The 72,089-nt window shown below is 38.2% G+C and overlaps 1 protein-coding gene and 1 pseudogene across 1 annotated transcript; both read left to right on the plus strand.

Moving 5' to 3' along the window:
- Positions 1 to 2,308: 2,308 nt before the first annotated feature.
- On the plus strand, positions 2,309 to 37,631 carry Col1a2 (collagen type I alpha 2 chain). The gene is made up of 52 exons (XM_090332229.1): positions 2,309 to 2,360; positions 4,264 to 4,274; positions 4,856 to 4,870; positions 5,636 to 5,671; positions 6,747 to 6,839; positions 8,049 to 8,102; positions 10,948 to 10,992; positions 11,214 to 11,267; positions 11,371 to 11,424; positions 11,796 to 11,849; positions 12,436 to 12,489; positions 12,987 to 13,040; positions 14,509 to 14,553; positions 14,843 to 14,896; positions 15,006 to 15,050; positions 15,454 to 15,507; positions 15,963 to 16,061; positions 16,159 to 16,203; positions 16,299 to 16,397; positions 16,815 to 16,868; positions 16,981 to 17,088; positions 17,511 to 17,564; positions 17,674 to 17,772; positions 18,653 to 18,706; positions 19,170 to 19,268; positions 19,654 to 19,707; positions 20,148 to 20,201; positions 20,342 to 20,395; positions 20,952 to 21,005; positions 21,957 to 22,001; positions 23,080 to 23,178; positions 24,448 to 24,555; positions 25,206 to 25,259; positions 26,175 to 26,228; positions 26,906 to 26,959; positions 27,063 to 27,116; positions 27,214 to 27,321; positions 27,718 to 27,771; positions 28,574 to 28,627; positions 29,746 to 29,907; positions 30,865 to 30,972; positions 31,621 to 31,728; positions 31,956 to 32,009; positions 32,419 to 32,526; positions 32,670 to 32,723; positions 33,222 to 33,329; positions 33,803 to 33,856; positions 33,979 to 34,086; positions 34,423 to 34,681; positions 35,095 to 35,279; positions 36,033 to 36,275; positions 37,178 to 37,631. Exons 1-52 carry the CDS (start codon positions 2,309 to 2,311, stop codon positions 37,322 to 37,324), a joined length of 4,083 nt encoding a protein of 1,360 aa, XP_090188355.1. The 3' UTR covers positions 37,325 to 37,631.
- Positions 37,632 to 52,434: 14,803 nt separating this feature from the next.
- LOC150063382 (small ribosomal subunit protein eS6 pseudogene) lies at positions 52,435 to 54,655 on the plus strand (annotated as a pseudogene).
- The last annotated feature ends 17,434 nt before the right edge of the window (positions 54,656 to 72,089 follow it).

Genomic DNA, 72,089 nt, shown 5'->3' on the forward strand with positions numbered 1-72,089 from the left:
ACACAGAACTGACCTACAGATGCTCCTTTTGGGATCACTTCTGGGACAGAATGTCGCTGGCAAGTCCATGGCGGCTCCATTAGGGGTCTGACAGGCAGAGAAGAAACCTGGGACTAGGCCTTCCATAACTCGGGTCTGGAATTACATCCCCCAGAGGCTCTGGATGTCAGCCTTCTGTGTTGCACAATTCTCTGGCGTCTTGGCCTCCCACTTGAATGCTTTAGGCTCAAGTTTCCATTCAGACCTCTTTCGGGTGAAGAGTAGACAGGGAGGCAAGGTATGGAAGAGAAAGTGAATTTCCATGTGGAGGGTGGGGGTCAACAACCAGCTGTGCAAGTTGTGCATACCCTTAAAAGCAAATTAAAGCATCTTCTAGGTTTAGCACTAGTGATCCCTCCCCAGTTAGGCTAAGGACAAATGCATGGACATCAGCTACCCCACAAGGGTCAAGAGAGCTGGGGTCTCATGGGACAGTTATCTGAGTCCAGTCTCTGGGGAAAGCTGGCAAATCTCGTTAAGAAAATGCTTGGAGAAACCTGGGGAAGGAGGGGAAGAAGAGAGGATTCAGCACAGCAACTTCAGAAAGCACAGCTTGAGGAAAGGATGTCCTCTGTCTCAAGGTCAGCTACAGGGCCAAACACATGGTCCCTGAGCTACTCCCCCAAAGCAGTTTGGAATTCGTTTTAGCAGAGGCAAACCAGGAGGTCCAATGATTTGTGTTGGGGGGGTGAGGCCTCTCCTCCTCCTTCCTGCGGGGTGCCACGCTGCATTCGCCTGCCCACCCCCACGCCGCCCTCCTTTCACAGAGCTGGAGGCACACAGAGTAAAGGCAGAGAGAGATAACGCAGGGGAGGTTATATGAGAGAGAGGCAAAGAGGGGGGGGAGGGAGGGAAAGAGGGAGAGGGAGCGAGAAAAAACTGACTGAAAAGGTGGGTGTGCACAGGACCCTTAAAATTAGAGAAAAGCTGGAAGGATGGGGACAGGCAGGGAGAAGGCCGCCCTCGTCTGTCAGCTCTCTCCTGCCTCTGTCCTGTCTCCTCCACCAGGGTCCAGCAGGGACCCAGGTGAAGCAGGACTGGACAGCTCCTGCTTTAATCTCCCGGTCTCCAGGTCCTGCTACAAGTGCCCCCCCACCCGCCCCCGGCCCTGCCCCGGCTGTCCCGGCCAGCCTCAAACTTTTGCCCACGTCGGTGTCTGCAAAGTGCTCCTCCGACGTGTCCAAAAGTGCTTCCAAACTTGGAAAGGCGGGGAGGGTAGGGGTGGGAGACGGGAGGGTGGGGAGAGGGGGGGAGGGTAGAGAGGGAGGAGGCATGCAGACTGCGAGTCAGAGTTTCCCCCTGGAAAGCCTCAAAAAAAAAAAAAAAAAAAGTGTCCACGTCCTCAAAAAGAATGGAACCAATTTAAGAAGCCAGGCCCCTCGGCCACGTCCCTCCCTCTGCGTCTCCCTCCTCTGCGCCCCCGCAGTCTCCTCCCCACGCGGCCGCCCCGGCCCCCCAGCCCCAGGCCTCCCATTGGTGGAGAAGCTTTTGGAGGCACCCCAGGGCCGGAGAAACTTTTGCCATATAAATAGGGCCGATCCGGGCTTTATTATTTTAGCACCACGGCGGCAGGAGGTTCTCAGCTAAGTTGGAGGTGCTGGCCAGGACTGCATGCCAGCTCCCGCCAGGTGAAGCCTCCTCCAGGGACCCAGGCCTCCGCGACACAGGGAGTCTGCATGTCTAGCTGGTAGACATGCTCAGCTTTGTGGGGACGCGGACTCTGTTGCTGCTCGCAGTAACTTCGTGCCTAGCAACATGCCAGTGTAAGTGCCTTGTGCTTGTTGGGGTTGGGGAGGAGCGGGTCGGGAGTGGGAAGGAGAGAATTAGAAGGGAGGGCATCCAGGTTGGAAAAGAGGGAAAGGTGTGTGTGTGGGGGGGGGGGGGAAACCTCAGTTCCCAAGTTCTCCTTGGAGGAGTCTTCTCTCTGGCCATAGTGGAGACATGGTGGCTTGATAGGAGACATGGAACACAGTTGGAAAAGGGACGCACCAAGTCTTGAGATGCCACGGAAGTTAGGGACATTCCTCCCTCAATGCAGAAGCCAGGCAATACATTCTCCTCAGAAAGGAAGGTTCCCGCCTCCTCCCTCCCCACCACTGGCTTGGTGGCAGGAGTCAAGGGTCTCCCTCAGGAGGTCTAGAACCAAACGCACACCCACCTTGCACAGTTGAGGCCTTGCTTACCAAGCCCCTGAGTTCAGCTGTCCAAAACTCATCCCCGGCCCAGGCCCACCGAACTTTGATCTTCTGGGAGGTGGGACTGGGTCTGGATGACTGGTGCTGGTGGTGGTGGTGGTGATGGCCGAAAGGCGCCCTCTGGAGGTAGGGACCTGAAAGCACAGGAGACCAGCCCTTCATGGAATCCCAGTGGAAGATGCTAAAAGGTTGGTACTCTGGTGGCTTCCATTCACTTCGGCAAGTCACTGTGTCCTGGGAAAGGTGCGACTTTGAAGGCTTTAACCCTGCTGAAAACTAAAATCCACTTCTCAATTATCTGGTAACCCAAATGGTGACATGGAACTAAACATCTGTTGTACGTGTTGTTGAATCTTATAAGTTAGTTACCCCTTTCAACATGATCTCAGTGAGAACCAATCCTTATCAACACAGAAAGCTGGGAAATATCCTCTTAACCTGAGGCAAGAGACCAGACATCTAGCTTTGAGCTTGCTACTAATTTACCACGTGAGCTTGACGGAGTTAAAAATGGGCCTTTTCCAGGTTGGGGGATGGAAATTAAATAGACCCCCAATAACCACATTCCAGTTCCAGGTTTTATGGCCAGGCTTCCATATACAGAGGAAATGAAGAAACTCAGTCCCTTTCCAGTTTGAAAATGGCTGCCTAGAGCTAGCCGGCAAGCTGCTGGGAGAGAAAGGGTGTCCGGCCACACCCTACAGTTCAAAATCTCGCTCCACCCACAGGCCTCGAGGCCTTCCCCTGCATCTTTTACCCTGGCCAGGGTAACTCTAGTTCCTCACTTTCAGTAATACACACTGAAGATCCTAAGGAAGAATCGCATTGAACAAATTCGTATTACCAAGGTAGCTCTTTAAAAAGAAAAAAAAAATGAGATCTGAGAGCAGAAGGGAAGAATTAACAAATAAAATGGTGAACAAACATTGGGAAGCTTGCTAGCACCCATGTCAACTCACTTTCAAATCAACAACCAACCACCACGGTGAGGAAGAAACGTTACCCAACACATGTTCTGCAGAAGCTCAAGTATGAGTAATTAAAAGGCAAATTTCCAAAATCTTAAGGCCTTCCTTTATTCAAAGCAGGCATCATTCTTCTTCCTGCTAGTAATAAACTTTTTTTAAAATTTTAACAGTAATATTCATAAATTTGCCCTGAAATGTCAGTGATGGATGTGATCCACCCTCCTGAATCGTGTGACTTCTTCAACAGATGGTCTCATTCCAAAAGACACAGTTTTTGGCAATGGATGGCAGGAGGCGGTTTGTTTTATTGCAAGTTTGGCCTCTGTTGTGTCTCACATTCACCTTTAATTTTTAGGTGATAGGAAAGGAATTTGGGTCTTTAAGGACTTGTATTAATTATGGTAAAGAAGATGATATTACTTTATTTTCCCATTTTTTAATATATAAAATCCACAGTTTTCCATTTACACAAAGCAATATTTCCTTAGGGACAAAAAGTGTGACATCTTAGTAAAAATGGCCTTACCTAATGTAAGTGAGCTAATTTAAGGCAAATATGCAGCTCTCTGGATTAATTAATTTTTGAAGTTACTAATGTGCAAATTAGACCTTTTAAAAAAGGACATTAAAAATGCTTTAAGTCTGCTACATGTAGCATACTTTCCTAACATGTCAACCATAAACTATTTCTTTATCAATCTACTAGCTTTATCTGTGGTCAGTAATTCATCCAGGCAATTTCCAGCCTAATTGCCAAGAATTAGAAATATCCTTCAGACATGTTAATATTTCAGGACATTAATAAAATAGTAAATAATTAACCATTTCATTCAAAGTATATTTACATATTAATAGTGCAAACAAATCACCCTACTGCTCCTTGGCATATTTGTAACCTGCATAATTTCTAAGTCATTAGAATATTTTCCATTTTAAAACAATAATTGGTCCTTTAATTAGGTAACTAAATTTTATAGACTTGTATATCTATTTGTTAATTACAGTTATTAATCACTGAAATGATACTAATAATTATTTCTTGCATTTCCTTTCCTCTACAGCTTTACAAGAGGTGAGTACAATTATTTTTAGACTATTTTAATGATTTTGTTTCCTTGATCACAGTGGTATCTTTGCTGAGGAAGGGAGGTGATCAGTCTGGCCTCTCAAGAAAATTATGAAGGGCTGTGGCAGTCCAAATCTTTCTGGCTGCCATAAAGAGAGCCCAACCTATTTTCCAAAATGGGTGGTGCTACCAAATAAGGCCAGCCTCCTAAAATACCCATAAGAAACTGAGAGTAAATAAATCACTGCTAGCTAGATTTCAGCATCAGCTACTATGAAACCCAAGATTTACCTAAGCTAGAGAAATTTTCAAAAATATTTTGAACACATTCTTAATTCACCAGTTGAACTGGAAGCATAAGAGATAAGTATATATATAATGTTTGCTTTCGTATATAACAAAATTTACCTTTTTTTATAAGTTTGTATATTGTGTTTTGAAATAGTCTATGAAGATAGTAGTAAATGAGCAATATGATATAATCCAAAATATATTTGTTTATGGCAGAAAAATGAGAGCATAGGTATGCATATGTATATGTCTATGTATAAAGTTCTCATAATAATCTTTTATTTATTTTCTTCTAGGGAACTCCAAGAAAGGTAAGAATCTAATATTTCTCTACAAATCTCTGCAATTATCAGACATAAAATCTAATGAAATTTAAAGTAAGCAAAAGAAGGAAAATGCATTGTCAAGATTTTGCCCACGTGAATATGTATTAGCTAATGCTTGAAAAAGTAGCTCTGATATTCATGGTAATAAAAAAAGTTTTATTATCTTCCAAAATCATCTCTAATTACACTTATGTTATACAAATGGAAATTTACATGCTAGAAATAAAAAGAAGGAAAACAAAATGATTGGGAGGGGGTGGGGAGAGGGAAATGGGGACAAAAATGTGAGGAGTATCAATGTGTGAGAAGTAATGCACCCACCACCTGATGAATGTAACTATAACCCCTCCATACATTACTCCAACAATAAAACTTTAAAAAATGACTTATCATTTTTGAGGTGGAATACATATTATATTAATGATAGGTAGTACATGAAAACTTTAAATGGCTTTAAAGATCTAACAACTTGATCACTTTTATCTATAGTAATCACCTTACTAAAATTACTGTGCATAATGTTGGTCTAATGACTAGAAATTATAATAGCCTCCAGTCCTTCACTTAAAACTACAAATAATTCTAATAAAAAAACATTATACTTTTACTTATTGTATTATGCCTGTTTCTTAGTTACTATCTAGTATGACTGGCTGGAATATTCTTACTAACTCTTTCTTACTGGGAATGGTTTGTTTCCTAGAAATTACCTAGATGTTTATGATTTTGCTGTTTATATCTTCCTTGTAGGGCCCTACTGGAGATAGAGGACCCCGTGGAGAGAGGGTATGTAATTTCTGAACTATGAAAGGGCTTTAGCCCATATTTGAATAACCACATATTAGAAGATAACAGAGACCAGTAATTTATAAGAATATTATGTACCCAGATAATTGTACCAACTTTTAAATAGCTAATGTCCTTACAGAAGACATGAATAAACATTATTATATATCATCAAAATTCGTTTTAGGTAGAAAATACTTTTTTAAAAAAGAAAACACTACGGCAGACATAACTATTTCCTTTGCATGGTCTGTCTTTTTGTTTTCAGTTGATCTATTCCATGCACACATAATTATATGTGTTTACCCACCACCATACAGTTTTCTTTTTAGCATGCTTTGTTCCTTTTAATATAAGATCTCTCATATAGCTTGAGAACAATAGCATAATCCCTGTCTAATTTCATATATGTAAGATTCAGGTTTACATTGTGTCATCCTTTCATGTTTATTTGGCATGAGTTACTACTCAGTTTTATATTATTTGCATTAGATAACACTGATACATAAATACTTATATTTCATGACAGTCATAAACTGCAGACTTATATGTGTTCTGCTCAATTTATATCAATTAATTATCTTAACATAAATTATGCAAATGATAGCAAATCAGCAGGGTTTTTTGTCTTGTAGTAAAATGACCTTATCAATTAATCTGCTATTCACACATCAATACCAAAACAATTGAACGCATTCATCAAAGCCAGAAACCAACAATCAAGATATATAGTATGCTCTTGTGCCCTGTAATAAGATTCATGAAAATTAGGTATCACTTCTATCTTTATTTGAATACCTTTATTTGAATTCCTATACGAATTAATAATCAATGGATGGGTCAGTTCTCTAAGAAAACTATTCTGTGTTATTTCTTTTGCTTCAATTACTATAGCATTTTCTAAGTAGCCTCCAGTCTATTCAGAATGTCAAATGTGGTAGGTTAAATTCCCAGCCTTCATGCACACAGAAAAGTCTGAACACATGATGGTCCAACATGCCTTCTCAGAGCTACCTTTCATAATGCTGTGTAGGTTTCTGTCTAATCCTATCCCCATTTGCTTTGTCCATAACAGGGTCCACCAGGCCCTCCAGGCAGAGATGGTGAAAACGGTCTCAGTGGTCCTCCAGGCCCCCCTGGACCTCCAGGCCCCCCTGGTCTTGGTGGGGTAAGATGGATGAAGAATTTTCAACTTTTATCCAACTTTACTCTCTTATATGTCTATTAGAAGAAAGTTCATTGTGACATTTATTTTTAGCAATGAAGAGGGAAGAAAATCTGCTCTTTGGGTTACTTCATTCAAGCTTCTGCTTTTCTCATTCTCTTTGTGAGCTCTTGTCAGTTACAGGACTTCTCACTGCATTCACAGAAGGTAGCTCTCTGGCCATCAGCACCATTATTTAATTTGGGGACTTGATATCTTTTATCAGTAAGGCACAAAAAGGAGGTGTTGCATTATTCAATATTTGATTAGATTGAATTACGTAAGTGAAATTCCTGATTGTAAGCCATTTCACAAATATCCTATCTTTTTGTTTCCCTTCTCTCTCTCTTCTTGCCTTCAAGTTTGCCGAACCAACATTCAAAGCAGTTTTAGGTTTAATTTGGTTCAAACTAATTTGAGAAAAGGACATTTTGCTTTTTCATTAATATCTTCTTTTAGCTTTATGTCTTTAACAATGGTACGAGTGCCAAATGGCCTCACTGCAGGAAGGAAAACATATTTGCTTAATTGGTTAGCAGTATGAATCAGAAGCCTGATTCTAATACCCAACTATGCCAATAAAATAAGACCTTTCTCCCTCAAAGATCTTATTATGATTGCTTATCTACTGAGTGCATTAAAAAGCACCTTCTTTAATAGAGCTAGTACTCTAAGAGAGATCTTTAACAGTAAAGTTATTTCTGTGAACTATTTTTTAAAAGTTTAATCTTCCAAGGGGCATTTTAATTTAATTTTCCTGTAAATGTGAAAACTCTTTATCTCTTTTCTGAAACTCCAGCAAGAAAAGAGTTTCCAGCTCTTTCTGTGTAATTCTTATGGCTGAGGGCAACAGGTAGAAATAATGACACTTTCCTCCTATTTTCTCTTAATTTACCAGGGTCTCTCAGGGATTCCAAGTTTCAGAACATTCTCTTCCTCACAGTAGCAGTGCTAGTTGGAACAGAAGGACAGATTTCATAGGGTTAACGTCTGAAAAGGAGATTTTATGCTACATGTATTTCTCCAAACCTGTTAGAAATTTAGCACAGTATTCAATTCTTCATCATTTGCTATTCTGTAAATAGCAATGGAAAAATTTCTCCAAGTATGATAGAAAAGTGACCAGTAAACATGTTATATATACTTGTTTTTATTTTATTTGAAACCTTCTAGAACTTTGCTGCTCAGTATGATGGAAAAGGAGTTTCGCTTGGCCCTGGACCAATGGTATGCTGATTTCTTTTTATCTTTGAAAACATTACTATAGAGAGAATTTATGTTAGGTATTACAGTGTTACGTATTTAGCTACTTAAGTTCATACCCAGCACTTAGGTCAGATGAATGGAAACTTTTTCTCTATTGGGATCTGTGTTAGGAACTTCAATTATCTTGATAAATATACCTCATTGATAATAGGTCTTATACTTATGTCTGAAAATGACCTTTGAACCTAGTCACTATAATGTAGACAAATCAATTTAATTCAAAAATATTATCAATGACTACTGTTTTATATTCTTTAACAGTGCTTAGAATGAATATTTATTAAGCTTCCTGACTTGGGCAAGATGAATCAATAAGTTCTAGTCCATCCACTTCATTTTGGGAACTGGAGGGTTTAAGAACCTTTCCAAGGTCATGCAGGCAGCTAATGAAAGAACTAGAATTAACCACTAGGCAAGAATTGTACACGTGTGTAGTCTTAAATAGAACATTCAGATTTCTCCAATGGGCTCCAAACTATGTTAGACATTTAAGGAGAAAGCAGAGACTAAAAGGATAGATTCTAACTTTCACGGAATTAACAGTAAATGAAATGTTTCCTTTTTCAGTTTTGATGAAAATGACCTTTTCAGAATGTTGATTATAAGTCAATACAGAAGTCAAATAAAATCTAGCATTTATATCACTCAACACAAATATTAGTACACATAAAAAGAGAAAATTTTTACTTCAATTAAAAACATTAGTTTGATTAAACACTACAAAATTTAATGCATATTTGATGATGCTAATTACTTGTTTTTCAAAAGCAATTATCTGCCCAGTGTTAACATGATCTTTGAAATACAAATTTTACCTGGGTATGCACTCACTATTCTCTCTTCAAAAGATTCTCTAGTGGAGCTAATGGTCCACAATAAACTAATACACTACAAGGCCAAGATAATATTTTCTGTTTAATTAACACTCTTGCTTGTGAAGTAATGTCCCTTTAATTGATGGTTTCCAATTTCCTGACTTTTTTCTGATAATTTAAAGTGTTCATATCTGAAATGAAAAATTGGAGGGCTGCTTTTGGCTTTGTTTATATTGGATATCTGAAATTAGTAGTTTCTGCTAATGTTAAACATTAGTCAGTTCTGAAGCAGAACCTATTTCTCAAAAAGCAAAAAAAAAATTAAGCAAGGCACTATAAATGTCATTTTTAAAAGTACATATAAGAAAGGAAAATTAATGTGGATTTTAGATTCCCCTACCTTGGGGAGTCTCTCTTTTGAGGAAGGGGTCATATTGTATTCTACTTTTAAATGTCAGTGAAATATAATTTCAGCTTGTTCATCAACACATATCCATGGACATAAGGCAAGCAATAGATATAATTTCACATATAGAGAAGATAGCAGTAATAAAGTATTAAAATAATTTTCCATGTTGGAAAGTCAATAACAACAAATTCCCACTGGGTCTCTTTCTGAATTAATGATTCATTATAGTTCATCTCAGTCTCCATCAAATAATCCACCCTCTATGTAAATGAAATTGTTGCAAATACATGTACAACTGAGCAAACATAATTAAGAATTTATGCTGTCAAAATCTTCTTCTTAATGTGCACCTAAACATTATTTCTGTTGAAAAGCAACAGCTTCCTTAAATGTCTAGGCAATTTCTAGAACCAAATAAATCCCATAATTAAATGCTATGCATTTTAAATAAAATCTGTAGTGTTTCACTCAAGGCATTAATACAGTGGGGGAAGCTTTCATTGCAATCTTCACGGTTACAGTCTTCACGAATCATGTACCTAAAATATTTTCAGCATTATGAGCAATGGGCTCTGCCGAGGAACTTGGGCAGGCATTGATTGCTACAGAAAGAAGTCAAGAATAGGTAGTTAGCTCAAAATCTAAAGATACTTATTTTACCTTAGTTTTGTGTTTTAGAATAAAGCAGATATGGGATAACAATCTACTGTCCTTCAGGCTATATTTTCCATATGGTTGACTCCTCCAGTAAAGTGTTTCAATAATAGTTATCTTTCCATCCATTGTTTGATATTTCCACCAATTAGCAACAGCTCTGAAAAGATTTCTAAAGTATTTTTTTAATCTCCCTCAAACCACTAAGAAGAACTTTTTGATCCTTCTTAATGTATGTTTGTTGTCCCCTCTGACAATAAAAAAAGAATAACCCATTTTCTTAAAGAGAATGACATATGATCAAAAGGATCCATTCAAAATGCTTCACCAGCTACAGGAGAAATCACATGTTTTGTGCTTGTAAAAGACAATTCACAATATTTCACCTTGTTATCTGATATATTTTATATATGCTTAATTGGTTATTTGAAATAGGATAGGGAAGGGGGAAATCAAGATGGGGGAGGGGGGAAGGGGGGAGGGAAAGGACCATGACATGAAAAAGGGTATCAATATTTGTGAAGTAACGTACCTTCTATCTGGTAAATATAATGTACCCCTTCTATTAATTACAATTTAAAAATATATGAAAAAAAGACAATTCACTTCCCTGCACTAGAACCACCTCAATACACCCAACTGTACACATTCTGACGGGCACCTAGCACCATCCTATCTGCTGATTTGGCTGGGAGATGAGGAAAAGCAGAAGGAGAGGCTGGGGATATCCCAGGGTTCTTAAATCCTCCCTTGGAAGGGACAGACATGGAATTAAAACCAGTATGGTTCTGTTCATTTGTTCATCACAAAACATGTACGGCACAACAGTGTCTGCTCTTTACTCCATTTTGCCCAACCTAACTTACCTGACCTCAATGAAAAGCCAGGACAAACTTGTCAGTGTTAACCATATCTGTCTTCTTTACAGGGCTTAATGGGACCCAGAGGCCCCCCTGGTGCTACTGGAGCTCCTGTGAGTATCAAAGACTCAGAACTTCTCTTACAAAGGAGACAGTATGGGGAAAAAAGAAATGAAGGCTTGGGCTTGGGAAAAGGAAGGCTTGGGCTTGGGATGCAGCTCAGTGATGGAGTGGCTTACTTAGCACATGTAAGGACCTAGACTGGATTCCCAGCACCATCAAAAAAATGAAAATAAAATTATAGGCTGGGACTGAAACACGTTTTCTTTTCCAGGGTCCTCAAGGATTCCAAGGACCTGCTGGTGAGCCTGGTGAACCTGGCCAAACGGTGAATACTTTGGTTTCCCCCGCCCCCCCACCACCAGTAATAAATACCCTTGGATGTTTATGAATGTAGTTCTAACCAAATTGTGGGTCTCCCATTTTCTTAGGGTCCTGCAGGTGCTCGTGGTCCACCTGGTGCCCCTGGCAAGGCTGGAGAGGATGTAAGTATTTCTCTGAAGCTACTCCCCCAAACATCATTTAAATCAGCCCCTCAGCAAGAATTTCTGGATCACTCTCAAATAAGTATTGTTGATCTAGGAATGTAGCTTAGTGATAGAGTATTGGCTAAATAAGTATTGTGTCCAAAGGTGAATATACCTGACATAACTTCTTTCCATATAGGAAATATTTTTTAATGAAAGATTAACTTACTTGTACTTAATGAAATGCAATTCTCAGTTAAACGTGTACGTGTGTCCATATTTTTATGTGGAATTTTGTCTTCTGGTATGAACACAAGGATGTCCCCCACTTTTGTCTGCTAGTTTATCAAGTGTTGCCATATTGACCTTCCAATACCATCATGTTTCAGGGTCACCCTGGAAAACCTGGACGTCCTGGTGAGAGAGGAGTTGTTGGGCCACAGGTAAGACTGTTTCCCATAGTCTATAGTCCTAACTTAAGCACTGAGCATCTTCTTAGACATAAGGTAGTTGCTAAAATAAGCATGTGATCATTGGTAAATAACCGTCACTGTTACCTGTAGTAGTGACTGAAGGTATGTGACAAGTAAAAGGACACAGAAAAAAATACATAGATTTTTATTTATCACGTAATCCAGTATTTGTAACACCAAGCATACTACAAGTAACTAAACTGTGCTTACTACAAATATCACAGTCTCAGATATTCACAATACAGTTGTGACTCTGTACTTAAAAATATATTAACTTTTGTTAGTATATATCCACTCTATTTTGTTAGCATATATCCAGTACCTGACAAACATAACTGTAACCCCTCTATACATCACCCCAACAATAAAATACAATTTAAAAAACATTTTTCAAAAAAATAGACTAACTTTTGATTAAATCTGCGTTTTGATGAGAGGAATGACTGAAAATTTTGATTAAATCTGCATTTTGATGAGAGGATTTACTTTGAAAGGATAAGGCGATATCTTTTTACTTAGTGTGATATGTTATTCACTTTCTGCATTTCTTTTTAAGGGTGCTCGTGGTTTCCCTGGGACTCCTGGACTTCCTGGCTTCAAGGGTATCCGGGTAAGCACATTCTTTACCCCATGAGACAAAATGTGAATTACTTCATTGGAGAGGAACTCAGCTGAACTCCTGGGGGACACAGCCTGGCTTCCACTGTCATGGAGTTTTCCCAACAGGAGAAACAGTTAAAGTATCACACTTGAAAGGAGAGAGGGATGCTGTTTTGCCAGTCTATCCATAGCTACCAGGAAACAGGATAGAGAAACTGTATGGGATATGCAGTTACTTTATGGGTATTTAGAATTATTTGAAACATGTAACATTATAAAGAAAGCAAGGACATGAGTCTTTTTCCAGCATCCCTCCCTTCTCAAATGCAAGGAGGTAATCTGACTTACCTGGGCTATGAGCCAGCTCACCTGGAGCTGGAACACTGGACTCTGCTCTACTGCAGTAGTCACAGGATCCACCCAGGAGATAATAACTGCCAAGAGAGAGGATTTCTATTGCAGTCACTGCAATAGAAGAGCACTTTAATAATATCCATTGCCTTTCAGGGACACAATGGTCTGGATGGATTGAAGGGACAGCCTGGTGCTCCGGGTATCAAGGTAACATTGACTTAGAAGCACTGTTTTGAAACAATCATACGCAACTCCCTATCACCATCAAAAGGTATATTTTGATCAAAAAACACATCCTAAAAAGTATATTATTTCCATTTCTATACTTGAAATACCCTAATGATGTAGACAATGAGGTTCCATGAGAAAAAGCCAATAATTAGCATCTATTAATTTAATATCTAGCATATTAAACAATTGACACAAAAAAGAATGCTAATGGCTTCTTCCTCCATTTTGTCTCCTCCTCTCATAGTTTTAATCAGCCTATGTGGCCAAAATAAAAGTAAATAAACATAATCTGATATCAGAACACTATGGGCTATTTTAAGCTGTATTTTAAGCCTTGACTGTAGGGCTAATTAGATAGGTACATTTATGTCACAATACACTTTTCAACCTCTTTCCTGTGATTTATCTGTATGCACTCAAAAAAATTTTAATTAGGTAATTAAAGTCTCAGAAATATGTTATCTCTTGCCTAGGCTCTTCTCTGACAGCGATTTCAACTATGAAATGTGCTCTTTCCTATTAAGGAGATAATATGATATTAAAGTGAATACCAACATAATTACAGATTAATGAGTAATGAATACTAGCAAGAACAGAAAGAAGTATGAAAATGGAGAATCTGTTCTAACTTTCCAGCTGCCACAAAAATGGATAAGGTCAAACTCATTCTCTCAAGAACCCAATATCACAGCTCAGACTACTAATCACAGAGCTGGAAGGAGCTCTGTAGGTTCTCACAGAGAATGAGGGAATCGGGGCTCAGGAAGAGTTAATGACTTGCCCAAAATCATGCACCTATTGATTAGAAAAGTATAGGCTTGACTTCCTGATGTCCACAGCAGTGCTTATTCCTGAACAAAATGCTTCACATAGAATGAAAATCTCATATTCTTGTAGACCTAAATCAAATTTATCTGGAAGGAAAGACGTTTTGCATGGTATTAAGTCACAAACCACTACTGGTGGCATGGTTATTTTTACTAGGCATGAGAATATAGATTGGAAATCCTATGACAGCTGTGAAAATATTATTAGGATGCTTCAACATCTCATGAGGTTTTTATGAAAATGACAACATTAAGTGGTCAAAATAACTTCTAGTACAAACACATTCCTATTGAAAACAGAGTGTGTCTCTTTTTGTGATTCTATTCCTAATATATAAGCTTAGTCTAGTGCATCCAAATAGCAGCATCTCTCTAGCACCTTGATATTTGGTATATTGAAATAAAATCTCACACTTTAACAATTTATATGTGTCTGGGATAATTGAGAAGCAATCTAAATGTGTAAGAAATATTCAAAATATGTGATTGATTCAAGTTGAAATAATATGATAAGAAATATGCAATTATATGTATGCATACATATGCCTGTTTAATGAATGAAAATACATATACATCCATATAATGAACAAAACATTCATTTTTTTTCCTCCATGTAGGGTGAACCTGGAGCCCCTGGTGAAAATGGAACTCCAGGTCAATCAGTGAGTATTGATTATTTTATTACAGTTCTAACTCTGTACAGTCTTTACAAGTTGGAAACTTCTTTAATGTTTTTGCTATTTACCATTTCACTGGGTGTTGTATTTTTTGATACTTCTCTAATAGCCTTTTGCATGCTTAATTGAAATCCACTACCTTTTACCTGGTATTAGAGCAAGATTTATTTATTCTTAGTGGATTCTCGTGTGTGTGAAATTAGACAAAGCAAATGCTGCTTGTAATTTGAAAAACAATAGCATTCTGGATTTTATTGAAAAATATTTCTTCTAGGGAGCTCGTGGGCTTCCTGGCGAGAGAGGACGTGTTGGTTCCCCTGGCCCAGCTGTAAGTGTCTTGTTTCTGTTCATTCCCCACCCACACCTTCTTTTCATGCATCTCCTGAAGTCTACACTTTAACTTTCCACCTGACCCTCTCTCTTGGTGTCCTTGCCAGGGGGCCCGTGGCAGCGATGGCAGCGTTGGTCCCGTGGGTCCTGCTGTAAGTGTTATCCTGGGGACTTTCAAAAGGTTGCACGTATGGGGCAGGAGCTGTCCAGTGTCTCAATTTCCTCTGGCATACCATCATGTTAGACACTTTCCCAAAAGGTCCTATGAGATTATTTTGACCTTTCCACTTATAAACATTGTAGGGTGTCGGTAAATACTGGATTTGGTAAATAAAATAAAGTTTGCCTCATACTGGTTCCCTTGACAGTCCTTCCTTGAGAATCTCATGTCAACAGACCAGAAATCAGTTTCTTCTTTATCTGGATCCAATAAGATCAAGACCCTCAAGACCACATCCATCTTCTCATGTTGGTGTTGTCATCGTCATTGTCATCATTGTTGCTTTCTTAATTTACTTAACTGGAAATTTCTCCCACCTTCTTCTCTGATTCTAGGGTCCCATTGGGTCTGCTGGCCCTCCAGGCTTCCCAGGCGCACCTGGTCCCAAGGTAAAAACATCAGCAACCATTGTCACTATCTTGATAAACTTTGTACTAGAATGCAGGGGGATCATTACAGAGATTTCCTTAAACAGTCCTTCCCTTCAGTGGATCTAGAATGTCCAGTTTTTTTTTTTTCAATCCAAGTTTGAAACAGACCATCTAACTGCACACTAGACACATAGCATGAAAACTGATTCTCTGTGACCTCTGCCAAATAAACTCCAAACTTATCATTAGGACTATCTAGGAACCACACTCAGTCACCAAGAGACAGAAACAGGGTTAGCACAGCCAAATGGCAGTTAGGCTAGGAATGCCAGTCCCCCCCACCCCAAATCATGTGATAACAAACCAGAGGAGGTAAATGATTGTAATTCTGAAGTCATCTATTACAATGTTGTGTCCTGATGAAAGAGATGAGCTTATTTGGTGGCTAATCCCTAGGTCACTTTCCACTTCAGGGTGAACTTGGACCTGTTGGTGCTCCTGGTGCTTCTGGTCCCGCTGGTCCCCGTGGTGAAGTGGGTCTCCCAGGTCTTTCTGGCCCTGTTGGACCTCCTGTGAGTAGCCTCACTGAGTACAGGGATCAAGGTGAAGTCAAAGGAGAACAGAAATGTTCCTATTAAGCTTTATCTCTCTCTTTCCTCTTCCTTACAGGGAAACCCTGGAGCAAATGGCCTCACTGGTGCTAAGGGCACTGCTGTGAGTAAAACGTGCAGCATGAGTTTAATGGCATTTAATGTGTGCTGACTCTCCACTTTACAGCCTCACCACGACCGCACTTGGTTTTCCAATAGGGCCTCCCTGGTTCTGGCGGAGCGCCTGGGCTTCCTGGTCCCCGTGGTCTTCCTGGTCCTGCTGGTGCTGCTGGTGCCACTGGTGCTAGAGGACTTGTTGTAAGAGGGCATGGGTGTGGCTTTCCGCATGCAAAATACGGCACATTTTCCCATTGTCTTAACAGCTTTCTTTCTTCCTCATTCCTTTCCTTGGCACTTTTAGTTTGTATTTTTAAAATAACTTTATTTACAGACATATACACCCCCGCATCCCCCCCTCTCTCTCTCTCTCTCACACACACACAAACACACACACACACACACACACACACACACACACACACAGAGTCCTAAACTTTTGCCAAGTTCTATGAAGTAGTCACCATTCCATTGACACCAATTCATTCCCAGTAGGCCATTTAAGTATGAACTAGCTTTTCCTTATCTTAACACACAAATATTCCAAGTTATTTGCATGCAAAAACCAGTTCTAAGCAACTTTTGTCATTTGACCACTGTTTCTGTGCTGGCTTTTAGGGTGAGCCTGGTCCAGCTGGCTCCAAAGGAGAGACTGGTAACAAGGGTGAGCCTGTAAGTAGTTCTCTGATCACAATTTTGTGGCCTATCCTTTTGGTGCACTTTTATGAATATACATATGTTTCTTTTTTTCTTTTCTTCTCTTCCTGTTCTTTTCATTAAATAGGGATCAGCTGGTCCCCAAGGTCCGCCTGGTCCCAGTGGTGAAGAAGGAAAGAGAGGTTCCAATGGAGAACCTGGGTCTGCTGGCCCGGCCGGGCCTCCTGGCTTGAGGGTAGGTTCCAGGTGCCTCAGCACACCTGATACACGGGAGGCAGACGGTAGCACCCTTTTATTGGGAATTGATCACGATTGCTGAGAGCATTTTCTAGATGAAAGAGTTATCTGCTTTCCATCTGTGTTTACTAAACCAGTGACTCTCAAGTTTGGTATGTTATAAAATTAGTCAGGGGAAAACCATGTTGACCTACTTCTGCAAGATGCCCATCTGCATAGTTTGGGTGCCGAATTTTGGCATGGTTTGTGTCTGCAGGGATCACCAGGTTTTAATGTGCTCTGCCTTGTGGGATTCAAGAGCTTCTCTCTCTCTCTCTCTCTCTCTCTCTCTCTCTCTCTCTCTCTCTCTCTCTCTCTCTCTCTCTCTCTCTCTCTCTCTCTCTCTCTCTCTCTCTCTTTGTTTCATGTGCTTTCCTGCAGGGTAATCCTGGTTCTCGTGGTCTTCCTGGAGCTGATGGCAGAGCTGGTGTCATGGTAAGCTGTCTATCACTCATTTGGGATCACGAAGCTTGGTAAATCTGGTGATGGGAGAGGGAGTCATTGGCGTTAGCATACTCTTGTTCATCCCTTTCTCTTTTAATAGGGCCCCCCTGGTAATCGTGGTTCTACTGGTCCTGCTGGGGTCCGAGGCCCCAATGGAGATCCCGGCCGTCCTGGGGAGCCTGGGCTCATAGGACCTCGAGTAAGTTTCAGGTCAATTCTGAGCAAGTCATTTCTGTCACTCTCTCCTTTTTTTCTCCAAAGGGTTGGTTAATTTTGAAGAACATAAAAAAAATATCTAAAGAAAAAAATTTGGTTTCAACTCTGAGCCTGGATGCTGTCCCTGAGCTCTTCAGCTCAAGGCTACCTACCGCCCTACCCCTTGAGCCACAGCACCACTTCCCAGATCTGTTTTTAATATGCCAATTAGGTTGGTCCGCCTACCAGCATAAATCATTTTATCATAATTTATGAACTTTGTATAAGGTGTTCATACAATGTATTAGGGCTATACGTTATTGGTAGTATATTAGATTTGTAAGTAAAATCATTTTTTTCACCAACCACAAAGTGTTATAATATATTCAACATCATACTAGCAATGAAAAAATGACCTCTACAGCTACAGACACTCCAACCCGTAGAAATACAGTAAATTATTTTTGCTCCATTATTTCTTATGGGTAAATATGAACTGTAATTGCACCATAAGCAAATAATAGGAACACCAAATATAGTAATAAAAATCCACTTTGGAAATTGCTTACTAAAAGTATTACTTTTTCTTTTATAAGATAAATAGCATGATATATTTTGCCCCCCCCCCAGCCAGCTGCTTAACTGTTTCTTGTGACATCTGTAAATGAATCAGTTTCACTAAAACTTAATAAAAGAAAAGACACATGCATACACACAAAATAGGGGGGGAAATTAGAGCTCTTTTTGTACCTTCCACCTAATAGCTAATATCCCTAATAATTTACACTTGGCAATGAGCAAAATATGAAGAAGTACTTTTCTTGAGACTTCAATTAGTTTGGATCTCAAGTGTCAACCTGAAAGCATTCTGATTTCTTTGACAGGGTCTTCCTGGCTCCCCCGGAAACGTTGGCCCAACTGGTAAAGAAGGTCCTCCCGTAAGTATTGCTCATTTCCTATTATATTTTCAAGGACACTTATTACACCCTTATCAAGTCAATTTTGTGGCTTATTTATACATGAATGCATTGAAAATAAGTATCAGCCACCTACATCATCTGGGAAGGCAGAATAATAGATTGTAATTATGGAGTCCAAATGAACGCAGGATTGAAAGCAGAGAGGGGAAAAGAAAACCATGGCAGGGAAAATTGAAACAGGTGACAAGGGTAGGGAGAGAGAAGAGAGAAGGAAATTGCTTACATATGAGATTGAATTGGCTGTGTGTGTACTGACATACTATTTAGAAAAAGAAAATTGATTTATAATTTATTGACACTTTATATGAGAAGTTCTGTGCATTCAGAAAAACAATTCTGTTTCATCCTGTGGCAGCAGCTATCATGCACTGGATGGTGGGAGACTTGTGAATGCTGAGTTAACTTTTAACTCTTCTTTCAGGGCCTCCCTGGTATCGATGGCCGGCCTGGCCCAATTGGCCCAGCTGGAGCAAGAGGCGAGGCTGGCAACATTGGATTCCCTGGACCCAAAGGCCCTACTGTAAGAATCATCACAAATTCCCTTCTTTCAGTATTTGCTTAGGATATTTCTGCTTCTCAGTCTACCTGAAGGGAAGGGAAGGCAAGGGAAGGGGGTCTTTTCGACACAGGACAACGAGAGGCCTTGTGCTACATGCAAGGTTTACATTTACCACATTATATAACCAGCTGAAATTCCCACTTCCTAAATCCTGTGCTTCCAAAGATACAGGGCCGTCTTATTTTGTATGGAGCACTGTGATGATGGATCATGACTCAAGTAATCAATTTTTTTAATTAGGAAGCTCAGAAAAACAAACAAGCAAGAAATCAGCATTTCAAAACTGTTGCAGCTAAATGGATGTTAAATATGTAAGACTGCTTTTTGTTTTTAATCATTATTACAGGGTGATCCTGGCAAAAATGGTGATAAAGGTCACCCTGGTCTCGCTGGTGCTCGGGTAGGTACAGATGTCATGGAGAATGCTATTTGTGTAGAAAATGCTTCCTTTAAATTATGGGCTATCACCCAAGCTGTTATCCTCTCAAGGGTCCTATGACTATTGTAAAATAGCTTTTCTTTAAAATATCATACAGAGAAGACAGTGAGCTAAACAAATGGAAATGTAAGACAAAGAAACCACAAAAGCCTTTGGCCTTAAATATTCACCGTGTCATTATGTGGTAGTATTATCAAGCCTTTATAAATCTTTTCCAACCATGAACTTCCCTTGAGATGTATCAAAACTTTGTAGTCAGCATCCAGGCCTTGGCGGAACCCACCAAGACTTCAATTCATGCTAAAATGACAGCCTTGTTTTGAGGAATTAACTCTAAAGATTCTTTGAAGCATCTTAAACTGTTTGGTCCTCATGTAATATTATCTATTAAACCTGTTTAGGGAGCTCCTGGTCCTGATGGGAACAATGGTGCTCAGGGGCCTCCCGGACCCCAAGTGAGTATTTCTCCCACTCCTAATCCTTTCTGCACTGGAAGGTATCTATCTAATCACTTAAACCAACCATTACCAGATTCTAGTGCAAGTATGGGACCTGGGAAAGCATTGATATTTATGCTCTGTCTTGTTCCTTTCAGGGTGTCCAAGGTGGCAAAGGAGAACAGGGTCCTGCTGGCCCTCCAGGCTTCCAGGTGAGTCACTCATAGGAGACACTGCCTGTATCTCCACTACAATTCACTGTCTCCTTCTCCCCTGCCACATCGAGCATGGCTTCAAAACTGATGCAAAAGTCTTATGTTTAAGTTTAGCAAGGATTTTAGTTAAGAAGATAGAGAGGTATAGGAGAATGAAAGATACTTATTTCCTGCTTCATGTGCAGGAAATGGGTGGTCCCTGTCTCCTGCTATGTATGTAGAGACTTGAATTCTTACCTAGACCCCTAGTCAAGTGACATAGCAACCTCTAATAGTTTTGGTAAGTTTCCCAGCATAGAGACAATAGTTAATATGAGTCATGTTGCTATTTAACCATATAGACAAATGGTCTAGACCTACCCAAACACACGGGGATGAAAGGTAAGTTCAGAACATCCAATTGCCACATTTAAAGAATGCATTTTGTCAAAGAAAACTTGTGGAATTCATGACTGTGCTCAGACTGATGTTATCATTTCCCCCTTAAGTCTCATTATGAATAAATACCCTGCACCTGATAGTAAGATTGAGATTTGTATGTTTTCTCATTTAGGGTCTGCCTGGTCCCTCAGGTACAGCCGGAGAAGTTGGCAAACCAGGAGAAAGGGTGAGTAAACCAAGTGACAATGAATCCACCTAAATTTGAGAATTTCTTTCTGTTTATTGACTACTGCACTGCCATTCCAATATGCAAAAAGAAATTTCATATTTCATATGTTAATGAGAGTTGATGCTGAGGGAGAGTATAAAACAAGTTATTTATTTTACTTCAAATTACTTTGTTTTATGGATGGACTGAAACATCACATTATGAAAGTAAACACTATCGATGCCCATTTCATATAATAGCTTTACTTTTTGTTTTGTTCTCAGTAATATTAAAATACAAATTATTTCCTTCTCCATAGCGAAAACATAAATGCACTGATTTTCCATCAAACCAGACTGAAAAATTGCTTTTAATGTTTATCTTGGCGTTCAGACGTAACACTGTTCTCCACAATCAGAGCATGAGTTCTGAATCATTTTCTCTGTAATTGTGATGAATGTGCCTCCATTTAGTTCCATTCTGTGGCCTGGTCTCCTTTGTCAACACTGGGGCACATTAAGGAGCCAGCTGGTCAGTAATAAAAGAGATACACTTGGGTATACAATTAACTCGTAATGTACAGAATAATATGATAATTTCTGTTAAAAAGGCAATCTGTTATATAACTGAAAACAGGCAATGTCTGATTGTGTTCATTACTATTAATCATATTATCAAAGGCAATAGTCTGCTTTGTCACTTTTTTAAAGACAATGCTAAGAACTGAAAATGTAAATTTGCTGATACCAAATTCTAGCACTGATTCATCTTTGAGATCAATGCAATTCTCTTTCTGTACCTTCCTTGGACAACTGAAAGTTCTGTTATTCTTCTAGTAAGCATTTGTGTAGGTACAGTCCCTTTAGGTTTATTTTATTCTTTCAGAACCTTTTACGTCTCATAACTGCAAATAAATTTAGAAATCCCATGATATGTTTCATGCATTATTTACTTTTGTGTTTTGTCTAGGGTCTTCCTGGTGAATTTGGTCTCCCTGGTCCTGCTGGTCCAAGAGTAAGTGCTACTTCATGTTCATAATGTCCTGACAATCTATTTTTAAAGGAATAATGAAGTTACTGATGACTATCCTTGCAGTGAGATCCTAAGCATCTCCTGCAATCAAATTTGATCTGTAGGCAATATTACATACCTATGTAAATAGTAAACTTTTTGTGTAATTGCTCATTTCATTTTTAATTTTTTCATATTTCTTATTTAATCACCACATAGTACAGGAAGTCTGAGTGAACTAATATATATATATACATATATATATTATAGCAATGACTTACACAAACAAGTGACTCAAGCTGAGTCACTGCTCATCTTGAACCAAGGGAAAATAATACCTTCCTAGGATTTAAAGTCAAATTTTTACAATGCATATTGATGCACAAAATCTAAAGCTGAACTCACAAGTTGACTTTGATAGATAAAATAGTGTTTTGTTTTGTTTTTAACTGTGTATGATAGCAGGGATGATTTCAGGATTGCAGTTAATGTGTCACAGTGTGTTACTCAGTACTAAATAGCTAGGAAGCCCAAAGTTTGTTCCATAGTACCATGGAACGACAAAGTATTGAGGGGTCCTTTGATACAGTTGCAATGTGAATCTGTCTGTCAGATATTCTGAACCAGAGAGTATTATATTCTGCTGATACTTAGATGTAAATCTTGAGGTAAATTGATTAATTTGTAAGCCCCCTGTTGCACTATTTAAAAGGTGGCATGGATACAAGAATATAATCTTCCCTATAGTTGACATGCAAACTAAATAAAATGCCACAGTCTTTTCCTTTAACTAGAATGCATAGCTGACATTTATTTTTGATAGTAAATAGGAATCTTAAAAGTAACTTTTTTCTCAATAATTATGCTCTAGAAGCAACAAATTTTGGTGTTGCAGCCCCAGAACTTTGAACTGAGACCTTAGGGATTATCTAGCTCTTCCCCATCTCTTCATTTCATCACAAACAAGGGAAATTTTAATTTGCTGAAAATGCGGAAAAGCAGGGCAAATGACATAAGCAAACGTGGAGCACAGGGTGTAAAACAACGTCTCTGAAAGTGAGTTGTCATTTCTCCTCTACAGGGGGAGCGTGGTCCCCCCGGAGAAAGCGGTGCTGCTGGTCCTTCTGGTCCTATTGGAAGCAGAGGTCCTTCTGGACCCCCAGGGCCTGATGGAAACAAGGTAAAACTTTGTTTTGTAGATTGGCTGAATAACCCATATATCCAGAAACAAACAGACCCTTTAAAATAGAAAAAAAAATTCTTCAGATTTCATTTATTTCCAGTTCTGTAATGATCCTCACATCGATAAATAAGCAATTTACTGCTGACTCCAGGGCACATAAACTGTTTCAGAAGAAGAAAAAACATTGTGGAGAGGATGAGAGTGTTCTACAAGCAAGAACAAATGCATAATTAGTGTCGGTTTCATCTCCTTTCTCATTACAAGTTTATACCTTGGTTTAACTCTAGAACTGCTCTATATATTTGGTCATTATTTTAGAGAATCGACTTTTACCCTCTTAGCATCCCACTATATAGAGTAATGAAAATTAACTGGGCACTAAATTTACCTTCATAACGCATCTTAAAACTCCTATGTTGTTCCACCATAGAATCTGTGGTTTTAATTTAAAAATAGACTTATCCATGTCTGAAAAATGAATTGCTTGAACCACAAGAAAAGAAGGCAAAGCATATTACTTCCAATTCATACCTTCCCAGAAAATAATGTGAAGAGTAGTCAAAGGAAGCTATTTTATCACGTGGAAGGGTATGAAAGATAAAAATTAAAGTAAGGTAAGAGGAAGAGAAGAAATGAGAAAGGAAACATGGTGGTGTTCAATAGTGTCTCTTTTCATCTCAGGAGCCAGTAGACAAAGTTTTAAGTACATAGAATTGTAGGGTTTATATAAAATGGAAGCTATATTCTTCTTTCTTAAGTAGACCAAAGCGCAAACTTTTCCCCATTTGATGGGTTTTGTTCCTTGTTTCTTGTTTGGACTATGATACTTATCTGATAAAGGGGATTGTGGGCAAACACTCTTCAAGCTCAGCTTCCCATGCCCAAGGCTCTCCTTTTTCCATCCTCTTCTTCCTTAAGAGGATTGGGGAGTCAGTGTTCCAGAAGTAACCGACCCACTCTCTGATGAATGTAACAGTAACCCCTTTATACATCACCCCAACAATAACATACCATTGAAAGGAATAAAAAAAGAGGATTGGTAACAGGTTTACAAAGAATCACAGCCACCCACTCCCACTGCCCTCTTCTCTTTAGTCATTCTGTCATTAAGAGCATCTCCTTGTTATATTCTTTCTCCACTCAATGGCCTTCTTTTGTGTGGATAAGCAATCAAGAATGCTATGAAATGTTTAACTTGGAAATCCAAGAGATTGAATCTTCACTTTTGCTACTGAAATAATGGACTTCACACGTATTTGATTCAAGGGTGAACCCGGTGTCGTCGGTGCTCCTGGTAGTGCTGGTGCATCTGGTCCCGGTGGACTCCCAGGAGAGAGGGGTGCTGCTGGCATACCTGGAGGCAAAGGCGAAAAGGTACCCTTCCAGTATTGGGGACCACACACATAGTGGATAATCTCAAGCAAGAAAGGCTGAATCATTTTTGTTTCTTTTTGTCTTGGTTTGTTTTGTGTTTTTACACTTCTTGGCAGGGGGTCTGGTAGTATTTTGACATCTATCACTTTTCCCCTGGCCACCAAACACCTACACCCTTCTTAACTCACTAATCTGGCAAAATTTCTTGCTACCATGGAATTTCATGCAAACAGATGGTGTTGAGTAATACATGAGGCTCATTTTAATGCCACTAACAATAATGCCTCATCCTGCCCTAATTAATGGGAAGGAGCTATATCGAACAGCTGTCAAGCGTGCTGCTGCATTAGTTATGCCATAAAAGCGATCCGGCACTGCAGCCCTTTGTGATGTGCCTCACATTTCTGTCCACATGAATTTGTACCTTGCTTGGTTATGCATCAGAAGGGTGTATGGGGAGCAGAAAAAAATATTCAATGGTAATCTCAAGAGGACCTCGCCCCCCCCATCATTTTACATCCTATAGGATTGAAAAGTACTCCATCTTAAATGACTAACAGCATCATAACCTCTGGGGGAAAAAACACCTCCAACAAATTCTAAATTTAAAAATTGGTCCCCAAAAAGTTGCTTTTGCTTTATACTTTCAGGGCGAAACTGGTCTCAGAGGTGAAATTGGTAGCCCTGGCAGAGATGGTGCTCGTGTGAGTAAACTTTTACTCATATATTGGTTTGTACATGTATCTTTGTTTCTTAACATTTTCCTTCATTTGAATTGAGAAATTTCCAGAATAGAACCATTAAAAAAAGGAAGGGGTGGGGAGAATAATAGTATTCCATTCTTTTCTGGATCATTAATAATAATATTTACCCATTCCAAAGAAAAATTCAATTAGGCATATTCCTTTGGAAGTCACATCCTGAATTTTTCTACCTTCCATAGTTTTAAATATACCAATTACAAACTGCAGACTCAAAGCTTAAGGTTTTACACAACATTTAATGGTTGTTTTTAAGTAGTAAGGGAGGGAAAGGAAACAATATTTCTCTTTAAAAAAAAAAAAGGCCAAACCCTTAATAAGATCCAACAGCTATTTACATGTATACCTTAGGATTTTTGTCTAAGAGCAGCCTTGAAGATGAACTGTAATGCCAACGCAATAACAAAGATATACCATCTAGGTATAATTACCTTACCCAAGAGTCTAGAATCCTGGTATTTCTAGACCACAGTCTTGTTGGGTTTTTCTTTTCACTTCTCTCTGAAGCTGATTCGTAATGGTCTTTTTCTTGAACCACCCAATTCAAATGGTCTCAATTAGCACTTTTCATTTATTTGCTGTTTTACAGAGACTTTAACAAGAGTTTAACTCTCCCCAATCTCTAGCCTGCCCATGCCAGGCACATTTTTATTGTTTTTTTCTTCTACCTTATTTTAAAATAGGTCTTATTGTTACTTTGACAAATGGAACCAAAATGTATCAGAAACCTTCTTGCTGTTCAACTCCTATGTAATACAAGTATTCAGGCACTTTAGACACCTAACAGCAGAGAATGACGAGTTCTCTTTGGATAGAGTGGAGAATTATTAATAAAACACTTTTTCTTGTTGACATTAGGGTGCTCCTGGTGCTGTTGGTGCCCCTGGTCCTGCTGGAGCTACAGGTGACCGAGTAAGTCTGCATGTTCATGGTTCTTGAGCTGATAGCACTGTCTAAGCTTTCCTGCCTGTACTCGTCCCAAAGAGCCTCAGCAATTCATTTTTACAGCTTGGTAGAACAGCCACATATTTAAAAACCTAGCTGTTGTGGTAGGGCGGCAGGAAACAAATGCTATGTGTTTAAAGTTCTCCTTCCCATTTTATAAATGTGCTAGTGACCTAATCTATACTTTAATCCCTGTCATTTGTTTTGAAGACTTTTCCTGTTGCCCGCTAACAATACCCTAATGCACTAAAGCTTTCTCAGAGCCTTCAATTATTTAAGGAAATCAATAAAATACATAGCATGCCCATTTCACATCCAACAGTGCATTTAAATTATGCCATATTGCAAAGATTGCAGCAAATAGATCCACCCTATGTCCATCTAAAAATTAACATGTCCTTCTTCTGGTACTGTGGGTATTGATTTAGAGTGATCTGCAACTGTGCAACCAATACCACTTGAACCCTTAAAATGAATACAGCAATACGAAGTATAGGAATCCACTTCATTTTACTCTGAGATCTCTTCCAAGGCAACTGCAGACTGTCACAGTAGCCCACTTGGTTCAGATGTCCTCTGTTCCTTCCACTCCTGAAGCACCTGTGGCAGGCACATGAATTAACACATCTGTGGTGCCATTACAGGGTGAAGCTGGTGCTGCTGGCCCTGCTGGCCCTGCTGGCCCCCGAGGTAGCCCTGTAAGTAGAAATCGATGTTGTGTTGACACTCGAATCTCAAGACTCGTAGCCATTTGGGAACTTGAGCTTTGCTAAGGTGTCGTACACCCCTTTTCCTCTGTAGGGTGAACGTGGTGAAGTGGGTCCTGCCGGTCCCAATGGATTCGCTGGTCCTGCTGTGAGTATCACCGAAGGATGTTTCCTCCATTGATATCCCGAGCTGGGGAGCAGAGTGAGTCAGCCTGTCAGAGCTACTAACTGTTCCTTTCCAACAGGGTGCTGCTGGTCAACCTGGTGCTAAAGGAGAGAGAGGAACCAAAGGGCCCAAGGGTGAAAACGGTGTTGTTGGTCCCTCGGGTCCTGTCGGAGCTGCTGGTCCATCTGTAAGTGAATTCTGTGTTGTTTAACACAGCATTTGTAGTTTCCCCTAGATTGTATCATTTCATGCATATCAATTAGTGCCTGGGAATTATAGAATTCTAAGACTTACAAACAGATGGTTTTTAAGTAACATTTGTACTGTAGATGTTATCTTATTTTTTTTCTTGAATACCCATAGGGTGGTTATATTGGGGGTAGAACATTTATTTTTTATGACACCGTCAAATTTTCATTTCTAAATGTTCTTCTCATGGAAAAATTATTTTAACTAAAAGGAAAAACACAAATGCTTGTGTGTGTGCATTTGTGTGTGTGTGTGCATGCATATTAGTATGTGTGTATGTGAGTGGAAGGGAAGAGAAAGAGAGATTTGACTCTATCTTTGTCTTTGCATTTAGGGTCCGAATGGCCCCCCTGGTCCTGCAGGCGGTCGGGGTGATGGAGGTCCCCCTGTAAGTATTTATGGTGGTCTCTTGCCACTTTGCTTTAGAATGTGTTAGGGATAATTTGGAAGTTTTGAGCTTCTTGATAAATTTGAACAACAGGGAAGAGAGTCCTGAGATTCGAGTTCATTTTAATCAGAGCAATTCTAATTTTGTATCCAAGGTCAGCTACTTGGATGGTAACTTAATCTCAACTGCAAATTAGCACAGTAGATGCTATTACCACCTTGATTAAGATAATATATCCAAGGTCAGCTCCAGGCAGTTTAATTCAAAATAATTTCACAATTTCCTTATATGCCCTATCTACTTTTGTAGATGTTCTACTTCTCCAGCCTGGCCAAGTCCTTCCCTTGCATCCAGTACTATTAAACTAATTTTCTAAACACCCAGAGATCCCCGTGAGTGAACTCCACTGATGTTTTCTGCTCAATAGCAAGAGCCTTCATGCTCTAGGTCATTATTGGAGCTTCCTCTGTGGATATTGTCCATTTCCCTAGCACCAGGCAGATAGTGATGATGGTTTCTTATACTTAAGTATACACCTCCATGGGCATACTTCTATAAGCATAAATGACATCGTGTCTTATATAGCTTTTATAACCATCCTTCAGCAGTTGCTGAGATGGAAGACAGGTGCAGAAGTGATTGCCGTGTCTTGGTTAAATAATTCCAAGTAGGAGTCTGCATGCTACCAATGTATTAGTCTGGATAAATCATAGGAAGATTTCTCAAAGAAGTTTCTATGGCTGTGATGTCATTTCCTGATCTTTAGAGTCTGTTTTGTAATTGCCATGTGTTTGTTTCTCAGGGTATGGCTGGTTTCCCTGGTGCTGCTGGACGGACTGGACCTCCTGGACCCAGTGTAAGTGACACATCCCATAGGTCTTCATTTACTCCAGCTAAAAGATCTAGCCTCTGGTAGGAAACTCTCTGTGATACACTGGGTACTATTTGCTATTGCTTTCCTTGTCTGAAATCAATTATGTTTTCTAAATTATGAAGGCAAAAATCATCACAAATTGCATCTTCGAAGATCAAATTAAAAGGCTTTCATTCATGCAAACACCAGTCCCCGTTCAGAGGCATGATGTCTGTGTATTTAAAAGAAAAAGAAGAGCGGTTTTAGTCACATATCAGATATTTCTATATCTAATTACCCTTTATGGCTAACATTCTGCCTCTGTTGTTAAGGTATAATTGTTCCTGAATTTAAAGGTGGTTTGGCCTCTAATTTAATTCTGATTCAGACTCTCCTGTCAGGACTCAAGAGAATTTAATTAATTACCAAGGATTAAGTCTTCCAGTTAAGGTTTCAGGGGAAAAAAGTAGCCAAGATGTTGATTTCTTGAAATCCTTTTAGAGGTTCATAACAGAAAAATCTTCATTCCCTGTAGACATTTAATTAAACCTAGTTGAGAGCATATGTGATTCTTCAATTGTAAACAAATGTCAATGTTGGCTTTGTTCAAAAAGAAACCCAAAGTCACATTCTTCTGCCTCCTCATAATTCTGAGTCCAATATGCCAGGTGCCAGTGACATGACATTGCGTTTTTTTTTTCACTGAAAATGGCCACTGAATATGACTCAGCTATTCATAGTCACTCAGAAGTAAGGCAGAAATTATTTTTTTTTCCATGAGAATGGCTTTTTAAAAAATCTCAACCTAGGGCCAGGAGTTTGGCCTAGTGGTAGAGTGCTTGCCTAGCATGCACGAAGACCCGGGTTTGATTCCTCGGTACCACATACATAGAAAAAAAAAAGCTGGAAGTGGTGCTGAGGCTCAAGTGGTAGAGCTCTAGCCATGAGAAAGTCCAAGGACAGTGCTCAGGCCCTGAGCTCAAGCCCAGGACTGGCAAAAAAAAAATCTCAACCTTCCCCCAAATTACTAGGGTATTGTTTTGTTGTATCACAAGCTCTGCTTCTCATTTCCGGGTCCATGCTAATGAACAGGAAAGAAATGACTGTATATTTGCCCACAGGGCATTACTGGCCCTCCTGGCCCCCCTGGTGCTGCTGGTAAAGAAGGGCTTCGTGGTCCTCGTGGTGACCAAGGTCCAGTTGGCCGAACTGGAGAAACAGGTGCATCTGGTCCCCCTGGCTTTACTGGTGAGAAAGGTCCTTCTGGAGAGCCTGGTACTGCTGTAAGTGATTTCAAACTCCTTTTTCATAATATCTTACATTAAGTTAAAAAAATAATACCTCTTTTGTCAGGCACTGGTAGCTCACATCTGTAATCCTAGCTACTCAGGAGGCTGCAATCTGAGGATCACCGTTTAAAGCCAGCCTGGGCAGGAAAGTCCATGAGAAGAGTTTTGTCTCCCATTAACCACAACAAAAGTCAGAACTGGAGCTGTGGTTCAAGTGGCATAACATTAGCCTTGAGCACAAAAGCTCAGTGATATCACCCAGGTCCCAATTATAATACCCCTCTGCAAATCCTCAAGTAGCATGTATTTGTTCATACATATTGCAAGCTCTCAACCAGAGCTCAGTGGAACCACAAATCTGTCCAGTGCACATTGGGGTGCTATACCAGTAGCAGAAGCTCATAAAGTATGGTAGTAAACAAGGGAACTCAATTTTTACCACATCAGCCCTTTAAACTGTTGAGGTCACTTAAGGTACCAAGATTCAAATAGAATCCTAATCTTGTGATCTTGTGGCCACTGTGCAGGCTATTAAGCACTTAAACATACCTTGTCAGGTGTTACTGCTGCTCAGAAAACTGGCTGCATTAGACCTTAGAGGTCGAGCTCAAAATTTGCTTTACTGCTTAGAGTCTATAAAAAAAAACTTTATTCCACTCCCCCTAAAGATTTTACTAATCTCAGACATGCACACGTGTGTGTGTATACATACATACACACATACGTATACATTCATAGTATTGTACCATTGACCTCAAGGAAGAAGCAGGTACAAAAAAGTACACCTGCCAAGATACAACCAAGGAAAGATGTACAAAAATATGCCCTGCTGGTAGAAGGTCACTAACCTTTCTTTAAACTGCGAACAGCTCATTAATATAATCCTCAAGAAAAGCTGTGTTATCACCTAGGGTCTTTTTAGTAATACTCAGTATTTTTGCTCTTATTTAGGGACCTCCTGGCACCCCAGGTCCTCAGGGTCTTCTTGGTGCTCCTGGTATTTTGGGTCTCCCTGGCTCTCGAGGTGAACGTGGTCTGCCCGGTATTGCTGGTGCTCTGGTGAGTGTTTGACATCATTCTGATTCTCATTAGCATAATAAAAGATTTTAAGAGCTGCCACTTCAAATGTGACAGATTGATCACTGAATAACTCCACTTAAGATTTTTTATTCATGGCTTTTCTTTATACAGATCGCATGTCACTTATCTAAGAAGCTTTAATACTACCCTACTTAGATTAGACACACACTATAAAGATAAAGCAGCTTAACATTATGCAGGATGATTTTTGTTCTTTCTACATGCTTAAGAATGATATAAACTTTAATTGCACTGACTTCTCTGCAATAAGAAGTACTGGCATCATCCTGAAGAATGAAACTGGAAGTTTTGAATCATTCCATTTAACCTTATATGTGACAACAACTAGAAACCACCTCACCTCTATAAACTCTAGGAACCTTATACATTCCATTCAGTTGGGATGTTGAATGCAACAGGCTTTCCTGTACACAGCAATGTTCTAGAATTCCACAAGGGACTCTCTAAGTAAATAGAAAGGGGGGACAGCATAACATTCACTGTGTGTACTGCCACATTGTTCCTTCTCTCTTTCAACTAGAATTTCCTGGGGGAGTATTTTAGAAGGGTAAGATTAAAATCCTATCCAATGAGAGCAATGTTATCTCATCTCCTCTGCCTTCGTAGGGTGAGCCTGGTCCTCTGGGCATTTCTGGCCCTCCTGGAGCCCGTGGTCCCCCCGGTGCTGTGGGGAATCCTGGAGTGAACGGTGCTCCCGGTGAAGCTGGCCGTGATGTGAGTCTAACACTTGAAACATTAAACAGAACTAAGATTCTTGTGTTGCAAGTCTCCAAAATGGATGGTTTATTTCTCCTCTATATCATCTGCATGCAATGACTTCTTTTAGCGTTAAAAATATGAAAAGTTATTTGGGCTGGAGAAGGGGCCTTTGACCAGCACATTTTATATTTGGGGTGCAAGTATTTAAAATATCTGACTTAATTCATGTGGTGTCTCCATAGGGCAACCCTGGAAGTGATGGTCCCCCAGGTCGTGATGGGCAACCTGGACACAAGGTCAGCACCCTCCTTCATCTTTCCTTAGCTTAATAGTGGCTAACATACAGGCAGATGGGTTGGGATATAGCTCGGTGGAAAAGTGCTTGCCTAGCAAATACTATGCCCTGGGTTCAATCCCCAGTCCTAAGTAAAGAAAAGAAAAAAAAGACTAGGGGCCGGGAGTTTGGCCTAGTGGTAGAGTGCTTGCCTAGCATGCACAAAGACCTGGGTTCAATTCCTTGGTACCATATACTTAGAAAAAGCCAGAAGTGGTGCTGAGGCTCAAGTGGTAGAGTTCTAGCCTTAAGAAAAATCCAAGGACGGTCTCAGGCCCTGACCTAAGCTCAAGACTGGCAAAAAAAAGAAGGCCAAAGAAAGGACAAAATCTACAAGCCCAGCAATCTATACTTCATTTCCTCTTTGGTAGGGAGAGCGCGGTTACCCTGGCAACATCGGTCCCACCGGCTCTGCAGGTGCACCTGGTCCACAAGGCTCTGTAGGCCCTGCTGGCAAGCATGGAAACCGTGGTGAACCTGTAAGTAATCTGTAAATGCCAGTCCCTTTAGGTTATCATCTCACAGGCTACTCTGCTGATGTTATTCTCATAAATGTCTGGGGCATAGGAAGAAAGCTCTGGGTCTAGCTAATGAATTTCTGTTTTTCTTTCCCAATTCACAGGGCCCTGCTGGTTCCGTTGGTCCTGTTGGTGCTGTAGGTCCACGAGGCCCCAGTGTACGTAACTGGTGAAGATTTCCTACAAATTAATAATTAAGGAAAATCAATCCCAACATCCATTAGAGAGAAGGAGAGGGAGGGAGGGAGGGAGGGAGGGAGGGAGGAGAGAGAGAGAGAGAGAGAGAGAGAGAGAGAGAGAGAGAGAGAGAGAGAGAGAGAGAGAGAGAGAGAGAGAGAGAGAGAGAGAATATATATCGTGTATGGCTAGATTCCATTTTTTTTTTAGATTCTATATTTTTTAACAAAAGTCCACACTGAGAATTGGTGCAGATTACTTGAGGTATCTTAAAGCTTTTCTGCTTATTTACATAATATGCTTATAAGAATCAAGCCCATCTACTGATAGTTAAAACTACGACAGACTACCAGAAGAGAACTCATCTATGCGTCTGCTAAATGAAAGGCTTGAACAATGTTTACAGTGGGGTGTCATTGAATAATGAAATAAATAAATGTCTAAATAAATGTTCTATCTATCCTCTTCTTTCCTGACAGGGCCCTCAGGGCATCCGAGGTGAAAAGGGAGAGGTTGGTGACAAAGGAAACAGGGGTGCTCCAGGCCTTAAGGGACACAGTGGATTACAAGGTCTTCCAGGCCTTGCGGTAAGCAAGAGTTGGTCAGCTTTCCTATTTACTGACCTCAAGACCTTCAGCTCACTTCTGGAGATAGTTTCCTGATATTATTCTAATGTGCCCTGCCTCCCTTCCATTTCCCATTCTCTGGCTAACTCCATCTTTCTCAGAGATGATACCATTGCCTATCAACACAAAAAGGCAAGAGTTAGAGGAGAGAAAAAGATACATTAAAATCTCCTGGTAACAATATCCTTCAACCCCACTTAAAATAAATATCATTAGAGGGATGACTAATATTTCACTGTTGAAATAGCTGTGAAAAAAATAATTGAATATAATAGACATAATGACAGAAAAGAGTCCCACTTTACATTTTCAATTTTCTCAATCCAGAGTCCATTGAAACTAATGTTTTCTATTCAGTGTGAGAGATAAAAAAAAATCTGTCACCTTTCATGGGTTCAGAAAGCATAATTTTTTTTTCTGTTTTCTTGTTGAAGGGTCTTCATGGTGACCAAGGTTCTCCTGGTGCTGTGGGTCCTGCTGGTCCCAGGGTAGGTGAATTCAAAAGACAGTTCTGTTTTGAAGTAAAGTATTACATGAGCAGTGAACCCCTAGGCGCTGCTCCTTATCAGATTCTCCTCTCTCACGGGTACTTGGTATTCTTGTTCCTTAGGGCCCTGCTGGTCCTACAGGCCCTGCTGGCAAAGACGGTCGCTCTGGACACCCTGGTGCCGTCGGACCTGCTGGGGTTAGAGGCAGTCAGGGCAGCCAAGGTCCTGCTGTAAGTACCATTCAGGAAAATAATGTATCTCACCGATCCAAAACATTTCTTCCAAGGAAGCCAAGGGAATTTGGGCAGCACACTGGAGTAACTCCACCTCAGTGCATTTCCAAAGAAATCTGAAAACTGTCTTTGGGAAACAAACTTTTAAGAAAGCTCTTTCCAGTATGTGTACGTGAGAACAAGTTATCCATCACACAAACTTGATTCCTATTTTTGTTGTTATTTATCTGAACATGCTTTTGTGTAGAATTCAATGGAAAACGTGCTGCCATTGATCATTCTCTCAGGAGCACAGAATTCAAAGCTGTTCCTCTTCTACCCTTACCTCTACAGGGACCTCCTGGACCCCCCGGTCCTCCCGGTCCTCCTGGCATAAGTGGTGGTGGTTATGACTTCGGTTATGAAGGAGACTTCTACAGGGCTGACCAGCCTCGCTCACAACCTTCTCTCAGACCCAAGGACTACGAAGTTGATGCTACTCTGAAATCACTCAACAATCAGATTGAGACACTTCTTACTCCTGAAGGCTCCAGGAAGAATCCAGCTCGTACTTGCCGTGACCTGAGACTCAGCCACCCAGAGTGGACCAGTGGTAAGTGAAAATATCCAGACAAGGCTGAGACCCTTCTAAACACGAGTGGAAATTTCCAAAAATCAACCCCTTCTGACATTTCCACTGAAGATGAATCTGGCCAAACATTGCATTATGGAATTACTAAAGTATCACTTTCTTCTTCCAACTCACATCCATCTTCAATCTTGTCTTAACACTTAATCTTGCCATTTTTGTGATGAATACCCAAATTTGACTTTGCCTCGGGGAGAGACAAAACTGTCTCATTTTTGAAAAAAAAAAATTAGTCACCCTTTTTCCAGTAATACTTAAATAGCAAATATAACTGTGTTCAAAATGTTGTTTAAGGGACTAACCATCTTTGTTTTGTTACTAGACTCTATTTTCTGTTTAATGAGAAGCTTATGAGTTGTATCTTATTCCCCGGAAAGGTTACTACTGGATTGACCCTAATCAAGGATGCACTATGGATGCCATCAAAGTATTCTGTGATTACTCTTCTGGTGAGACTTGCATCCAAGCCCAGCCTGAAAACATCCAAGCCAAGAACTGGTACAAGCACTCTGCAGCCAAGAAACACGTCTGGTTAGGAGAAACTATCAATGGTGGCAGCCAGGTGAGCAAATATTCTTTCTTCTACAAAATACAATTTCTCTGCTTTTTATTTATATAAGTTTAAATCCCTTATCAAAATGGCCTGATTAAAAGAACCTGCTGTTCTTTGAGTTCCAGTTTTTAGATTGCTTATTGACAGCTGATTGACTGGACACATTTTATAACTCAAAGCTGAATATTCAAATTTGGCTTCATTGATAATCATTGAAGAAACAGGCTAATGTCACTCAGTATAAAGGTAAACTGGCCAGCACACACCCCACAACCATGAATATGCATTTTCAGAACGTGAGCAGCTTTGCTGAATTTTTTTAAAATTTGATTTTATTGTCAAGGTGATGTACAGAGAGGTTACAGTTACATGTGTAAGGTAGAGAGTTCTTTAATCCAAACTTTTCTCCAACATTGCCTACATACTTTGACTCAGGAAAATTACAGAAATAACAAGAAGGAAAGATGACTGAATGTCTAACCTATCATGCTTTTCTTCTAAAAAGCGCATACATATCAATACTTAGCCAAAACAGATGCCATTTTCAGATGACCTTGCCTTAGCCCAGTGGATCTCATATCCATCAAAGTAATAAATAATTCAGAGACAAATGAGCAGAGCTTCTTTTAAAAATACCTTTTTTCCCCCTGTAAGGCTTTCATTTGAATCTACTATTCCTACTCATGCTGATTTTCTTTTTAAAAAATTCACTGTCATTATCTGAATCTTCACCTAACTGGACCTTCCATCTTTTCTCTACAGTTTGAATATAATATAGAAGGTGTGACCTCCAAGGAAATGGCTACTCAACTTGCCTTCATGAGACTGCTGGCCAACCATGCCTCCCAAAACATTACCTACCACTGTAAGAACAGCATCGCTTACCTGGATGAGGAGACCGGCAGCCTGGATAAGGCTGTTATTCTGCAGGGTTCCAATGATGTTGAGCTGGTTCCTGAGGGCAACAGCAGATTCACATACACTGTTCTTGTAGATGGCTGTTCAGTAAGTAATAGAAAAATCATGGTGGGGCATTTATTTGGGAAATGGCATGGACCCCCTCCATCCCACTTAGAGTATAAAGTGAACAGATGATGAGATATCTAGCTTGATCTCTTGTCATGAGTTCATTTCCTTAGGCTTATCTAAATCTTCTCTGGTAAAATCTAGGAATGCTCATCAGATATTGCTATATATTAGTTCATTGTGGAACCTGAGGGTTTTTTTTAATGGTAACAAAAACCCAGAATTTTATTGATGTTTAAAGACCCTAAGCTGTAATTTACACTTTTATGTATTTTGAGTTAGATATTAGTATGGTACCCATTTTTTTCTCCTGGTGTGATTTTTTTCCTTTATACAGTAATAACATGTAAAATATCCCCTATACTATTTTATAAGTACAAAATATAGTTCACCAATAATAGTACTGCATCTCACCCAATCCTAATAACAAAACACACACACACACACACACACACACACACACACACACCACATCAAACAAAAAAATGATACTGGAGAAATGTATAGTATAGTCTCTACAATATGCAATAATTAAAAGAAAACTTAAAACTTACTAATAGCAATACTGAGTACCCTCCCAACTCTTTCAAGAATATATACACACTCATAGACACCCAACAATTCTGAAAATGATATTGTAAAAATAAGTCTTTTGGAATGTGTGTTGCATATTTAAAACAGACTGAATGAATATCCCCTGAAAGACACGTTTGATGATATAGTTCCAAGGATAAAACCCCATAAGTTGTGGGATTTCTATATTCAGAATGATATGAACAAGTCAAAAAGTTATTCTTACAAAATCTAAAGTTCGAATGTCCAGCAGGTATAGAAACAGCTACTTCATGGTTTTTTTTTCTTTTTTCTTTTTTTTTTTACAGAAAAAGACCAATGAATGGGGAAAGACAATCATTGAATACAAAACAAACAAGCCATCCCGCCTGCCCTTCCTTGATATTGCACCTTTGGACATTGGTGGCACTGACCAAGAATTCAAAGTGGAAGTTGGCCCAGTCTGTTTCAAATAAATGAACTCAACCTAAATTAAAAATCAAAAAGAATCTGAAAAAAAACTTTCTCTTTGCCATTTCTTCTTTGTCTTCTTTTTAAACTAAAAGCTGAATTTTTCCGTTTCTTCTGCACCTCTCCTTGCTTAGATTATGGGCAACAGAGAAGAGAGATTGATCAGAGCATTGTGCAATACAATTTCATGAACACCTTCTCCCCCTCCTCCTCCCCCTCCTCCAACAATTTGGATTTTTTTTCACCATTTACACCTGTTGTGGACAATGTCAACCTTTGTAAGAAAACCAAAATAAAAATTGATAAATAAAAACCATGAACATTTGCACCACTTGTGGCTTCTGAATATCTTCCACAGAGGGAAGTTTAAAACCCAAACTTCCAAAGGTTTAAACTACCTCAACACTTTCCTGTGAGTGTGATCCACCTCATTAGGTGCTGGCCTAGACAGACATGAACTGAGGTACTTGTTTTGTTCATAATGCAAAGGTGCTAGTTAATAGTATTTCAGATACTTGAAGAATGTTGATGGTGCTAGAAAAATTTGAGAAGAAATACTCCTCTGTATTGAGTTGTACTGTGTGGTGTTTTTTTTTAATTGAATTCTCATCCGTATTTCCCATCTTACCCCAACTAATAGTCAGCAGATCATCCACACAAAGTTGTCCTCTTCTTTAGACTCAGCATCTGTTCTTTGCCATTTTCATTCTCTTCCATGGTTCCAAAGAAGCTTTGTTTCCTGGACAAGCAGAAAAAGTTAAATTGTACCTATTTTGTATATGTGAGATGTTTAAATAAATTGTGAAAAATGAAATAAAGCATGTTTGGTTTTCCAAAAGAAAATATTGAGTAAACTTCCTTGCTCCAATGTTCCTTCCAATGTAAATATACATTTCCACTGACCATTACTTAGAAGTGGCCTCTCATTAAATAGAAATTATGTTAAAAAATAAATGAATAAAAGGTAATTGGGTAGGGTGTGAAGAGCAAAGAACAAGGATCCAAGAGATCTGAGCTCCAATTCTGGCTCTTGTTATGACCTTGAGATTCTGAGTCCTCTGTTTCAGCTTCCATACCTATAATGTGGAAAGAGTACTTGTATGCATTATTAAACATTTCCCTTACTCAGAACACATAGTCCTTAAGCTACATATCATTGTTGGCCTAGATTCACAGCAAGAAAATGTTCATAGAAACTTTTGCTTTATTTTTCATTAAGCACCTTGCAACCATGGATGAAAGTCTGTGCGAAATTAATATTACTAACTAAAACAGTTTCAAATATTCAGTAAAAATGCCATATACTTATCTGATGCAACTGAGTACAATGCCTGCTAAGAGGTAATGTGTGTGCTGTCAATCAACCCAGACAGTTGTAGATAATAGTACTTGGAACACCTACCTGCCAAATCAAGTTCATTTTCCTCCCCTGCACCATTCAATGACATCTTTAATACACTTAAACATAGTAATGTGTCAAGTAAAATGTTAAGATTCATTTGGAACTTATTTCCTGTTGCAGAACCTAATTGTTATTGTAATATTTGCCTCCTCCTGTTAGAAGTCATCTCAAGATTTAACCAATTTTTAAAAGCACAATTCTGATTAGGATGAAAATCTTGACATTACTGAAGAGTTAGTGAAGTCTTACTAGTCATAGGGCAACCTCACATTATGGTTCTTCTACTGGAAAGTCCAAGGACAAAGTCCTCATCCATTAAACTGGGATTTCGTAAGGTTATTAGTAATTATAAGCACTATTTAAAATTTTAACATGCACCAGTTGAGGAAGAACCCATTACATAGAGTTACATGATTGGTTCTTCATGGTGCTAGCATTCTACATTTGACAAGAATAATCTAATATACCTGACCAAAGATATAAAGAAACAAAGGCCCTAGAATCAGTACTACTAAAATTAGGAATAGAAAATAGAAAGAATTTATGTAATAAATAATGAGAAGTGTTTGGATTAAATATTACTATATCCCCCAAGGTCTCAATACAAGGCAGTAAGCAAGCATTTGTTAACTACTAACTATGGGCCAAACACAGTATTAGAATAATAGTAATGGCCTTTCTCAAGTGAAATCTGCTAATCCCCCAGTCTTGAAATCATCAGTAAGACACACTAGAAAAATGGGTAAGCAAATAATGTCCTGTATAAAAGAAAATTACTACATATATAACTATATATATACTTATATCATACATAGCCATAGGATAAATGGTAAAATAAATTTTGGTGTCCTAATTACATTTATGAAAATTACTAACAAAAGAAAACTTCTTAAAATGAAATATTCAGTCTTCAGATTGCTGTTGTTAACTTTAAAATGCTGTGTCTGTTATTAGAAATCTATTAAACAACCAAGTGAAAAGTGCTGAGTAAATGCTCTCCTATAGTAAAACTGGGAATGATTTTTAGACCTAAATATTTCAACTTTGATGTGCTACACTTGAACCATTTTTAGCAGATTAACTCAAAATACCATGAGGAGAAATTAATAGTCAACACGAGGAAACAATATTGGCCATCAAAAAGTACAGCCCGTGAGTCAGCATCCACCATGCTCCAGCTCCTGTCTCCTGAGAGACAGGAGAGCCAATGCCTGAAGCTGTGACAGGTGGCACCATTCTCAAGGTCTGATGGCTTGCTATCAGATAGAAAACAAACCCATGTGTGAACAGATTTTTTTTAAAGCATCTTTTGAGGATAGCAGGATAGTATTCATTAATTAGAGAGACTCTCAGGGAATTAACTTTCATCTCAGGCAGCATACTAATGCTTGGATTGAATTGGTCTCTTGCTAAATGGAGATTTCATTTTACCTGTAAGCTTTCTGTTGGCTAAATGCTTCTACTCTGGAAGCTATACATCACAGCAGACTGGCATTCCTTAAGCCAACAGTAGGTATTCCTAGGACCTGAGCTTAACAATTGGACATTGACCAATGTTTTGAAGATTGACCCTTCCATAATCAGCACCCCCTTCTAAGCTAATCGTCCAACCCAAGGGATGTTTCTTGTGACATTTCCTGACCCTGGGCCAAGTGAGGGTCAGTCACCTTTCACTCCTGTGAGTGGGAAAGGGACAATGACTGCACATAAGAGATAGATAGAGAAGGTAGCCAAGACCTGGGAAAAGGATATTAATCAAGTCTGGTAAAGGGGGTCATTTAAATTCTAAAATCAATACTGCTAATGCATTGGCAAAGAGCAAAGACACCTGAGAAATACTGAACACATTTATTATCTTTAATGCCAAAAGACTTTTTTATGCTATTCTACTTAATATTACTGAAAAGGAAGCTCTAAAATTGGATCTTAGATAAGAAAAGTTGGAAATGTCATTCCAGGTCAGAACAACAATCCATCTGGATGAGTACTTTGCCTTTGACAGCGGCACCAGGGGAAATTTGGGAGAAAGAGCAGTTGGCACTTCTCACAAGCCAGATTCAGAACTCCTATTTAATAACCCATTATAAATCTTCGTTGCACATAGGTGTAGCTAAACCCTCCCAGAGCCTTCTATCTCTTTTGAAATATGTTGGCATTACAGTACCAACAGGAGAGAGCTAATGCTTAATTGTTAGTTCAGCTTCCTGGCCCTAGGTAATGTAGCTAAAATATGTTTTCCAGCCCTGTGCCTGGATCAGCCAGGGATTCGGCAACCTTGTATCATCGGGAAGCACCACAAACTGCAGCAAAGGCACCATCAGCATCCCATAATGGTTTATCTCTGCAGGTCAGTGAAATGAGCACATGACTTGTGGTCAGACACAATAGTTCCCCCATTTGCTAACTACTGGTCTTTGGAAAGGATTCTTATGGGCGGGGCCACGTGGAATATATTTATGAAAGTCTTGGAGATTTGAATTATCATCATTAGTTCTAAATTGTGCAATCACTTGCAGTCACCTTGTGGTTTAATTTCTTGTCACCAGTCCTCCAATTTAGGAAGAAGGCAATCTAGACTTAAAATTTAATTAGCGCTATTCTCTAGATAGATAGATTTATCAACTTTGTACTGTCCCTCTTAATAAAAATTTGAGCTTTTACAACCAATCCTGTTTATCTGTATTCAGATGTTATATAGGCACCAATGTACTACTTTACTAAATGCAATATGAAACCACTATAGTAAAACTAAAGACAAAAACAAATACATTGTTCCATCTGTCCTTCAATGGATCATTTTGCACATGCCCCTGGCTGGTTTTTCCAGTGGAAAAAAAAATCATGATGGGCTTCTATGATTGGATCCACCATTAAAATTCTGAATAGAATCTAAAATTATATGTATTTGTGCAGTTTTGGAAAGAAGTTTCATAATTTTACTCAGCTACTTCCACAAGAGTTGTATGACCCCAAAAGGTGCTAGAAACTACTGCACAAGAAGTTTTTTTTTCACTTCATTGAACATGAGAACTCTGCAGAACTGGATATCTTGTATTCAGAATACGGTGCTTCTTCTAAGACCTACCTGAAAAAATCTAGATGACAGTTAACAAGAACCCAAAGTAAATTAAGTGTTTGCCTTGATCCTAGTGATCAACTTTGTGTCTTACAACTTGCCAAGCTTGATAGGCACCTGATAATCCAGCCTTTAATTGGGAATGTCAAAATACACTCATCCCTAGAAAGTTTAAAGAAGAACAAAAGAAAGTAAATAATAAAGGTCCATGAATTCAGCTAACACTTTTAAGTAACATGTGAATCTGTTGTTTAATTTTTGTTTAAAAGAGTTGTGTTTAACAAAAACAACAGAAGAGATTGCAGTTTCTGGTACTACAAAAGTGTCCTTAAGGAAAGCAATTGCTTTCAAAGAACTTCAGATTTCCTTGTAAACCCTAATTTTATCTGGCTGCCCCTCTCAAAAAAAAAAGTATTTCTTTAAGTAGTTAAACAAAGGACTTGTCATGTAACAAAGTAGTTTATGAATCCAATACATCTTAATCAGTGTCACCCCTTTCAACAAGCTCGAAGTATAAGAGTATTTGAGCCATGATTAACAATCCTACTGGAATCCAGAATGGTGATCATAAGCCTAACGTGCATTTAATCACCAAAGTGAGCATTGTTTTCTAGGGTAGTATTGAACTTGGTGTTCTACCACTCAGTGAGCCATAAGTAGAAGAAAACAAAACAACCTTTTCAAATTAGAATTTATTAGTGAAAAAGTGGATGGGAATACCTACTCACACTCTACTCCACTGAGTGGATGGACTTTTCTTGAGGGTGTCACTTCAAGTTTACCACTCCCCCTACTGGTAGGAGAGTAGAACACCCTAGTCCTTTTACTGACAAGATGCACACCATGAGAGAAAGAAATTTTAGTTACGAAGAGAAAAGCAGAATGGTTTCCTGGGCTTATATTCTACTTGCCCCCAAGCACATATCCTTCTGTCCAGCCTCCATAGTTGTCTACCTTCATTCACTGTCTCCTAGCTTATTTGTTTTCTCTAAAGTGTCTTTAAGATCTCACCCATAGAGTTAACCAATAGAAATCACAAGACATAAACAGCCCCATGGAAAATTACTTTTGGGTAAGTACAATTGTCTATGATTCATCAAGCATCCTTTGTGGGTTTAAGCCAATGATGGGTGGGCACACTTTAGAGACTGGAACAGAGACAAGATTATGTCAGAGAGAATAGTCTTAGGACATAGAGCTATCTGAATTTTAGTCTTGTCCATGATTGCCTCCTCAGTAAAATGCGAACGATAATAATAACACAACTATTGATGATACTTGGAGGAAAGCATAGCAGCATGTCAGACAGGTGAGCATTAGGACATTACTGTCATTATCCCGACAAAGCTTGAGCCTCCCTAAAAGCCTTCAACTCCCATCATCAACAAGAATAATCACCTTCCCACGGGTACTATCTTCTCAGGCAACAGTGGCTTAAAATGATAGCAAATTTGCAATTCAATTACGCTTCAATTTCACCCATAACTGAGAGAGTCCAACAAACATCCCAACCTTCACAACTTTGGTAAGTCAGGACCCAATTTTTAAAAACACCTGGCTTTTATTAAGTATAAAAATCTTTGCAAGCTGTTTTTTTACCAGAAATGTAAACTAATAACCCTATTTTCACAGGGAAAGAAAATGAAAATTGCTGACAAAAAGAACATGTCCCAACTAACTGGTCCAGGATATAAATCATTAGGTGCATCCATCCAATTTTGGAAAGAAATGCTTCTATGCTTAGAGATGGCCTCTTTGCTTACTTAGAGTCAGTGCTTTTACACAAATGGACCACAACTCAGCCATGTGGAATCTGCCAAACTTTGGGACTGGAAATCCTAACTCAAGAGTTATCAGCACAAGAAATGATCATAATTATTAAATTCCTGTTCTCAGAGAAATGTGAATTTACTCAAGAGCTTTAGACATCAGTAAATCACCTATTTCTGCCAGTGCTCTGAGTGTCTATATGACTAATATTATAAGTGGCTCCACTTCAAAGACACATAGAAACAGCTTTACTTCCAACATGGATTTTCTATTGCTGATTAGAGATCTACATTTCCCTTACGGTACTGAAGTCCATGATAATTTCTAAAACTTTTATCAATGTAACTAAATTACGATTTCTGTCTAATACTTTGTTCATCACTGTAAAATTTGTTCCTAATCAAGAGAAATTCAAAAGAACCAAAGGTCCTCAGATAGCATCTAAAAAGTTTCTCTTTTAGCTGATGTGTCTGGATTATTCATAATAAAATACTTTTAGTCACTGCTTACATGCTATTAAATATTAAAGTAGGATGACTTTGTGGTCACTTTTAAAGTACACAATCATTTCTAGCTTTTTGTCTACTACAATATTCCTGAACACTATAAATTACATAAGAGTCTTACTTGTCTTCTCTCAAACATGAGAGTGCTATCTATCAAACATAGTACAAAGTCCACTAAATCCTTTGAACCTTTGAGGAGAGAAAGACAAATTGATTCCAAAAGTGATTGGCTTTCCCACCAAATCACAAGCTAAAACTGGGTATTCTGTAAAATTTATAGGGTCACCAGGCTTCTTTTTATTCTCATCTGTGAGGTATATGACACTTAAGTCTACTTCTAATATAACCAAGTACATAGACACATTGGGTAAAAAACCAAAAATTCTGTCTTCATTACAGGTTGGGAAAATGCAGATGTTTAACCACTGTATTTCACTATACAGCTCATATTATCGTTTAATTGGTCTGAAATATTGTCTTAAACTCCCTTAGCAATTGTAATTTGCAGCATGTAAAAAAAATCTTATCCCTAAATTTTGAAGACATAGGGCTCATAATGCTCCTTTATACTCGTTGGCAGGGTTGGAAATGGGTTCCCAGGTGCCTTTTCCCAAAGAGACTGTGTTTTGTGAAGGATTTCTAAACCCCACCAAACCAGAATTGCTGAGGGTGGAGCCAAGATACTTACATCTTTAATTGGTGCATGGAGTGATGCTTGTGTACTCTCCAAGTAGGAAAGCACTGGTGGATTGTTGTCATATTCTTGGATGATTCTGTGTCACTCTCCCCTGGATAGTTAGGACCACAGCTCTCAAATCATCAGCTCTCTATGAAGCTTTAAAGAGAGAACATGTAAAGGCTCATTGAACACATGAGCAATTAATTTGAGAACAGTTGCAGTATTACAAATGTGATTACTTACTGCAAACCCAATTAATCCAGTCAGGAGGAATGTTAATTACAAAGGAGTATGGAAATTAACTTGAGTGTGTGACAAAATGCCTAAATTCTGGACTATTATGTTATCTATCTGATAGCATACTTTAAAAATATTTTCCCGGCAGGTCTCATATACATGCATGTATTTAGACACAGCAGTAACATTAGTCTCCACTCCAAGGTTGTTTTGTATTCTTGTAAATGCCTCAGTTAGGAAAATTCATACCTTTAGTAGTGTTACTGAAGTCCACATCACCAGAGTTGTTAATTACCATAAAAATGAAATTTTGTTGTGGAAATAATGTTCTTAAAGACATATGGCTACCTAGTAAATATTCCACATTAACAAATTTGAACTAGATCTTTTTCTACTTATAGCTATCACTCAGGAACAAAATTGATAGAAAAAAATATAAAGTCTCAACTACTATCTGTTACCTATACCAGCTACTTCACTTTACCAAAACTCTTGAATCTCTAAATTGGTTAGGATTCAATCACAAAATTACTTCAAAAAAAATAATGACTGGGAAACAGCAAGTGATGGTTAAGAAAATGGCACACCAACACAAACAATGTTTGACTGATTTAAAATTGAACTCATGCTGAGACCAATAACTGTATGTACAAGGTGCTATAGAATATTCATTGAAACAAATCCAGATATAGGAAACAATGGTAAAGAACTCCACGTTCTTAGGAAAACATTATTCCTTCTGAAAAAAAAAAGTATCCAGAATTGACTTGGTTTGTGTATTTATCACCCTTCCCACCTGGGAATAATTTAAAAAAAAAAACACACATGATGAGCTTTAACCAAGTGAGGCCACTCAACAGCTTTCCCTTGCGAAGATGAAAGTGAAGCATGAGCTTTCCCCTGAAAAGGTGGAGTGAGGCATAGCAAAGAGGATGGAACAGCTGAGTTAAGCTAACTAATGATGCCAATATAGACATGGCTGTGAGATGACAAGGAAGGCCCCAGAATAGTGCTACATTTTTAGCTGTTATTTGAGTTATGGAAAATTTCAATATTTGCCTACAAAATTAAGACAAGTTCATCTCTGTTAAGGCAAACAAAAATAATTTGAACAGTGCAACAAGCAAAATGCATATGGCAAAAATGGAAGAATACCAGGCCATCTTAGAGTCAGCAGATACTCCACATAAGGAGAAATAAAAGGTAAATTTATACCCTTTATACCTTTATTTTATACAGAGATGGAACCCTGTTTGGAGATAACTGCCCATAAATCTTTGGCATTTCTTCATTTCTTGCAAACAGGAGGCACTGAGGACATTTGTCCTGGACTATCTGTTCAAGGACATTTGTATAATGATAGGAAACAACCTTGGAAGATGGGGAGAGTGTTTCCCTCAAGAGCAGAGGGGCAAGTTACTGCCCAGTATAATAAAGATAACGTCTCCCAGCAGGGCAAATGTCAGGCAGGTTTGCTCTCGATATATTGTACAGAGATTTGCTTTCCTGATGCTTGGAGTTACTCAACTGTGACACGTCCACTTGGGTTGCTCCACATTGCCCCCATGGGACTTGGGGAGCAAGGGAGCCTATAGCAAAGAGAGCTGATTTTCCTTGCCCTGCTGTAATAAAATCCTTTGTCTCTGTGACCTAGAAGACACGTGGCTTTTGCTAGCATTATTAAACTGTGGCAGGCTAATATCTTACCTTTAAATAGAGAAAATTTCAGATTCCTTACCTTTCTTGATAAACATTTCAATGAAGAATTATATCAGGATAAAGCATCCTCCTCGTCTATATTCCTGCCTTTCAAGTTGCCTAGCAACTGGCTGGTCACCATTGATCTGACAATTCGCAGTAATGAACAACCATGCTATGTAGAAAAGTACAATTGAGCTGTGTGCTTCTTGAGATTGTCTGATTCATCTCTGAAGCCTAATCACTAATACAGATTTTCATATAGTCTATGGCTTTATGTTGAGTCATTGCTAAATGAAAGAACTACTAATAAAACCAATTCTACCAGAGTATTACAAAGTTATATTAACTAAGGTTGTTTTAAATCCATAGACAACTTTTCCTTAGGTATCATCCTACTTCTTCAGAATCATTCAAAAAAAAAATGTTCAAAAAAATCTCAAGTGCCTGGGACATACAGAAATAAAAGCAGGAAAGGAGGTACTTGCTGGGACTGGAACTGAGCCTGGCTGCCTTGTAAGTTGTCTTCAGAGAGCTCCTCAGCCAGACTTAGGATTGTTTCAACATTCTTCTCTACCATGTCTTATAATCTCTTTCACACACTTGTGGCAAGTTAGCTATTTCAGTTCTGCTGTTAATTAACAATCCCCACACATACAACACGTCCATATCGAGATATTTGGATCCAGTTCATAAATCTCTAAGCAGCCTGTTAAGTGATGACCTGCAAATGGACATGCCTCATCAGAACCATGTGGCATCAAATATGGTTACCTAGGCATTGAAAGTCATGGATTAGGCAGTTGTTCTTTTTGTTTGTTTGGTTTGGTATTTAGGGAGTGAGGACATGGATGCCATTAGTAGCATCCCCATAAAAAGCTATTGCACAAAAGCCACAGTGTTCAGGATAAAATGGAAACTTGATTCAAATACTTTGTATCTAAATACGAGCTGCTTACTGCAATTTCTCACACTCTTCCCCATGGCTTCATTCCCTTGAAAAATATGTATCTTTCTTCACAAGACCAGAGCATTTTTACCTTTACATAAACTCTTAAAATAAAAGAGTTCTTAGACAATTTTTTAAAGCTTCGGCAATTGTTACAAAGAATAGAAATAACAAAAGACAAAAGGTTCTTAAGATGGAAAAAAAAACCAGTTCAAATTCTTTTGTAAAGAAAATACTAAATAAATTGTGTCAGAGTACATTTCTGTACTCTTGTAATCCCAGCACTAAAGTAGGTAAGATAAAAGGATTTTGAGGTGAAGGCTAATTTGGACTACATAGAGAAAGCCAGTGTCAAAAAGCAAAACAATAAAAAAACAAAAACAACAACACACACACACACACACAAGAAACCACACAAATGCACAAAATAAAACCTCTCTTCATTTATGGCTATATTCTTTTAAAAATAATTCTAATAAAAGTTTAACAAAAATCACTTTCATATACTGCTACTATATAGAACTTATATTATCTTGAAAGTGATATAAAATTCCTAGCAATTATTAGATTTTGAAAATACACCCAAAGCCTTAAGCCTTTATAGTATCTTTATAAAAATAACTGCTTTAGCCAGCTATTATTCCATCTAGTACTGTATCCTAAGAAATGATTCCTTCAACAATTCATTTTTGAAAGTCTTGAGAACACAGAGAATCTGTATGAAGAGTGTCATAAAGCAATGAGTCTCTCCTCTTTTGTCCATTGCCCAATTCAGAGCAGTGCAAAGTTGCCTCCAGTGTAGCTGTCCAGGGCAAGTGAAGTTCTGCAGGTCTAAAATACAGGCATTTGAAGCACAGAAATCTTCTAACTTTGGGAATACCATGGCTATTTGTTGTGCAAAGCCAGCAGAAAGTACTAGAACATTGCAGCTCTCAAAAAGTTCCACACACTGGCTCACACAATTGTCAGTCTAACTCTCTGAACAGGTGTCAAGGCAGAGTCTGAGGAAAAAAATAAAGAAAGTGGGGGGGGGGGACAAAAGAAGAAGAAGAAGAAAATGCAAGGAATATCTAAAAAAAATTCATGTTTCATTGCCTCTGCCCCCACTAAAGGCAACCACAAATAATTAGGTGCTGTGAAGCCAACTATCCATCCTTCCTGTATCTTATCCATATGAGTGCAGTACAATGTCTGAAAGAGAGACCTGAAAGCCACATAAACACACATGAAGATGTAAGCACTGATCCTCGTATCAGGAAAGCCTTATTCATAACAAAACATTGGAAATTTGCCAAACGCCTAATTGTAGTGGATTAGCCAGATTAGATATGGGGCATCCGTATGATGTATTGCAGAACAATTATTTTAAATGTTCTCAAAGCATACATACTTCATGATGTGGAAAAAATTAATCATGGTGTATTAAACAAGTAGAACACATGGAGTTACCTTTCATGAAGAAGTTCTGTCTTTTAGAGTAGACTATGTCTTCTGTAGTCAATTATACCCTTGACAAACTCAGACTGGAGACCAAATACCATAACTTCAACACTTCTTTTTCTTTTTTTGCCAAATAGCTATTTTTGTGAATAAGCATCAAAAAACAATTGGCATGCATTTAGTCAATTTTACAAGAAAAACATTTTTACTATCAGTATAATAGGCATTGTAGCCAAGATACACAGATAACCAGTCCCTACTCCCCCCCCCCAATTTCAGCTCTCTCCTTGCTTTTAAATTATTGCCCATACAGAGTAAAACTGGTCAGAATTGAAGGTACATGGTTACCCTCTCTATAACTCAATATATACCATGTAAGTCTAATTTAGTTTGTGCAAACATGCATAAAAATCCAGAAAGGGTGTATGCTAATATTTGCAAAATAGAGTGATCACTACTAACTACCACAGGCTAGTCATTTTCTGTATTTTGTTTTTTAAAGTTTAAAATAAACAAAATATTTTAAATGGCACAAAATATGAGTATCTCTCAAATTAAACGTTAGTGTATTACAAATACTTCACAATTAGATCTTGGTGTGTGTTCTCTCTATCAAAAAAAGCATCCTTGATTAGAAATTCCTGCTAACCTGATAAGAGCATGAGGACACATCTGTGATAAAGGTTGGTGCCATCCACAAGACGCTGTGGCCCCATCTTGGTAAGGAACAACTACTAGAGAATACTGAATAGGACAAAGTTCTTCTAATATGGAATGGGAACTTCAAATGTACTTGCCAAAGGGCAAAAAGGTTCTACCTAGATCAAGATTATAAAAATATACAAATCAAGAAAATTGCCATAAAAGGTGCCTCATTGAGCTTCCATGAATTCCTACCTTGTAAAGTCTCCCTGAATTATTGTTAAAATACTGATGGCAGCAATACTTTGTTGCCTTCATTCATAAAAGATGCATAAACGCATTCATGGAAGGAAGAAAACTTCTTCCTGCAACACATATATCATGCTACTCTGTCTTTTAATGATTGGGGAAAAATTAATGTCTTATACAAGAGGGATTTAAAAGACAGGTCAGTTAAAATACTTCTTTGATTATGTAAAATTACCAGTGTCAGAACTATTGTGTCAGATGTGAAATGAGATTAAAATGTAAGAGTGAGATTTAAATTCTCAGCCTGAAACTCAATTAATAAATGAAGCCAAGACATGGCTCAAGGAGGATTGAAAGGTCCTGCTAAACCAGACTCTTAGATCCAATAGCAACAGCTACAAAAAAAAGAATATCTTATCAGAAAGCAGTGTAGGCTAGGGAAAATTAATAGAGAGTACGAGACCCAATGCTCGCATAGAATTACATGGAAGGGATTAGGAAGTGAGGGAAAGGTAATTAAGTAGAAAGAACAGCCGGAAAGAACCAAAAAGCAAAAGATCAGATGGTCCTTAAGTTGAGCCTCTCACCATCTGTTGGCAATCATCAAAATTTATTTGATCTGACTGTGTATTTACTTTGTAAAAGAAACAAAAATAAATAGACCTCATTCTAATGAATGAATAGGTAAGATACAAGAAGAATGCCCATTATACCACAGCTCATTAGTGTGACAAGTAAAAGCATTCCCATTGCAACATCACAAACACAAGCAATACAATCTGTTTCCTCTTTGTCTGAATCCCTGACCTCAGCTCTATAAGGATGTGCTTATGTTTTTGTCCAGCTTTGGTGACTGAATTGGAGGGTTTTGTAGTTGTACTGTCATTGTTTATTTTGTGTTTGTTCACCAACTTGTTCTCCCAACATTTCTAGGTATTCTCCTGTTCTTCCTGCATGCTTCCCCTTGCAAATGCTTGGGGACTATGAGCCTCCTTTCTCATCTGTACTGCAGTGTTTTATTTCCAGCTCTCAAGGTCTTAGTCATTCTCTGTCTCTGTCCTCATCCTCCTTCATATTCATCTTTCATCACACGAAGAAGACAGAAATCTGACCCAGTGCAAAGATTTCTGGTTCCACAGCACTCACAGCACATAGTCAAAAGACATCTGTACAAGGTGGAAACCTTCACCACAGTCTCCTCTGCCTATTCTACTTCGCCACATCCTTCTCCCTCATCTCCCAGTCTATACCCCCCAGCAAAACCAGAGTAATTTAGAAAACAATGACTAATAGATAATTAAGCAATTTTTTATTATAATCAACTCATGATATGCCTTAGGGGTGAGTATTTCCATTCATTCTTGGGCTCTGTGCTGTGCGTTCATATTTAAAACTAAGCTGTGTGGGTTATCGATAGCCAGCTTTGCAAGAAGGGGCAGAAAATACCAGGCAACCAGCTGCCAGCATCACCAGGAGCAACTGTGCAAGGTCTCCATACAGCTCAGCCAGACACGTAGCCACAATGATGTGTGTGTAAACACATACTAGGATCGCTCACCAGTCAAGCTGTGTGCAACTGCCCAGAATAGCTGGCTATTGCCCTTTAATAAAAAATGATTGAGACAGTGTCATTCTTCGTTTAGTGTCATCTTTTACATACCTTTTAACATGCTGGATATTTGAAAGCTTTATCAGAAAAGTCTGACTGCCTCAAATCAAAGGCTTTATTTAATTTAGTTCTGACATGGTGTGAGGAAAATAAATCGATGTTCTTTTATAAATTTTTACAGCTACATTTGCATTGCAGGTGGACTATTTAACAGTTTCTATAATCAATAAAATTCTGTGCTATGTTAATGACAAAGTCTAACATTGGAGTAAATGCGTCCTTCTTAAAATACACAGCATGCTTGTTTGCTTGCTTAAATTGAAGAATCAGAAGAGATTACTAACCTGTGATGAAAAATAAATAGTTGAATGTTTATACCAACTAGATTGTTTCTTATTGAAGATAGTCACTTATTTTTTAGGAACTTACTTACCTGGATAAGAAGAAATAATCTACATCCCTCCCCTCACATCCCACCTTTAAAAAGATTTGCAGGTCCAAGAATTGGAGGTAAAAACTAAGTGTTTGAGCTCCAACCTTGAGTGAAAAAGCCAAGCAAAATGATAAGGCTCTGAGTTCAAGCCAATAGTGGCACTTAATGAATAAATAAATACATGAAGACATAAATATATAAATAAATTACTGAAAAATGTGCAGATCCAAATTTTCACAACTGGTTTTGAATGTGTATCTCCCCATACTAAATGCCAACAAAGACAGATGTTTTTCAGATCTTGAGAATTCTAAAAATGGGATAAAATAAATCCCAAACAGGTAGAAAGTAAACTTGACCCTTTTTTCAGTGTTTATTTTCCCGTTTAGCAAGAATAGGCAAGTCTTTTCCATGGCACCTCACGGATGAGCAGCTGCTTCCACAGGAAGCTGAATGTCTCCTTCCCAGCTACTGGCTGTCAGAATCTCCTTCAAGTGGATGATGAATGCCAACGCCCGTCAATGAGAAGCATATGGCCACAGAGGTTGCCGCTGATGCTCCCCGTGAAGAATAGAAGGGCTGTGTGGTAGGAATTAGTGGTGGGAACCACAGACAAGGTTTTTCCCATAAAGCAAGGTATCTTGACTCATGGCCGAGTTTGCTGAGCAAAGGGCATTCCTGTTACAGACCAAGAAGAAGTGAAGAGAGAGTGCAAATCTGTTTGGGGTTGCATTGTGGATGCCAATCTCAGCCTTCTCCTTGGCATTTACCCAAACGTCCAGAAACAAGGACATACTAAAGCCACTAGCACAACGACGTTCATTGCAGCACTATTGACCATAGCAAAGATAGGGAACCAACCCAGATGCCCCTCAGTTGATGACTGGATCAACAAGATGTGGTATTTATACACAATGAAATTCTATGCTGCTCTCAGAAAGAACGACATTGCCCCATCTGTAAGGAAATGGAAAGAATTGGAAAAAAATTTTATTAAAGTAAAGTAAGCCAGACCCAAAGGAACTTAGACTCAATGGTTTCCTTCATTGGTTAGTACACATCTAGGGCTCCCCTAGCAGAGGATTACAATAGCTCAAAACCTAGATTCATAAGGTCAAAGAGGATGAGACTAAATGAAAGGATCTCTAGGATATGGAAACAAGAGCTTTATTTTGAGTGATTGTTGTTCTTAATGTACTATGTTATTTCTCTTCTCTTTTGTTGCCTTTTGGTTAATCTCATATTGTTATGATACCTGACTGTGTTGCCTGGTATATTGTATATACGCTTGATTATTTGAAATAGAAAGGGAAGGGGGGGGAAACAAGATGGTTAGGAGGGCGTGGGGGACAGAAATGGAGAAAAATCATGAGAAGGGGTATCAGTGTGTGAGAAGTAATGCACCTACTATCTGGCAAATATAACTGAACCCCTCTATACATTATAGTAAAAAATTAAAATAAATAAATAAATCTTAAAAAATACCCACATAATATTCTTTATTATAGTATTGTGGTTTGTTATTATAACAAATAAGATTCATAAAAAATAAAATGTGACTTCTGAGACTGGACCTAAGCAGATCATGTACCTTCTGTTACATCTTCTTATAGGGTTTCCCTAAGGGGGGGGGAAGGAAAGATGGAAAGAGATCAGCTATAACTATTGTGAGATGAGAAATCACACGAAGTATTGCCAGAGTTGTTCATTTAACAGCCACAGAGCTTTACAAGGTATATATGGGAGGCTACTCCATTCAAGATAACATCACAACTCACAAAAATGAACAACTAAGGTCGTGGCACATAGTGGAACTAACCCAGAGAAGTCTCATGCTAGTTGATAATCCACAGAATTATGAACATATAAATGATCATTTATTTAAGCCACTGAATTTTTGGTGTATTTTATTATGCAGAAGAGGATAGCCTTAAAGTACACATTTCTCTTTTCCTACAGAAAGCAAAGAAAGTATATACTTCCTGTGTATAACTGAAAGATTGAGAAGAGGATATTAATTTATGTTCATAGGAGGGAGAAGGTCACTAGAGAAGATTGCTAGTATTTCTAAAAAGAGCACTATGTCTGAATATAGAATGTGTGGCCTACAATGTGTTCAAACAGTAGGATTCACATTTTAACAACTTTACTCATTCCATCCTAAATGAAGTTAAGAACAAGTTTTTTGGTGAATAAATGGATCTGATCAACAAAAAAAGAGAGGAGAAAACAGATATTCCTGGACTGACAGATACCTGTACCCACTCTGTCTGGTACCCAAAAGGACTAACTGAATCCGCAAATTTTTCAGTCTCTATAAAGAAGATGATGTCTGCAAATACATTGTTCGAAAACCATTGAACAGAGAAGGTTAAAAAAAAAAAAAAAAAAACAGGAACAAAGCAACCAGGCACCCAGGATACAACTGTCTTGTTACTCCATGTGTCCTGCCACACAAATGCTGCCGTATTGCTCTGAAGAAACAACATACCAAGAAAAACAAAGTTGAGGCTGCAGAACTATGCTAAGCTTTGGGCTGAGAGAATGAAGGAAGCCAAAGGAAAACAGCAGGCACAGATTGCCAAGAGACGAGTGCTGTCCTCTCTGAGAGCTTCTACTTCCAAGACTGAGTCCAGGCAAAAATAAGAGTCTTTTAAGAGTAATGAATAAATAAGGCCCTAATTGTCAGAAAAAAAGAAAGAATAAGTGAATTGGTTTCGTATTTTAATCAGCATTTTAAATATAATTGGCATGAAATAACCTATTTAATGTGCTTAATTTGGAATGTTTGTGTGGACCCTATTGTTTCCAGTTTTTAAAATTGTTAGAAACCAATAAATAAAACTATTTGCTATGTTTTATTAGGGTCGACAATCTTAGAGTGTTCCTTCTTTCTTTATTTTATTAATATTGTGTTTTTACTAGTACTGGGGTTTCGAACTCGGATCCTTATTGTTATTAGGCAGGTGCTCTAAAATCACACCCCCAGCTCATTATGCATTAATTTTATTATGCAGATAATATCTCCCACTTTTACCATTGCAGACCTCAGTCCTCCTGCTTCTACTCCCCAAGAAGCTAGAATTACAGGCAAATGTCACCATGTCCAACCACCTTACTAAATAGTGAGAAAACTACACCCTATGTTGCACTTTTTCCTAATTTTTTTTTTTTTTGCCAGTCGTGGGTTTGAGCTCAGGGCCAAAGCAATGTCCTTGGATTTTCTCAAGGCTAGAGCTCTACCACTTGAGCCTCAGCACCATTTCTGGCTTTTTTCTATGTATGTGGTACCGAGGAATCGAACCCGGGTCTTCGTGCATGCTAGGCAAGCACTCTACCACTAGGCCAAACTACCGGCCCCAACTTTTTCCTATTTTTTAACTTTAAAAATCCTGAATATTTCTCTACCTCATTAACTGTCTTCCTAAATATTATCTTTGGAAGGTTTTTTTGGTTTGTTAACACTAGGGTTTGAACTCTGGACTCTGTGCTTACTAAATAGAAGTTCTACTACTTGAGCTGCACCTGTAGTCATTGCATGCTTTTCACTTTATTTTCAGTTAGTTCTCCCACTATTTGCCTGGAAGCCAGCCTCAGACTTCAATTTGCCTACCTCTCCTTCCCACAGAGCTGGAATTACAAGCCTATCTATTTTGTTGAGATTAGGTCTCATGAATTTTTTTGCTAGGGCTGACCTCAAACTGCAAGCTCTCTTAATTCCTCCCTCCCATTTTACTGAGGTTACAAGCAAGAATCACCACGCCCAGATCTCTAAAAATAATTTTAGTGTATATACATTTACTGCGCACATTTCTATTCATCTATAGTAAAATAATTATAAAGAACAAATGGTGAAGAAAATAAATTAGTGGTTATATAGGATAATTGCCTATATAACCATTGGCAACCATAGTAATAAGACTATGGAAATAATTACGTAAAAATACGAAGTATATCTGAATCTGAAAAATACAATTTTTTTTGGCCAGTCCTGGGCTTGAACTCAGGGCCTGAGCACTGTCCTTGGTTTTTCTCAAGGCTAGAGCTATACCACTTGAGTCACAGCACCACTTCTGGCTTTTTTCTATGTATGTGGTACCAAGGAATCGAACCCAGGTCTTTGTGCATGCTAGGCAAGCACTCCACCACTAGACCAAACTCCCAGCCCCCAAAATACAATTTTTAAGGTACAAATAGATGCATAACATGTTGGGGGGGGCAGGAACTGGGAGCCCCACAAATGGAGGGAAGAAGGGTAAACAAATCCAGTATTATATTCAAGGTACATCACATAAAAATTAACCTACATAACAAGGGTAGGAATGGGAAGGGAAAAATGACAGAGAATGAAGGAAGGAGTGATGTTGATGAAGGCACATTGTACTTATAATCTGACTTATAGAATTGTAACCTCTTTGTTCGATAATAATAAATAAAATAATAATAAAGATAATAATAAAAATAAGAATAAAGATTTTTGAAAGGTACATATATATACAATTATATAATTTTAAGAAGTTTCTGTGTGCTTATGTGCTAACCGACAAGTCCTCTTCCACTTAAGCCACAACTCTACTACTGGTTTTTAGATGGATCATTGGAGATAAGGCTAGCTTTGAACTGTGGTCTTCATAGCCCAGTCTCCTGAGTAGCCAGGATTACAGGTGTGAACCACTAGCATCTGGCTAAGAAATTTTAATAAACAATTTGTGTATTTGTAAATTTTGTGAGTGTTTAAGAAATTATAAATATTAAAAAATAAATTATCACCAATAATTGATGGTATAGATATTCACTGTTTAAATCTTGCAGAACCATTCCTCTAACAAGATATGGAAAATTACATTATTATTTAAACCCTATTTTCTAATTAATGTTTGACATGAGCCTTTTCCATATAATAATATTTTAAGGAATTATTTTAAATTGCAAAAGAGCTTTATAATATCGAGTATTTTTGACACTAGACAGAGCAAAAATATTTAAAGTTTTGTCCAATTTTGTCTTAAATTTTTCATATTGAAAAATATACACTGATTAGTCAAGGGGTTTCAAATATTTATGGACCTTTTTAAAGGGTGTCTCTTATTTTGTCAGTTCTATAGGAAACAATTTTCCCTATTTTATCATTTATGTGTCATTTTCAAAGAAAGAAATTTTCCTTACTATTTTTTCCCTTGGCACTTCTACTTAACCTAAATATCCATTTCTTTGCTTAAAATGTGCTTAATTTTGATTTTTCACATCTGGAATTTATTTGGAGTGCAATGTGAGGTACTCACATATCCTCATACATGCATTTGCAAGGGCATCTTTATCACATCATAAATCCTGACTTACACATTTGAATTTCAATTTGTGCTAGTGGAGTGATGAAAGCTGCCACCCAGACCCCCAGCTTTTGTTCTTTTCATATCAGTTTCTGCAAACATGGCTCTGATTTAAGGGGGTGGGGTTTTATTTTGTTTTCTTTTTTCATTTTTTCTTTTTCTGCTTACACTCTATAAAGCATCATTCTTAGTGACTTAATTTTAGCTTACAGACACACATACAGCTATCTTCTCCTCTACAGATTTAGATTTTTTCTTTTAAAGCAATATAATTTTTCTGTAGTACACACTCATGAGAGGATAAAGAAGCAACAAAATTTAATTTTGTCTCCTTAAATCTTAGTATAAAACAGCAGCTATGGATAAAATTTGGCATATTAAATTCTGTGATTTACCTTCTTCTGTATGGACTCTCAGAACTGTAAGCCAGGGATTTTAAATGACTTCACAATCGTGGTTATTTTTACTTTTGTAGTAAGGCTTTCAATAAGCTCTGAATCAGGAAATTCTTTCGTATTTGAATTGGATTTGAATCTTGATTTTTAAAAACCCTTAAAATACAAATTCACATTCAAAAAAATAACAAGATAAATAGAAAGTTGAGCACAGTGGTTCATGCCTGTAATCCTAGCTACTCAGGAGGCTGAAGATTGTGGTTCAAAGCCAGCCTGGCCACTAAGTACTGTGAGACTCTTATCTCCAATTAACCACTAGAAAACTGGAAGTGGCCCTGTGGCTCAAGGAGTAGGGCAGTAGCCTTGAGCTGAAGAGCTCAAGGACAGCACCCAAGCCCAGAGTTCAAGCCCCACAACTAACTCCCCCTAAAAAAAAAGATAAGTAGAATTCCCACAAGATACATATAAAGATAGAGTAAGGAGATCTTTACTAGCCATACAATAGACAAGAGCCTTATATCTAAAATATACCAACAGCTCAAAAAATTAAATCTCTAAAAAACAAATCCTCAAAGAAACAACATCTCATTAAAAGGTAGGCCAAAGACTTGAGAGACTTCTCTGAAGAGGAAATAAGAATGGCCAACAGAAACATGAAGAAATGCTCAACATTGCTGGCCATAAAAGAAATGCAAATCAAAACAACTTTTGAGATTCCACCACACTCCAGTTAGAATGGCCATCATCAAGAAATCTATTAACAACAGATGCTAGTGTAGATGTGGCCAGGAGAGAATGCTACTACACTGTTGGCAGGAGTGTAAACTTGTTCAACCACTTTGGAAAACAGTGTGACCATTCCTCAAAAGACTGAACATAGAGCTCCCCTATGACCCAGCAATCCCACTCCTTGGATTTACCCAAATCAGAGACATACTAAAGCTACTAGCACAACCATGTTCATTGCAGCATTATATGAAACCAACCCAGATGTCCCTCAGTAGATGAATGGATCAAGAAGATGTAATATTTATACAAAATGGAATTCTATGATGCCATCAGAAAGAATGGCATTGTCCCATTCATAGGAATTGTAAAGACTCTGAATAAAAATAATATTAAATGAATTAAGCCAGACCCAAGAAACATAAGCTTCATGGTTTTTCTCATTTCTAATAATTAATATACTCTAGGATTTTCCTAGCAGAGGATCACAATAGCTCAAAAGATATATACATATAGCCATATAGAATAAGGCTAAGCAAAATAAACTCCAGGATATGGAATCAAGAGGTGTATCTTTGTGGCTGTTGTTTTTAATGTGCTATGTATAGTTACTTCTTTATCCTCCCCCATTCCTTAGTTTATCCCCTGTTGTCTGACTTTAGTACCTGGTGTATTGTATATACATTAATTTGTTTATTTGAAATAGGGAAGGAATGGGAAAAGCAAGATGATGAGACAAAGGACAAAAGGTGAACCAGTTTAATAATGATATTCATGAGGCAATATGTTGGAAAAGAGCTTTACAACTTTGGAGAGGATGGGGGGAAAAGGGAAAGGATAGCAATATTCAAGAAATAATATACCCAGTACCTTGTGAATGTAACTGTAACCTCTATATATCACTGTAACAATAAAATAATAAAAGAAAATTTAAGTCTACCCAATTACTCATTAAAATGGCAATTCTCTATTTTCACCAGAGGGTGGCAACCTCAACATACATACAACATGGTATTTTAAACCGAGGGTCAAACTACCTAAAATGTCTGACAAATATAACTCCAGCAACATTTGTTACACTTTAGAGGCTGAAATTAAGAGAGAAAAGGAAGAAAAGAAAAGAGGGAGGTGAAGAGAAGGAAGGAAGAAAAGAAAGAAAGAAAGGCGAGAAATAAAGAAAGGAAGGAAAGCGAGAAAGAAAGAAAGAAAGAAAGAAAGAAAAAAGAAAGAAAGAAAGAGAGAGAGAGAGAGAAAGGCGAGAAAGAGAGAAAGGTGAGAAAGAAAGAAAGAATAAAAGACAAAATAAAGTGAGAGAAAGAAAAACGAAGGAAGAGAGAGAAAGACAAAATTTTAGAGCAAAAGAAAGAATGAATGAAAGAAAAGAAAGAATGAGAGAAAGAAGGTAAGTGAGCAAGAACAAGAAAGAGAGAGAGCAGAAGGAAGGAAGGGAGAGGGGGATGAAGGAAGGAAGGAAGAAAGGAAGGAAGGAAAAAGAGGGAGGGAGGAATAATGGAAGGAAGGAAGGAAAAGAAAAGGGAAGAGAAGAAAAAGAGAAACTTCAAGGAATCATCAGAGGTGAAAACATTTCAGGACTTGAAAACAAATTTACCCTTGGTATTTAATGGGAGTTTGACAGAAATAAAATCTACATGTTAAAAGACTATTTCTCATAGACACCTAAGCAACCCAGAGTTTTATGTGTCTCAAGACAGAACGGGAATTTAAATTCATATGAAATTTATTATAATTGTGTGAATTATAGCTGTTATTTAAAAAAAAGTTGTAGGAGATATAATTTGACCAACAGAAAATTTGTATTGTTACACAAACAACCAAAGCAGAGAGCTGAAACCTGGTTTAATTAATAAAGGTAGTAAGAAGACTGGAAGGTACGGAAGGTATAGAAGGTCAGCAGCCTACCTATGAAGAAAAGCTACAAACAGCATTCTGAAATTGCACTTGTTCCTGATTTTAGAAACAGGAGCATACAATTAAAGTAATTTTTTAAGCACACAATTCTATAGTCCCAAACATCGAATTATGTGAGAAGTTTGGAGATGAATATCCATTCATAGATTTGAAGTACATATTTATATCCATGATCTACAAATCACAAGGAATATAGATATATGAAAGATTATACCATCACTTCTTGCACTGATTATTTAAAATGAACTGAATAGCAAAATCGCTTCAGTGAGTTCATCCTCAAAGTTCCAGGCAGTCTGAAAAACAAGAATGAGTGGCAGGAACTTGATAGAATCTCTCTTCAAATCATCAGCACACTCTCAAAAGTGCAGGGCTTGGTGTAAATTCTCTCATACCTAGTGTTGTCTTAAAGACCATGACTTCTGGCCCTGTGGGTCTCTACAGTTGGTTAGTTCTGTGGTTTCTATTTCCTTGATCTCTTCTGCTAAGTCTTCCAGAGCAACACAGAAGGTATTTCATTTAGGGTTCAGGAAGCCTTAAAACCTGTGGCAGGATGGTAGGTACTCCTTAGAGAAGTTCAACTGAGTTCAGACTAAAGGACAAAGAAGGTACCACTGACCTGGAAACAAAGCCACAATAACTACAAGGGTGAGGACAACCAACAGGGGGCAGTCACTCCCTCCAGTCCAATCCTCCAGGGATTTTTGAAGATTAACAGTGAATTGAAATGCAACAGTGATATTCACAAGATGATACTGGAAATGAACTTTACAACTTGGAGGGGGCAGAAAGAGGGATAGTGGGAGAAATACGTGGATTCAAGAACTAATATACTCACTGGTTTATGAATGTGACTGTAACCCCTCTGTATGTACATCACCCTAACCAAAAAAAAAGAAATGTAAGAGTTACAATTTTCCCAGCAGCACCTGATATCCAAGAGAGACACGAATCCACAACACAAGGCTTCTCAGTGCCTCTCACATAACCCAACCCAGGAGTTCTAGACCCTCCCAACATCATTACCTTCCCGTCTTGCTCCCTGGCTTCAGCGTCATTACTGTCATACAGAATCCATAATGGAACTCAATCTGATGATAATGAGGAGGAAAAGGGGACCTCAATAAGTTAGAAATTTTTTTCTTTTTTCTATTGTAGTTAATAGAAGGGTGACAGTTATATTCACCAGATAGAAGCTGCATTATTTCACAAACATTGATACCTTCTCATATTTTTGTCCCCTTTTCCTCAACCCTCCCCTCCTAATCATCTTGTTTCCCCCCCTTCCCTTTTCTATTTCAAATGATCAAATATATATACAATATACCAGGTAACACAGTCAGGTATAGTAACAATGTGAGATTAACCAAGGAATAACAAAAGAGATGAGAAATAACACAGTACATTAAGAATAACAATCACACATTATATAGCTCTTATTTCCATATCCTGGAGGTCCTTTCATTTAGCATCATACTATATAGCCTTATGTATCTAGATTTTGTTCTATTGTAAACCTCTGCTAGGACTGGCTAAGGTTTGTACTAATTATGATAAATGAGGGAAACCATTGAGCCTATGTTCCTTTGAGTCTGGCTTACTTCACTTAATATGATTTTTTCCAAGTCTTTCCATTTCCTTGCAAATAGAGCAATGTCATTCTTTCTGGTGGCAGCATAAAATTCCATTGTGTATAAATACCACATCTTGTTGATCCAATCATCTACTGAAAGACATCTGGGTTGGTTCCATATCTTTGGTATGATAAATAGTGCTTCAATGAACATCATTGTGCTAGTGGCTTTAGTATGTCCTTGTTTCTGGTTCATTGGGTAGATGCCAAGTAGTGGAACTGCTGGGTCATAGGGGAGTTCTATGTTTAGTCTTTTGAGAAACCACCATACTGCTTTCCATAATGGTCGAATGAGTTTGCACTCCCACCAACAGTGTAGTAGTGATCCCTCCTGGCCACATCCCTGCCAGTATCTGTTGTTATTAGATTTCTTGATCATGGCCATTCTAACTGGAGTGAGGTGGAATCTCAGAGTCGTTTTGATTTGCATTTCTTTTATGGCCAAAGATGTGGAGCATTTCTTCATGTGTCTATAGGCCATTCTTATTTCTTCTTCAGAGAACCCTCTCTTTAAATCTTTGGCCCATCTTTTAATGGGATGATTGTTTCTTTGAAAATTAGTTTTGGAGTAATTCAATTTTTTAGCTTTTGATATGTTTTAGTTATGAGGCCTTTAAAGCTAGACAGTTTTTTCATCATCAGTATGGCACTTCAGATCTCTACTACTGACCTAGAGCTTGATCTATTGACCTACTACTGACCTGGAGCAAATGTTTAATTATGAATAATAATAAAATAGGTAATTTGTTCTGCCAAACACTATTGAAGCCACATTCAGCAATAAACAGCAATCTTGCCTCCGTAGATGGTGATGAGTGAAATAATGCCAGATCAATTGCCAACAAGAGCATATCAGATGCCAAGAACTTTAATAGCTCAGAATCCAGGAGTAGTTGTGGCAGACAGGAGGACTTAACAGCTAACATTCATTGAGTGTTTATTTGGTGCCAACTTTGTCCCATGTACTCTAGGAGCATGAGCTCATGTAATCCTCACGTCAACCCTGTGAGGTAAAATCTATTATTAAGTCAAGTTTACATGTGAGGAAACTGAGGCTTAATGATATTAAATCATTTGTCCAAAAAATCCCAGAAAGTACTAGGAACTCTCTAGGTCCAAAACCTAGACAGCCTGACTCCAGGGCTGTCTATAACTGTTCTGTTATGCCATCTTCCTCCACAGCTGTGACCCCATGCATCTCAGTCATGCCTAGCAAATCAGAGGTGTCTCATGTAGCTCAGTTTGTGGTGGCTGATTTCTTATGTGCAGGGACCCAGCTCTTTATGTGAGATCAGGCAAGCGGATCGTAATAAGAGTCTGGAGCTTTGTCAGATCTGAGTCCACTGCATTCACAAAGACCCAGCCCATGAAGACAGGTTTAGGACCCCGTGAAAATGAGCAGCCTAAATGTAAAAAAAAATCCATATGAGAAGATTTATGAGAAAGATTGATATGGTAATGCACTTTTCTTTGGCAAAAAGTTACACAGATAATTCAAAACTATTTACATCTTCACTCAAATAGCATGACAAACAATGCATTTTGTGCAGATGGCACCACACTGCCCACCGTGAGAATTCATTGCAGGCCTTTGAGCAGTGCTTGGGGATCTTCAGAGGCAGCTTCTTAGGATTTTTTAATTAGGACTTTAATTTTAAATTCTAAGCACACAAGTCTAATGAAAGAGGAGGGGTGAGTGGAAGCATCTACATAGCAGCAGAAGAAAATAAACAGAAAAGAAAAATCCTCCCCCCAATTAGCTGAGAATATTTACATTAATTGAAAACCAATAACCTTAGACATATTATGCTAATGTCACAATCTCCAGAGGAAAGTGTTATGAATAATGATAAAGTAAAAGGAATTTGATCACGAGCAATGAAATTATTAGCCCTTTTCTACTGTTCTTTGGAGAGAAAAAATTAAAAAAAAACAACTTGTCAACCAATATGCAAATAATTCCAATTAGATTAATGGAAAATGAAAAAAAATATTTAGATTTTAAACAACTTAAACATTTCTTAAAGAAAAATACTATCTCTAAGGAGTCAAAGTTAGCCTCAAAGGGAACCAGCTGGCCATGAAATATAATCTCTTTAGCTAGATGGAGGATAAACGAAGTTGAGGCCTTCGTGCAGAACATGCAATGAAGACAGAAAGCACATTGCCCTGGGATTTGTCCTGAGCAGGTGTCAGCAGCCTGTGTGAAGGCTGCCAAGTCTCTATTTATTCTTTTTCTCATGGACTGGAAGAGGGAGGATTCTCATATGTTTAGGTCACTCAAAAACACATGGCCAGAAATGGATGCTCTTTGCAGGAGCTAGGTTACATAGAGAAGCACAAACACAGACAAAAATGTGTGTGTTATTTTCCTGCTCACACATCCTCCCCATGAAATTTTCTTCCCACAATTCCAGTGATTGTCCCCAAGGCCTATTTAAGAATCCGAAAGAATTTCCTTGTACAGTGTACATATCCTTAAGACAGATCATATTTTATGTTGATTATTACAAATGCCTTAGATAAGCCAAGAGCAGGATAATAGGTAAAAGTTTTGTTGCAATGCTCCAATTGGGAGAATATATCTGTGGTATGTGTTTATTTGTCCTGGGATTAGGTGTAGGTAAAAGAAAAGGCCAAGAATGTGATTGGTTATGAAAGCCATGGCTGCTTATGTTTGTTGCTTATAATCTTTACTTTTTAATTTTCCTATGTTTATCTGTGTCAAGACCTCAGAGAAAAGGTGTTATAGATCAAGCTTGAGGCTAGAATACTAAATTACAATCATAATTTCCATATTTTTATGCCACTGGTAGGTCAGAAAACAAGAATAATTGAGACCTGACAAAAAGCAGCACTCTGAATCTAGGAGTTACAGGAAAAATAAACAGTGAAGTTTGATTTCCACCTAGTTGGAAGGGGGAGAATTCTTTACTGTCATTATACTCAGCAGAGTCAAATGAATCAACAGAAGTAAAGTTTTAGAGGTCATCATAATAAATAAATCAGTCTCATGTGCACTTGGATCAAGTAAGGAAGCAATTACTTTTTAAATATTTTGCTCTAGGTATTTTTCTTTCAGTTTGATCCTAAATAAATGTTGTTTAGTCTATTCAGAAAGGAAGAGAAACCTGATATAAGGTTAATGACAGAAAACTCGAGACTTTTAAACATCTTTATAATTTGATTATTTCTGCAATAAAACAGAAACCCAAAGCCACCTTCAGGGTCTACAAGTGGGAGCTAAAACCCCAAAGCCCAATTTCTATTTCTTCCAAACTTAACCACCATAAAAATATTTTGTTTTCCTATAGTCCCAATATCCAGCTCTTGTTTTTAAAGTTGAATTGTACAAACATCTGCTAACCTCTCAATCTACATGATTTGGGTGGCATGTCATGTGGTTGCTGACCAGTGACCAAAACAGTCCCCCCAGTTACTGGATGAGTGACCACATGACCCAAGCTGCTTCCCAGGATTTTTGAGGAAACTTCTGCAGGAGCTGATTTCTCTCTTTTATTCTGGATGGACTTAAACATTGGAGCATTTAGGCTTCTATCTACCCTGAGATAAAAGCCAACACAAGAAATAGCAGGCTGAAGATGCAGCAACACTAGGTCCCCATGATACTATAGGAGTATTGGACCAAATTTTTTATCATTTCCTGTTATGTGAACTATATGTTCTTTTTTCTCATACCATTTATACTGAAGTTTCCTTTCTCATGTGGCCAGAGGCGACCTATCTGATGGCTCCTGCTTACTCGAGGACTACTGCATCATTCAATCGATTGCTTAATAAAAGTGTCACATTTCCTTGATGCTAAAGCATAACTTTCAGACTTCATGCCCCCAAATCGTTGACAAATAGGTTGTGATGTAGCTACCACTTCCTGCACATAAACTAACTGAAATAAAGAAGTCTTGTGCTATGTGTGATGGTACATAATGTCGTTCCTGGCTCCATGGTAGGATTGGTCTGCCCTGAGTATTAAAAAAAAAATTCTGGGTATAGTGGCTCACACCTGTAATTCTAGCTACTCAGGTTTGAGGATCAAGGTTCAAAGCCAGCCTGGTCAAAAAAGGTAGGAAGGTGGCCTTGAGCTGAAGAGCTCAGGGACAGTGCCCAGGCCCAGAGTTCAAGCCCATGATGACCTATTAAACCAAAAAGGAGCAAAAGAAGAAGGAATTTGTCATTGGACTATGATTCTGTTACTCACATTGGTATCACACACTATTTAGTTACACCTAACTTAAACTTAGGGTCCAGATTTTCATTTAGAATGCTTTCAAAATCCATTATGAGGTAGCACTGAGATGAAATATTATTGTGAGAACAGAAGCCAAAGATTACTTGGAAGAAGTAAAGCAATGCAATTAACAACAATAGAAATAGCCAAATCTTTTCATGGATCAGTACATCTTTGAAGCTCAAAGCAATGGGTACAAATGTAACATGCTTATATAGAACCATAGTGAAGCCCTTCAATAGACATCTGCCAGAAACCTTTGGCTGATTTTCAAGAGAAGCTGTTTAAGTTCCAGAAATCCTTGATTCAATTTAAGGTTTTAGAAGGTATGGATATAATAAGAGAGGCAGAAAAAACACCCCAGCACTGTTCCATGGTGCAGTAGTAATTCATTGTCTACATGGTTGACAAAATGATGTAGAAAAGCCTTTAGAACCCAAATATGAAGGATACATAGATTCAATCCTTCTCAAGCTACAGACACAAATTGAACAACTAAATATAAAATTATAATTAGAGAAATTGCCTACAACCTAGTGAACAAAACAAGAATATGAGTGGATAGGGATTGGCATTCATGCATAGATATATGTAGAAGTGAGAAATAGACAAAAACTCTTTTTAAGTGGAATTTAATTAATGAAAGCAAAGAGAAAGAATAGGAAATTACCATATGGCAACTATAGCTGTGGGAATGTATCTTCTGAGTAGAAATTCATTGAAAAACAGTATATGAGTAGACTCTGCTTTTCACTTTCACTTACCAGTTACAAAGAGAGTTATAAACCACACAATGGAGAAATGTTTTGGAAACCAACCTGCTCAAGGTTAATATTGTGAGCAGTGAAATAGGTTGTCACTACACCTACAGCTAAGAGTTTCTAAGTTTCTGAGAGGAACACAATATCATATTTGTACTATTCCAGCAAATCTCTCAGGTCCATGGAAATTTCAAAAACAACAGCAACAAAAATCAAAACAGAACAAACACACACCAAATGAACCATATCTGGTAGTACATATGTCAAATCCCAGATACTCAGGAGGTACATGTTGGATCACAAGTTCAAGGTCAGCTTGGAAAAAGTCAGTGAAACCCTATTTCAAAACAAAATTAAAAAAAAATAAGAGGTTTGGAGAGTTCAGTTGTAAAGCACTTTCTTGGCAAAGATGAACCATTAATTCTCAGTACTACAAAAAATGAATAAAAGGAAAGAAAGAAAGAAAGAAAGAAAGAAAGAAAGAAAGAAAGAAAAAAAGGAAGGAAGGAAGGAAGGAAGAAAGAAAGAAAGAAAGAAAGAAAGAAAGAAAGAAAGAAAGAAAGAAAGAGAGAGAGGGAGGGAGGGAGGGAGGGAAAAAGGAAGGAAGGAAAAAGGCGAACAAGCAGGCGGGCAGGAGAGAAGGAAGGAAGGCAAGAAGGCAGAAAGGAAGGAAAGAAGGAAGGAAGGAAGGAAAAAAGAAGGAAGGAAAGAAAAATATATAAAAAAGAATATTTTTCAGCAAGAAGAGTGGATTCTCCCACAAAAAATAACTGCTGTTTAAAACTTTCAAGATCACAAAACACTAAGAAAAAGTTTTCAAAACTGAGCTGAAAAAGACTGAACACACACGTACACAAACACACACCCTGGAACTTTTTATTAAGTGAATTTGAAAACTGGTATATAACATTGCCCAACACCCATTTCCATGTGAGATTACTGTATTTATGATTCAAAAGAATATCATTATTTTGAGGAAATTCATATTTAAATATATGGATGTGATAGAGAATCCTGTTTGCAATATGCTCTTCAATCATTTCAAAAATAAAAATAGAGAGCTGGGAGTTTGGCCTAGTTGTAGAGTGCTTGCCTTGCATGCACAAAGACACATGTTCAATTCCTTGGTATCACATATGTAGAAAAAAGCCAGAAATGGTGCTATTGCTCAAGTGGTAAAGCTCTAGCCTTGAGAAAATCCAAGGACAGTGCTTAGGCCCTGAGCCCAAGCCCAGGACTGGCAAATAATAATAATAATAATAACAGATATTTGAAGGAAGGATTTAAAAGGCAGAGTACAAATGGGAATGACTGGAGATTTTGGATAAAGGGGTAGTGTGAGTCTTTGCATATTGAGACAATTTAACTGTGGAAATAAAGTTCTATATGCAGTCAGATTAGTCCAAGAAAATGAGTGCACTACTTGCACACACAGAACTCAGAAACTGTCTACCTACCTATCCATTGACTGTCCTTGAACTAAAGAAAAAAATGAGTAAAAAACAAAATATGAAAGTCATGAGATATGCAGTAACAAATGTATAGCATTTACCAAAGAGGAAAACAGGCCAGAATTCCAAGGAGAAACTAATAACTTCACAATTATAAAAACAATATAAGAACACATAGGATAGATTCAAAACCTAAGTTTAGGCAAAGTCTGTAAAACATTAAGAGAGAAATCTTTTTTAATGAAAATGAGAAATTGACAATAAACAATCATGTGATTCTCCCAAGGAAATTTCAACAATTAAAAAAAAGAACAAAGCAAATTCAGATATTATGTATGCCATGTTCATAACGTAATGAAATTGCACACATACAACTTAAAAATGGCCCCAAAATTTTAAGAGGTAGGAATTTATGGAAAATTGGGGGGATTTTTGGACTGCCATAACTATCCTATGGATAGTAAAATTTTTCAATTGATGGCATCTTGAAACTTGAAGAACTAAAAGCCCCCAAAATTAAAGCAAAATTGCAAAAATCCAGAAAATTCTGGAAATTTAAAGTAATTTTTTCTCAAGACATCATTTTTTTGTTGTTTTTGTTTTTCTGTGGGTCATGGGTCTTGAACTCAACCTGGGCACTCGCTGTCCCTGAGCTTTTCAGCTCAAGGCTACTGCTCTGCCCCAGTGCCTGGGCGTTGTCCCCTTTGAGCTCTTAAGTCCAAGGCTACCACCTACCCTTGAGCCAAGCCTCACTTCCCATTTTCTAGAGGTTAATTGGAGATAAGAGTTTCAGGTCCTTTTGTGCCCAGGCTGACTTTGAATCTTGATCCTTAGATATTAGCCTCCTGAATAGCTCTGGGGCTGTAGCTCTTTGGTACAGCAGCTTCCTAGCTAGCCTGAGGCCAAAGGTTAGATCCCTACTTCATATTGTAAAAGAACACACGCGCGCGCGCGCGCGCGTGTGTGTGTGTGTGTGTGTGTGTGTGTGTGTGTGTGTGTGTGTGTGTGTGCGTGCGCGCGCGCGAGCGCGCTCCACTTATGGGACATGAACTCAGGGCTTGGGTACTGTCCTTAACAATGAGTGTTCTACCACTTGAGCTACATCACCACCTTCCGGCTTCATGCATGCTAGGCAAACACTCTTACCCTGGGCCACACTCCGTGCCCCAGGACTCAGTGTTTTAAGCCACTGTTTTCAGTGCAGTGTATTCGAAGATTGTTGGTCACAGATCATATCTCTATCCTGTTTTGACCATTTCAGGACTTCTCTAAACCTAAGGTAAGAGAAGTGAGATCCAGGACACCTATCACACCTTACATTTCTGCTACAGGTAAACGCATGTGAAAAACTAGACAGATTACATTTGTCATGGGCCTCAGAGATTCTCTTCCCGGGGTGACTGTTTCTCAAATATGCTAATTCTTTCCTCCAGCTATTCAACTACCTCCTTATTGATATGTGTTATTAGAAACTTAGGCAGTTTTATTTACCAAACCAATGAAAATAAAGAGTAAAACAAGGAATCCTGTCAAAACCAATTGCAGCATATATGGCAGACTTAATGCAAATACATTTTGTATATGCCCTACTAAAATAAACAAACAAGCTCTGCAATCTCACAGAGATATTTCTTATATGGGGTGCATGTATATTTTCAGCCTGCTTACCCTTGCACCATTGGCATATGCTTAAATTCCATCTCATATGAATTTATCTCTTTCTTTAGTGTCTCCACAAATCAGTAAGCCCATGGAACCATTTTGTTAAATGATAATTTTCAAAAAAAGGTAGATATGACACTAGTACAAATATAAAATCACTATGCATCAAAGATGCTATTTAATTCATTTATGAAATGAGAGAGCATTACAATAGCTTCATAAGGAGATTTCATAGATGGCTAATTTAGAAATTTGAAATATTAAAATGAATTTATAGTTAGCTTTACTACAAGAAGGATAGATAATATTTTTCCTCATCTGCAGTTTCTTTGCCTAGATGGAGACAGGAATTATTTGTATAATATCTGTTTCTTGCTAGTTAACTTCACACAGACTTATAAAATAACTCTTCTAAAGACAGCATCAATTATTCCTATTGGCTGGATAATCCCCCAAGGCTCTAGCACTGCCCTAATTTTATACATCATAATCTCCTTTGCTTACTCCAAACTGAAGTTTCCTTTTACAAACATCACTTTCTTACACTCTTTAAACCATCACAGTGAACTGCACAATTCTGTAAGTCAAACTGAAGGCTATTCTATAAAGGAAATACTCATCATTCATATGAATTATAATAAAATGTCATTTTTTTATAGTCATCAAAATATCTGTGACAGTGGGTAGGGAAAAACTACTGTTTTCTGTCCTGATATATGGTAGCTATACTTAACAGATTGCAAAAACTTAGGCAAGGATAAAGAGAAGAAAAACATTTTTTTCAGTTATTATTTTTAAAACAATGCTCAAAAGTAGAAATATATATTCCTTTGTGCCAGTACTGGGACTTGAACTCAGAGCCTCCAACTCTTTTTGGTCAGCATTTTGCTTAAAGCTGGAACTTTACCACATAAGCCACACTTCCAGTGTGTTAAGTTTTGGGTTTTTTCGTTTGATTTGGTTTAGTTTTTTTCTGGTTAATTGGAGATTAAATCTTTCAGACTTTTACTCCTGTGCTGACTTCAAACCAAGATCCTCAGATCTCAGCTTCCTGATTAAGATTACATGTATGAGCAACCAGTGCCCAGTTAAAAGAATGAGTGATATTAAGAGTCACAAACAGCACTATTAAATACCATATATATATATATGCGTGTGTGTATGCATAATTTGGAGAAGACTATATTCAGTAGAAGGATCGGTCAAGGAGTATTACTTAGAGAAAATGTGGCAACAGTTTCAAACTCTGGTAGAGAGAAAACTAGGCCACCCAGAAAATCATTCTTTAATTCTTTACATTCTAAGATAAAAGAGTCAGAATATTAACTTTAATCAAAGTATCAGTAGCGTTGTATTTAGCACATTACACTTTCCATGTATGAAGTCCCTTCTTTATACACAGTATAATGAACCCAGTGTACGTTTGCAGTATTTTTTAATCATTGTGTACTTCTGCAAAGTTTATACCATTGATTTATAATTTGAGGACCTCTCATCAGCATTCATCTGATATCAAGTCTTTTGCTAAAAATAGAATTGTTAAATTAAGCTGAGTGATGGGGATTTATACCTTTCATCTTAGCGACTCAGGAGGCTAAGATCTAAGTCAGCCCAGGCAGAGAAGTTCTTGAAATCTCATCCCCAAAATAACCAGCAAAAGGGCAATAAGAATCACTGAGTTCAAACTGATACCATTAAAAGTATGTATCTTCATAAAGTGAAAGCTGGTGCCACAGACATATGACCCCAGACTTCAGGCATCTGAGGCAAGAACTTCACGAGTTGTATCTTGTCTCAAAAGCAAAATAAATATATTTTAAAAATAAAACACCATGCAAGCATCTGTTTTTTTAACAGAATTATGTTTTGATGAAAAGAAGGAATTTTCTCACATACTTTTTGCCAAGAAAGTTGTGAACACAGCTTTGCAGCTGTTTCAGAAGT

The sequence above is a fragment of the Megascapheus bottae genome, chromosome 5, assembly GCF_031878675.1.
Source record: "Megascapheus bottae isolate mThoBot1 chromosome 5, mThoBot2.hap1, whole genome shotgun sequence".
In the NCBI taxonomy this organism is placed as follows: Eukaryota; Metazoa; Chordata; class Mammalia; order Rodentia; family Geomyidae; genus Megascapheus; species Megascapheus bottae.

Bases quoted from the DNA above. Each gene is read 5' to 3' on its own strand.
- Col1a2 (XM_090332229.1), top strand. From the start codon at position 2,309: ATGACTGGTGCTGGTGGTGGTGGTGGTGATGGCCGAAAGGCGCCCTCT. The intron at 16,398-16,814 runs GTAAGAGGGCAT...GCTGGCTTTTAG, and splicing joins CTGGTGCTAGAGGACTTGTT to GGTGAGCCTGGTCCAGCTGG. The intron at 35,280-36,032 runs GTGAGCAAATAT...TTTTCTCTACAG, and splicing joins CTATCAATGGTGGCAGCCAG to TTTGAATATAATATAGAAGG.